General features: G+C 35.5%; 7 protein-coding genes across 10 annotated transcripts in view; 4 read left to right on the forward strand and 3 right to left on the reverse strand.

The window, feature by feature from the left end:
• The window catches only part of LOC145579916 (zinc protease PQQL-like), a 10,166-nt gene extending 9,487 nt beyond the window's left edge, over positions 1-679 (forward strand). For 2 of the 3 annotated variants that reach the window (XM_081637217.1, XM_081637219.1), the window contains 3 exons: positions 1-89; positions 182-235; positions 359-679. The exon at positions 1-89 is cut by the window's left edge and continues 112 nt beyond it. In XM_081637217.1, coding sequence (XP_081493343.1) covers positions 1-89; positions 182-232 — 140 coding nt within the window. In that variant the 3' untranslated portion in view covers positions 233-235; positions 359-679. Of the gene's footprint in view, positions 90-181; positions 236-355 lie in introns of all 3 variants that reach the window. The other variant, XM_081637218.1, reaches the window with a different exon arrangement.
• A 1,388-nt stretch (positions 680-2,067) lies between these two features.
• On the forward strand, positions 2,068-8,122 carry LOC145579918 (pentatricopeptide repeat-containing protein At1g80550, mitochondrial-like). The gene is made up of 3 exons (XM_081637220.1): positions 2,068-3,868; positions 3,953-4,052; positions 7,685-8,122. Exon 1 carries the CDS (start codon positions 2,071-2,073, stop codon positions 3,466-3,468), a length of 1,398 nt encoding a protein of 465 aa, XP_081493346.1. The 5' UTR covers positions 2,068-2,070; the 3' UTR covers positions 3,469-3,868; positions 3,953-4,052; positions 7,685-8,122.
• A 7,069-nt stretch (positions 8,123-15,191) lies between these two features.
• On the forward strand, positions 15,192-19,917 carry LOC145578669 (uncharacterized). The gene is made up of 3 exons (XM_081635963.1): positions 15,192-15,777; positions 18,836-18,982; positions 19,652-19,917. The coding sequence occupies exons 1-2, from the start codon at positions 15,366-15,368 to the stop codon at positions 18,931-18,933; spliced, it is 510 nt and encodes a 169-aa protein (XP_081492089.1). The 5' UTR covers positions 15,192-15,365; the 3' UTR covers positions 18,934-18,982; positions 19,652-19,917.
• A 2,545-nt stretch (positions 19,918-22,462) lies between these two features.
• LOC145578670 (putative clathrin assembly protein At5g57200) lies at positions 22,463-26,280 on the reverse strand. The gene is made up of 15 exons (XM_081635964.1): positions 26,191-26,280; positions 26,000-26,069; positions 25,543-25,640; positions 25,253-25,391; positions 25,033-25,160; positions 24,800-24,892; positions 24,436-24,486; positions 24,227-24,292; positions 24,046-24,111; positions 23,873-23,953; positions 23,694-23,771; positions 23,386-23,550; positions 23,226-23,301; positions 23,000-23,124; positions 22,463-22,888 (listed from the first exon to the last, which is right to left on the reverse strand). Exons 1-15 carry the CDS (start codon positions 26,278-26,280, stop codon positions 22,463-22,465), a joined length of 1,752 nt encoding a protein of 583 aa, XP_081492090.1.
• A 2,796-nt stretch (positions 26,281-29,076) lies between these two features.
• LOC145578671 (uncharacterized) lies at positions 29,077-34,709 on the forward strand. Its single transcript, XM_081635965.1, has 5 exons — positions 29,077-29,305; positions 30,119-30,336; positions 31,345-31,590; positions 31,963-32,111; positions 33,988-34,709. The coding sequence occupies exons 1-5, from the start codon at positions 29,216-29,218 to the stop codon at positions 34,182-34,184; spliced, it is 900 nt and encodes a 299-aa protein (XP_081492091.1). The 5' UTR covers positions 29,077-29,215; the 3' UTR covers positions 34,185-34,709.
• Positions 34,710-39,534: 4,825 nt separating this feature from the next.
• On the reverse strand, positions 39,535-42,777 carry LOC145579919 (large ribosomal subunit protein uL18-like). The gene is made up of 9 exons (XM_081637221.1): positions 42,697-42,777; positions 41,629-41,698; positions 41,430-41,521; positions 41,034-41,160; positions 40,860-40,939; positions 40,667-40,783; positions 40,197-40,331; positions 39,942-40,111; positions 39,535-39,828 (listed from the first exon to the last, which is right to left on the reverse strand). Exons 1-9 carry the CDS (start codon positions 42,697-42,699, stop codon positions 39,714-39,716), a joined length of 909 nt encoding a protein of 302 aa, XP_081493347.1. The 5' UTR covers positions 42,700-42,777; the 3' UTR covers positions 39,535-39,713.
• Positions 42,778-45,523: 2,746 nt separating this feature from the next.
• LOC145579920 (uncharacterized) lies at positions 45,524-51,354 on the reverse strand. 2 transcript variants are annotated; one of them, XM_081637224.1, is made up of 6 exons: positions 50,786-51,354; positions 49,621-49,724; positions 49,103-49,279; positions 48,575-48,847; positions 46,980-48,493; positions 45,524-45,844 (listed from the first exon to the last, which is right to left on the reverse strand). In XM_081637224.1, exons 1-6 carry the CDS (start codon positions 50,959-50,961, stop codon positions 45,695-45,697), a joined length of 2,394 nt encoding a protein of 797 aa, XP_081493350.1. In that variant the 5' UTR covers positions 50,962-51,354; the 3' UTR covers positions 45,524-45,694. The 2 variants fall into 2 exon arrangements, with proteins under 2 accessions (XP_081493350.1, XP_081493348.1); XM_081637222.1 differs by having other exon boundaries at positions 46,980-48,847; positions 50,786-51,353.
• Positions 51,355-60,948: the final 9,594 nt, after the last annotated feature.

Here is a 60,948-nt window from a genome sequence, read left to right on the forward strand (position 1 = left end):
CCTTAATACCAGAAACAAATCGTTTTCGTTTACTGAAACACCAACTTAAAACCCAACTTAAGCAAAAATATTATGGTAGATATATGAAGGTATGGTATTTACACTTTCCTTGAGTCTTTTGGCTGCATCTCTTTCTGGTTTTAATTTTTCTTCTGACTATGGTTCGTTTGATTTTGTGCAGACTGTGGACAAAGTGTGGAAAGTTTTTGCCAGGAAACACATTTCACACTAAAAGGTATAAGTCGAGTCATTTGCCTTCCCCAGTCCTTGCCTCGCACTTAAATGTCTTTCGCTTCTAGGAAATGAAGTTCACTAGTTCATTCACAACATTCTTACCTATAATTTCTGTTCGTAGCAGGTGTATGCAGCAGCCAGCATTACGTTAATATGCCAGTTACTTGAGTATTGGTTCATCCCATTTGTACAGCGGATTCAACAGCTTTACCTAAGTATAATTAGATCCTAGATTCTTTTGGGTGCTATGGCATCCACTATTTGACTGAACATGAACTACCATCTTTGTTGGGTTGTGACTAAGATTCACAACATATATTATTTTCCTTTCGATGATTCTTTAACTGTAATTCTTAGGTGATTTCCGGTATGAATACACAACTGTTACATACAACATATATGTAATACATTATATTATGCAGCCTAAGTTATGAAGACTCTTCAATTTACCTGATGTACATGAATCTCTATTAAATTCTTGACACTTTGACAAGAGTATGGTCACTAATTGACAATGACACTTGAACGAACTGAGTCTGACACTTGAATGAATATACGTATCCAACACGGTTGGGGCAAGGTAAAAAACTAAAAAGCTTACAGATGAGATGGATCTATTGTACTGTACAGAGAATGGAGATGCAAAAACTGGTTCTCTGACCTAGGGTAAGGCTGGGCTAAGGTGAAAAAGGTCTTCAGATTAACTTTGGTATTTACAGAATAATGTTTCGTACTTGGATAGTGATCTAGCTCCTTGCTCTAATGTTAGGTAGCTCAAGAAAGAATCTTAAAGTCCTGTTTCATCTTCAACAGTTATTGAGAATTTGGGATGAGCAAAAGGCCTTGCTCTAATGTTAGGTAGCTCAAGACATGAGCATAAGAGAGTTCTTTGAAAATTGCTGCAACTCCTTTAGAAACATGCATAACTCATCTACAAAATTTGGGATGATGGTGCTTGAAAAGGAGATTTGATACACACAACCAAATTGCATATTAATATTTATGATTTTATGAATTTATGAATTTCTCTTCTGCTACTACTAGTAGCTCATCACCTCATCTGAATAGCAGAACTAAACCAGAAAGCACCAAACAAAAAGTTAATTGCCCCAATAATACAGCCCTTCAAGTACATTTGTGTTCTTAGAGGTCATATGCAACAAACTCAATATTGTTTCCTCTTCTGAATGATTATGAAATTGAGAGGGAGAGGGGCATATCTTAGCTCTTAGAAACATCCTTAATTCGTCGTCCCTTGTGATGGAGTACTTATCAACATGCGCATTGGTCAATGTGTCCACTTCAAGGATTCTACAAGTCCTTTCATTTTTTCTCACATAATTCAACCAAAAAGTCTCCAACAACACGAAATGGAAATCTATATACGAGAACTTCCCTTCGATCCCATAAGTTCGGTTCACTTTTCAATTTAGGGTGTAAAAAAAGTCCAAACTCACTAGTCGTTATTGCTTTATTCTATTTTTAGCAAACCCTTTTTACTACCTTACCCTATTATCCTACACTATTTAAAATACACACTCAATCTATGTTACTTGGACTCTTCATTTTACCTCAAGAACCTGTGCCAGACTCTTAATACTTGGACACTTAATTTTAGTTCAAAATCATAGAAATTAATCACAAAATAGCCGAGTCTAACACTTGCACACATACCCGTGTCGGATCCGAGTCCAAGTAACATAGCACTCAATGACTCAATCATAAACGTTATAAACTCGACACTATCACTATTCCCCTTGCTCCTACAAATAGTGAAATACAGCAACCTGCAAGCTCTGATACTGAAGCAAACTTGTTGATAATCACTAATCAGGAATGAAGAGACCCAAAACCCTGTTATCAAATCTCTTTCTTGTTTCCAACACTTTGCAAGAGCTTCTAATTCGTTCCATCCCCAATGCCTACTATGTCAAATCCCACTCTTTTCATCAAATTACTGCTAATCCCCCAAAACCCATCTCCAAAAACCCTAATTTTAACACCCCATCTTCCCCAAAACCTCTGGATTTCATCACTGTTTGTGAAACCCTATCATCTTACAACAATGATTTTAATCGGGCACTTGAATTTTTCAACTGGGTCGAAACCAATTGTGGGTTCCAGCATAATACAGAAACTTACAATTCTATGATTGATATTCTGGGTAAGTTTTTTGAGTTTGATAAATGTTGGGAATTTATTGAAATCATGCGAAAACATCCATTTTCTATGCCTAATTATACTACTTTTCGTATAATGTTTAAGCGCTATATATCTGCTCATTATGTTAATGAAGCAGTTGATATGTTTGATAGATTAGGGGAGTTTAATTTGAAGGATGAGACATCGTTTTGTAATTTGATTGATGCACTTTGTGAGTATAAACATGTGATTGAAGCGGAAGATTTGTGGGTTAAGAGGCATTTGTTTGTTAAATCTGTGAGTGAGACTAAAGTTTGTAATATGATGCTTCGAGGGTATGCAAAGATGGGGTGGTGGGGTAAGTGTAGGGAGTTTTGGGAGGAGATGGATAAGAAAGGGGTTCGGAAAGATTTGGTGACGTATTCGATTTATATGGATGTGCAATGTAAGTGTGGGAAGCCGTGGAAAGCTCTGAAAATGTATAAGGATATGAGGAGGAAGAGGATGCAATTGGATGTCGTGGCATATAATACGGTTATTCATGCTATTGGTCTTAAAGAGGGAGTTGATTTCTCTATTCGTATGCTTAGAGAAATGAAGGAGTTAGGATGTCAGCCAAATGTGGTCACATATAATACTGTTCTTAAGCTTTTGTGTGAGAATGGGAGGGTGAAAGAGGCATATGGTATGCTTTATCAGATGCGCAAAATGGGTTGTGAACCCGATGTAATTACCTACCACTGTTTTTTCCGCTGTCTTGTTAGGCCAAAGGAGATGCTAAGGTTATTTGAGAAGATGTTAGAAAGTGGGGTTACTCCGAGGATGGATACTTATGTGATGCTAATGAGAAAATTTGGGAGGTGGGGATTTCTTCGCCCTGTTTATATTGTTTGGGATAAGATGAAAGAACTTGGTTGTAGTCCCAATGAGGCTGCTTACAATGCATTGATTGATGCTTTGCTGCAAAAGGGTATGGTGGATAATGCAAGGCAGTATGATGAAGAGATGCTGGCCAAAGGGCTTTCTGCTAAGCCTAGGGTCGAGTTAGGAACTAATGCAGCAAATGATAAGTCCGGTGATGTTGAGCTATGATGCTTTGACTTATTAGAAGATTCTGTTTGAAGAATATGAGTCTTCCACACTGTGACTTGTTGATGTGTTTATCAGTCTGGATGATAATGGCTTGTTTATGTAATAATGACATGAGTGCCTGATGGCTGACAAAGGAATTCTTAATGTGTGTTTGTTGAGAGGCTTGCACCCGTGGTTCTTCCTAGTTTGATTTTATTTATATTTCTTGGAGAAGGTATTCAAGCAAGTCTGCAAAGTAACATATTAATGGGAACCTGAACAATGAAGCAATTGAAACAAAATTTTCTGAAGAAGACTTTTAGTGGCTGATCGCAAAAGTGGAAGGGATTGTGAAAGGACTAAAGGGAAATAATATTATTGCTTCTGAATGTGATGTGACTGATTTCACTATTCCCTGCAGGTGCGTATCTTTCTACTTCTGTTTACTGTCATGGAATTTTAATGTTGTCAACTTGACTAACACGTATGATATTTGACTTGTTAGTGCGACCATTGCATCTATAGCAGCTTCGGGGAAATTCCTGGAATATGAAGTGAGTGGTCTAATATTTTGTGCTTTAACAGCATAAAGTTACGAAGTGGAGGTATGTTGTAGCGTGTTTTGTACCCCCTATTAACTTTGCTTTTTACATATAGCAGCCAATATGTATATTCAAGTATTTATTTTGAAAATCTAATAAAAGCTATATTCATGATATTATTCGAAGTTGTTGATACTTTAACTGTCAAAAAACACTGATTTTATGTAACTATGAATATTACACTAATTAGTCATTAGAATTATGCTAAGGGGTTATTTGGTTCAATCGAGGAAAATGAATAAAAATACCTCCTTCGATTAGCATCAAGAAGAATTCTGCCACCTTATATGGGGCACCATCATTGGAACCCCAACAGACCCCATCCCCCCACAGCATGCCATGGTTTGAAAATGCTTCCGTACTGTGGTGATGTGGCCATTCTGTACAGGGTTCTAAATCACTGAAACGATATTTGCCATACTAAAACAATGTTTTTCTAAGAAGTCATGATTTACTCAGATTTGACCTTTTCACATTGAAATTTGCCCTTCTCAAATGATAATGACTGAGATTTGTTGCTCTCAAGTCTCAAGTGAAGAAGGTTTACCGTTTATACATGAAAAAATCTTGTGTCATTTTTGTGACCATTTGTATGGTATGAATCAATAAATTTTTTGGGTTAGTGCCGTAGTGGATGTGAGACTACTGTTAAGCAGTATCACTAGGGGTGAGCAAAAATCCAGGGTTAGGAATTGAATCAAAAATTTTTAGGAACCTATTCAATTCTGGGTTTGATTCTCAATTTTTTGGAACCTAAATTGGCAGGATATCCAATCAACACCAATTTCAGTACCAGGTGATATCATCATTTTGAAATCTTGACACCACTCTTTTGCTTTGGAAAGAAAAATTCATGTAATAGTATTTTGTAATGGGAAATAGGAACTTGTTTTTATTCTCTTTTTGCTTCTAAATTTATTATGTGTTTTAAAGAATAATTTTACTATAGCTATAACAAAATTGTACCATTGTAATCATTTAATTATAGTGTGTAAGTATTTTGTCTAAATCATTAGCATTCATACATTTGAGTAAATGAATTAATAATCGACCATATAAAAATTTACATAATATAGGAAACTAATTTTGGAGATTTACAACAAGTCAGTAATAAGTCTAATAAAATGGCTTGGGTTGAGAATGGAGTAGATTTATGAAGAATTGGAATCTAGTGGGTTAGTCAAATCACTCAAATGTATAAATAGACAAATAGTTATGCCTTAGATAAACAGAAAAAATGTAACAACCCTGGTAACAGTATACAATGGATACAAATTTGTTGAAGTGATGTAGTCATTGTAAAGTTATCTTAAATTAGTTAGAAGTTGGAATATAAAATGAGCTCTCATCATAAAACACCAATAATAATTTTCTTCCAAAGCAAAGAAGTTGGGTCAAGAAGTCAAAATATATAGAGTGAGTCACATCTAGCTAACATTTGTTCCACTTCCACCACCCAAAATAATTATTACTCTCTGGAAATGTAAGGAGAAAATGGGTTACCAATTAGCTCCTTTTTTGCAATAGGCTCTAATGTTAAGTTAGCAAAGCATATACTTATGGCGACATCGTGGTTGGGTTTAATATAAGGAGGATGTGGTGGTTGTGCAGAGCAGGAAAGGGTGGCTGGTAGGGTGTGTGGGTAGAAGCGGAATTTACTGAACATGGAAGAGTAAATAGGAGGTGGTGAGCTGGTAGCTGGCTGGGAGGATGAAGGAGAAAGTGATGTAAAAAAAAAAAGTGTAAAACAAATAAAATAACTGTAGAACTGGTTACAAATCGTAACTTCATACTAGACCATTCCGAAAAGACATCCCTAATAATTGGTATTATTTTTGAGATAATCTATAGAATGGATTATCGTGAGCAGACCACCAATATTTGACATCAGTGTCATTTCTTCCTTAAAAGAATAACAAATTAGAATTAAACTGAAAATATGCTAAAGAAGGGTAAAATAAAGAGAAAAAACTACATAAGTATATTACAAACAATACCTAAGATGGGTTAAAATTCACTATCACGGTATCACCTACTCAGGCAGTCATGTTCTTGCTTCTGCCATATCTGAACAATTATAATTCTTAAAATTAGACTTGTAATTCCAGTGTAACCATGCTAGAGAACACGTCTCTGGTTATAACCAGGAGAGTTTGTTTAATGCTGAATCTATACCACAGACTCATCCTGAGCACATATCTTGGTTTCAAAATCACAGGATTATGACTCAGCACAGGAAGCACTTCTTAGGGACCAGTGGACCACCAGATGCCAGATAATCTTTTCCCAAATTTTTAAGAACATAATCATCTTACATATCACTTGTCCATCACCGTTTACATCTTTATATTCTAAACCTTAGAAAAGTTTTGTGATGGCCTTATTTCAACTGCTAAGTTGATCAGGTTTAGTCTACCTACATAATTTGGAAAGTTTGCTTGCTCCCAAAATAACAGTCATGTTCGTGTAACAGTTAATAGGACTGCTTGTTGTACGGAGGTGGTAATTTCCAATTTGAAGGATATGTGCATCACTAATGGATTTGGTCATTGTTAAGGGCCTTGTGAACGTGAATATGTGATATATGAGGAGATATGAGTTTTATATTTTTGGTCTATGTCTTTGGTCATTGTTGTTATTATTGGTTCTCGTTCATTGCTTGTATAAAACAGATGTCATTTTTTTCATTTTATCTTCTACAGTCAAGAATGCTCTTTTGCCTCGGTGTTGATGCTAGAGCATTGCTAGGGATGCCTTGAAAAAGAGTGCCGTTGATCTTAGCTGTCTGAAACTGGTTTTGGTTAATTTGGGAGTTGTGTACACATGGCTGATGTGTGCATAGTTAGATTTGCACACGATTTTCCCTAGCTGCAACAGAATTTACACTATACCAGGGAAAACCTGGAGTGGTGTATTGAATCATGTGTAAAACGTGCCTTTGTCACATTTTTGGCTTGATTTTGGTAACTGCATCTTAGATATGTTTCCTTATTTTGTGAATCAGTTGTTCTTTTCCTTGTTTTACGGTTTTACTTTCCTTTTTGAGGATGAATTAAACATGTGGAAGGATAAGTCCTATAATCATTTCTTTATTATGGTTTTCTAAGTTGCTGTAGGATTAGTGTGAACAGCAACATTGCTTGTTTACGTAAAATGCTTTTGTGATGTTTTACTTGGAAATTTTGATGATATAATTGCAAATTCATGTGTTACACATTGAGAATTGGTGTATCACTTCAATCTTTTGTCCCTTAGGTGTAGTTAGAGTGTGGATGATCTAACCTGTCGGAGACTGTCTTAACACAACAATTAATCTGATCCTTTAATCTTGGGACACCTGGAGACTGTCTTAACAAATTCGTGGCTTTGAGTTTAAGTTCTGCCCCTTTATATTTGTTACTTCATATATAATTGCAATATATCTGTTGTTTAGAGAGCTTCACTGTTGTTATTACCTGGAAGTAATCAGATTTAGTTTATGTCCGCCAGACGTACCCAATGCATTATCCAAGTTTTGTGAATGGTTAACAGGATCTCACTTAGTGCTTTTGGGCTAACTTCGTTTCTTTTGTCACTCTTCTAAATTGAAACTTGTGCACTTAACCTGATTATCGCTTATGACTGCTATGATACAGCCCTGCTGATCAATGGATTATTATTGAGAACCCAAAAATCAGCTGCCATGCAAAAACTTCAGGAAATTACTGCAGACAAGTATGAAGTTGCTTGCAAAGAATCAACTATGTTCACCTGTATTTGCAAACTGATCAACATTCCTTCTCCTCTGGCAACAAAATTAGCAACATTCGTCGAAGGCAGCCTGGTGATCGTCATATCTCCTCATTGAAACTTAAAATTGATTGAAAACAGTAATTTCTCGCTAGAAATAAATGGAACTTTCCATTAAAATAGACAATCAGGGACTTGCATTTAAGCTCCATTGTCATTTTTCTTGAATCTTTTTTTTTTTTTTTTTTTGAGGACAAAATTTTCTTGAATCTTGATTTATTAGCATTAGTAAAAATCAACTTTGTGCTGTGCTAATATTGTAACTTGTGGGAAACATGCCTTAATTCTGATGCATTTTTCAGGAGCTTAATGAATTTATCTGAACTTTTTTTGCATGCTTCAACTTTCCAAGGTAATGGGGGAAAGTTTAGTACTCCGTACTAAATTCGGGGTATGTAGGGAAACTTGCGTTCAAAAATATAAACTTTGGGCTAGTACGACTGTTGATCAACTTGAGAACTTATTTACTCGTGAATGGTAATCAGCCAATAGAGGTGGGCATGGGCCGTGCGTCCGTGCTGGCACACGGGCGGCATGGGCCCGGCACGAAACTGGCATGGCCCGGCCCAATGGCCCAGGTGTGGGCCATGCCGTGAACAAAGTTTTAAAAACGGGTACGGGCACGGCACGATCACTCGACCTGTGGCACGGCACGTGGCCCACCAGGCACGGCCCGTGCAAAGTAGCCGTTTTCCAACAGCCATAAACGGCTACTTTTTCCAACAGCCATAAAACTCGAAACACTTGAAATGTGTTTTTGTTTCAAGGATTGGTTGGATGCCGAAACTCGCTGTCAAGAGCGTATTTATGCAGAAAACGACGATGATGAAGGAACGTCTGGTTCTACTAGTTCTCAATCAATTCAATTGGCCAATGAACTTGAACAAGAAGAAAACGAAGACGAAGAGGAATAATTAGATTGCATACTATTATACAATTTTTGTATTATCGAACCCTATATTCCGTATAATAAAATAAGCTATAAAATTAAGTTATTCACCAATTATTGTACGATTTTTAATTATCATTATAAAATATTGTATTATCAATTTATTGTACCGACATATAATAAAATAAGTTATTCATCAATTTTTGTGTTATCGTACTCGTAAATTTTTTAATTATATGCATTTTTGCTTTTTGCTAAATAATACGGAGTAATATAATAATACAAAAACATAAACATGAATTAATAAAATTATTTTAATATACTCATTTTTAAAGTTGTTCAAATATATATATATACTACCTCCGTTAACATTTACTTGCAACTTTGGAATATTTTATGTCTCTCAAATAATACCCCAAAGTTGCAAGTAAATGTTAACGGAGGTAGTATATATATATATATATATATATATATATATATATATATATATATATATATATATATATCGATTTTTTGAAAAGTGAAAAAAATTTAAAAAATATATAAAAAAAAAATTGAAAAACCCGGGCGGCCTACTGCCCGGCTCGACACGGTACGCCAGGCACGTGGATTGTGCCATGCTGTGGGCTGGGGTGTGCCAAAAGGTGGTACGGCACGGCACGGCCCGCCATAAAGTAGGCATAGCATGGCCCGGCACGAGCCACCCCTAGGCACAGCCAGGCACGACCCGCGATGGCCCGGCACGACACGATGCCCACATTTATCAGCCAACATTAATACTATAGCAACTTTGTTGCCACCAACACAAACTTTGTAACTTTGAGTATGGCGTTTTGATTATACATGTTCGTAGATAACTATATAGCGCATGATTCAATACCTTTTTATCTACTTCATTTAATTCACCTCATCCCACCACCAATTCTTGCCTTTTAAACGCCCCCATTACTGCTTCCATTTCACAGAACAAAAATTTCCCAGAAAACAAAACCTTGCCTCTTAACAACAATGGAGAAAAACAAAGCGAAACTACCACTGACACGACCACCACGTCGGTCAGCGAGGATAAACACGAGGACCAGCACCCCACCTCCATGGATGAGACCTTCGTCCAGTCAATCCGTGCCTCTCTCTCGCCCACTACAGGGCTCTCCGATCATCCAAGCTCAACCTCTGTCGATGAGACAGCCATTCACTCCGTTCCCCAATCCGCCACCACCACCACCTCATTTCCCGTTCAACCATCCACTAACTCCGACTATGACCCCCTCTCAAATCAGAAATTTAGTGCAATCGCCACCACAACCCACAATTCCGAATTCACCCAACCCGAACCCTCTTTTATGGTGCTCGATAGAAACCCCTCCGACTCCGGAGAAGATTTCCTTGATGTACAATACCCTCCTCCAAATTACCAAATTCATGACCAATCAGTTTCAACAGACAACAACTCCACCAACCTTGAACACACCTCCACCACCAACATCCACCCTCCGTCCTTGGTACCAGCAGCAGGTGAATTGGCCAAATTACCCTACACACAACCTTGCTCTACCACCTCAAAACCCACCAATAATCCCTCTTTCGTCGGAAAACAGCGAACAAGATCTCGAAAGCCCAAATCACCATATGAAAATTTTCACAATCAAAAAAGGAGTGGTGGGACTTCAAGTCGATGTGGACTTTTGGGAGACATTGAACACAATCAGGGAGGTCAACTCGATGGTCATCCCTCTGAGGATGCACGATGTCGTGATGATGGATCGATGCATGAGTTGGAAGGAGTGGGATCAGTTTGATCCTCTTTTTTGCAATGGTAATCCTCCACCCCCTTATCCTGATTTAGATATGAAAATAGTTTTATGGAATGTTAGAGGAGCAACTAGGAATGAGTTTATTCCACATGCATGGGATGTTATTGCCTCTCATAAACCTAGTATCTTCATTATTCTTGAGTCAAAGAGTGATGGAAATCGTGCATCTGAAGTTTCAAAATTACTTGGCTTTGATGGATTTCAATTTGTAAACCCGAATGGTTTGCGTGGTGGTATTTGGTTGATGTACAAGAATTTTGTGGAATTAATTGATTATGTTGAAGGTCACACAAAAAACTATTTTCATGCTCTTTTTAAATTCTCTCCCGATAGCAAAGAAGTCTTGCTTACTGCTGTGCATGCACCCTCTTCACCATCGGAGAGGCACAAACTTTGGAGAGAATTACAATCTTCTCTTCCTCCAGATGACACTCCATGGTTATTCCTGGGTGATCTGAATGAAGTAACCAAACCTTCTGAGAAATCTGGAGGTTTAAAGTTCAGGCAATCTCAATGTGCTGACCTGAACCGTTTGGCTGATACGGCTTGTCTTGTCGATTTGGGGTTTTCTGGTAACCCTTTTACTTGGCACAATGCTCGGGAAGGTCTAAACTTGATTCAAGAGAGGCTGGACAGAGCTTTGGGGAACCCTAGTTGGCTGAACACCTACCCTAATACTCAGGTATTACATCTTGCTCGTACTCACTCAGATCATAATCCTATACTTATTTCTTTATTTGAAAAACGTAAAGGTGGGCCTTACCCCTTTAGATGCAAAGCGGCTTGGCTTGAACATCCTGATTTTAATGATTTTTTTGTCTCTAATTGGTTAATGCATGATCTTGATTTCATAAAAGGAAGGACTGAATTTTTATCTAATATTAAAAATTGGAATCAGGATGTTTTTGGTAATATTACTAATCAAAAAAGAAGACTTGTTTCTAGAATTAATGGAATTCAGATTGCCCTAGCTAGACATTATTCTGCTATTCTTGTTTCTTTGGAAAAGGAATTACTCTCTGAGCTCAATAATATTTACAAAATTGAAAGAATTTTATGGGCTCAGAAAGCAGGCTTGGATTGGAGAAAGCATGCAGATTGCAACTCCAAATATTTTCACCTTTTAGCTAATGTTAAAAAAAGTAGAAGTAAAGTGCTAACTTTACAAGATAATAATGGTTTGTGGGTTAATGATTTACTTTTACTAAAGCAGATGGCTAGAGATTATTTTGTGAATGTTTTTAAAAGCAACCCTGTTAATACCTCTCTTTTACAAAATTATTCTTTTCATAAGGAGGTAGATTTTTCTTTGGACAGTAATTTTGCTTCTCCACCCTCTGACAGTGAGATTAAGATGCTTCTTTTTCAAATGGACCCTATTAAATCCCCGGGCCCAGATGGTATCCAACCAATCTTTTTCCAAAGAAATTGGAAGTTTATAAATTCTTCTATTACTGACTTTGTAGGTGAGTGTTTTAATAAGGGAGCTATTCCTAGTAACATAAATGATTCTTACATCTCTCTTATCCCTAAATGTGATAATCCAACCACTATGAAGGATTTTCGTCCAATTGGTCTTTGCAATACTATTTATAAGATTATTACCAAATGTATCTCTAATAGATTAAAGCCCTACATGAATGATCTTATAAGCCCCTTCCAGTCTAGTTTTATTCCTTCTAGATCGATTGATGAAAACATTATTATTATCAAAGAGGTTACTCATCACTTTAATAAAGCTTCTAAGATGGCTAACTTAATGGCCCTAAAAATTGATCTTTCTAAAGCTTTTGATAGTCTAGAATGGTCTTTTATTAAAGATACTTTAATTCATTTTAATTTACCTCCTAATATGATTAATTTAATTATGAGCTGTATTTGCACTCCTAATATATCCCTTTTGTGGAATGGTGAAATTACTAACCATTTTCTTCCTGAGAAAGGCATTCGAAAAAGTGATCCTCTTTCCCCTTATATCTTTGTCCTTTGTTTAGACCGTCTTTCTTGCATGATCCAGGCCAAAGTTAATGATGGTATGTGGAAACCTATGAAAATTGCTAAAGATATCAATATTTCACATTTATTCTATGCTGATGATGTGTTTTTGTTTGGCAAAGCTACTTCCTCTAATATTCATGTTATGATGGAAGTTCTTGATCATTTTAAACAAATCTCTGTCTTTCTATTAATATTCAAAAATCTTCGGCCATCTTCCCTAGGAAAATGGATTACAATGTCAGAAGATCTATTTGTGATATTTGTAACATATCCAATACCACTAATTTTGGAAAATACCTAGGTATTATTATTAGTCACAAACGTTTAAATCACCAAGACTATTTCCCTTTGCTTGACAAAACTTGTGCTAATTAAAATCAAAGGGTGGCAAGCTAAGCTTTTAAACATGGCAGGAAGGTGTACTCTCATTAAATCAGTTCTTAATTCTTACCCCGTCTATGCCATGCAAACTAATTTATTGCCTTCTAGTGTCATTCTTGAGCTTCAAAAGAAATGTTTCTTTGGAACAGGGTTAATAGATCTAGGTACATACCTAGAACTAATTGGAAGGTCGTTTGTGACCATATGTCTAAAGGGGGTCTAGGTATTAGAGATTTAAAAAGGTGGAATCTCTCTTTTATGGCCAAGCTTGGCTGGAAAATTTTAACTCAACCTAATAAATTATGGGTAAAAATTCTAACCAATAAGTACCTAAAATATAGTAATTTCATTGATTATAACCCTAAAATTACAGATTCTATAATTTGGAAAGATATCCTTGCTGGGAGAGAAATTCTAAAATCTGGAATTATTATAAATATTGGTGATGGGGAAGACACTTCCCTTTGGTTCCATCATTGGATTGGTGAATGTCCTTTGTATCTTATTCCCAATATTAAAATTCCTAATTCTAGAGGTCATTGGAGGGTTTCCAACATTATTAGAAACAACTGTTGATACTTAGATAATATTAAGAATATCATCCCTGATAATATTTGTTCACTCATACTAGCTCATCCTCTCCCTACCCTTGTCCAAGTTAAAGATAGACTAAGATGGACCCTTGATAAAAGTGGCTCTTTCACCATAAAATCAGCTTACAACTCTACTTTGCCTCCTTGTTCTCTTAATTCTACTTTTCTTTGTAGTGTTTCCTGGAAAAACTTATGGAAAATAAAGGTTCCCTATAAATACAAAATGTTGCTGTGGAATTTAGTAAGGGATATCTTACCTACAGGATCTACTCTCAAGAAAAAAATTGATTCTTTTGACCCTATTTGTGTTAGATGTGAAGCTCCAATAGAAGATTCCATCCATATTTTTAGGGACTGTCCAAATTCTACCTCATTTTGGTCTCTCATTTTCAAAAATTATTACTCTCCTAATTTTGATTTAAACAGTTTTTATAACTCTAACCTTGCTGAGTGGTTAGCTTTTAATTTAAAAAGTGATTCTTCTTGGAAAATTATCTTTGTGGTTTCAATTTGGCATTTATGGAAAACTAGAAACATGGCCATCTTTGATCAAAAAATGCTTTTCATCCAATCCACTTTCAATAAGTTTCAAGTTGATTATCTTGGATGTTTAAAATTAAAGCAGGGCAATTTGGACTCGGGTGCTTCTTCTTCAAGCTCTTCTACCAACCGAATTTGGGCTCCACCTCACAGGGGCTTCTTTAAGCTCAACACCGATGGCTCTTGGATGAATCTTGAGAGTGCTGGAGGGGGAGGAGTTATCAGGTGCCAGAAAGGTTTATGGCAGGAGGGTTTTGCAGTGAATTTCAATGCTGTTAGTGCAGCTTCTGCTGAATTACTTGCTATTAGAGAAGGTCTGCTCATTGCTTGGAAGAGAAAGATTGAACTCCTTGAACTTGAAACTGATGCAGATGCTTTGTCAAAGATGCTTAAAAATCCAGAAGCTCACTTGGATAATGACCTTGGGAACATCATCAGAGATGTTGCTTCTCTTCTTAGCAGGAATTGGACAGTTACCATTTTCCACGCTAGAAGAACTTGTAACTTTGTTGCTGACAGGTTAGCTACTATTGGAAGAACAAGAGTTAAGAAGGGTGAGAAAGAGAACTACTTCTTCCCTCCTCCTGAAGTTTTTGATCTGTATGCATCTGAAATTCCAGAATATCAAGCAACAGATCAAGGAATTGCCTAGTCTGCCTCTTGCTGCTGTTCATGTTCTATCAACTGTGTTACTGCTGCTGCTAAATAGGCCTTTTGCTGAGTACTTATCAAGTACTACAAACTATCTTTTATGCTTTCTGCTTCTTTTCTTTATTTTAGTGTTAAAACTTTGTCCTACTATTCTGGTTGCTAAACATGCTCCAGACTTTTCTACTTTTGATCAAGTGGATGTTACCACTATGATGTAATATATTGATGTTCCACTTTTGCGTAAAAAAAATTCACCTCATTCCATGACTCAAAGGCAACCTCATATCATGTAATACGAGAGAAATAGAGAGAATTTATTACTAATAATAAATAAATAAACAAATATTTTTATATATACTCGATTATTTGTAGAAAGTAATGCATTTTTAAAAAAAAAAAAAAAAAAAAAAAAAAAAAAAAAAAAAAAAAAAAACAGATATATATAAAATATCCTAACCCCTTATGTTAGCTTCTTGCAAGTAACGCTACATAAAATATCATCAAAACCCACTGTAAGTCGGTGATGCCCGTGCGAAAATATAAACCCCGTGCGATAAACTAAACTCCATCTTCTTGCTTTCTTCATTCTTCATTCTTCATTCTTCATTCTTCCTCATTTCATTTCATCATCTTCTTCTCATTTTCTCTCTCCTCTTCATCAATGGCGCATCGATTCTCTAAATCCCTAACAACCCTTTTCTCCACCACCTCCTCAGGTGCTCTGAAACTCATCCCAAATTCTCTCTCCTCCCCAATTTTCACCAACCCCAGAAACCACCTTTCCACTAAAGCCCGCCTCATCGAAGTCGACCTCGATTCTGCCTCAGATGGCGGAGAAATCGAAGTTATTGGGTTGAAGAAGCTTGAAGATGCTATCCATGGTATCTTCGTGCGACGGCTTGCGCCTGATTGGCTCCCTCTTCGTCCTGGTTCTTCTTACTGGGTCCCACCTAAACGAACCTCTGATAACATTGTTGAGATTGTGGAAAGGCTTACTAATCCTTTGACTGAGGAGGAGTCTCTTTCTCTCTCCTCTGCTTGTGGTTGGCCTTCTTCTTCTTTCTTCTTTGAAGGTTAGCAATTTTGCTCTATTCTACTTTTCAATTGAATTTCATTTTTCATTACTGTGATATAATAGATTGATAAAAACTTTGAATTAGTTTAGGGATAAAGTTTAAAACTTTAAATGGGTTTATGTGATCATTTCTATTTCTTGTTGAATCTGTTGGGTTTGGTTTAGTTGCTTAGGGTTGTGAAGGGTTTGATTTGGAATGGTGGATGGATTCGTTACGACTCGATATCGTGATTGATGCTCAGCTTTGGGGATCATTAGATTTAAGCTTAGTTGGGAAATTGGGGGAAATGGTGAATATTACATTATTACCATTAATTTATTGACAAAATTGGACATCCTTAAAGGTATAGGATCACTAATGTAAGGCTAGAGTTGCTTACTTGTTGCATTTGATGCATTGTGTTTTGTTTATGGTATCGCGATCAGGAAAAGATGGCACCTTGATTGAGTGATGGCAATAGTGTGGAAATGGCTGAAGTATTGGCAATAATCATTTGTAAATTCGTGCTGTAATGATGTCTTCTTCTAGTGGTAAAGACATTGATCTCTTAAAAAAACTTGTAAAGTTTTATTTGCTAGAGCTAATTAGTGGAGAATGTGATGGGAGGATGATTCTCCTAGTGAACTCATTGTACCCCAAATTGTACTAATAAATGGTGCTAATTGTAATGGCACTCCTATAGGTAAAAAAGAAGCTTATAAAATGGAGGGCCAATTTGATGATTAGATTGGTATGAAGAGATTATATGTTTGGTTTGGTTGAAAGGGAATTCATTGGGTTTTTGAGCAAAAATGTAGCTTCTTTGTAGTGTTTATTGGAAAGTTATGTGTCAGAAGACTCAGGACAAGTGTTTGGCAAGGTTGTCTACATTGAGAAATGGTGATCATTGGTGACAATTTTCTTTGACAACCTGTGATTGAGTTGAGTATAACCAGAATTTTAATGATGGCAAGTTGGCAACCTATAGTGGGGTTTCAGTTGACTTCAGAACAGTTTAGCTATGCCCTGAGTTTAAGGACATAGGTTTTAGAGCAACCTGAATTGGTTATCTACTACCTCACTGTAAGAAGAAGAGAAATATTGGTATTAGTCATTTGTAAATGGCTGAAGTATGTTATTATTTTTACGAGTTTAATATTCTGAGCCTTTTCTCTGTCTCAGTGGTAACATTTCATTTGGGTCTTCTACTCTTGAAATACTAATGCTAAAGGATATAGGAAGAGTTTCCTTGACTAGAACCTGGCTTTTACTTCACAACCCCCCTCCCCTTCTTCAATTTGAGAGTAAATCCGAAATGTGTATATGCCCTTTTTCAGTTAGCTTTCCTTATTAATATATCTCATTGCCATGCCAGTAAACTTAATGTACTTTAACAGCTTGTTTGGATAAGAAGAAATGGAGGGAAAGGAAGAGAAGGGAAAGGGAGGGGGAGGGGGATTGAATCCATTGTTTGGATAACAAATAAAGGGAGTGAGGGAAATGGAGGGGAAGGAAAGGAAGGGAAAAGTTTTGTTTGATTGTTAATGAATAAAATCCTTCCAAATTTGAAAAGATTTGGAAGGAAAACATATGATTAACATTCAACTGGAATATTGCATTCAACCTATTATATAATCTTTCTCTTCTATTATGTTCTCTCTCCTCCTCCATACTAGTATACTGTTCTCACGATTATTTTCCCCCAAATTCTAGGGTTTTGGCATTTTTAATTTATCTCTTTCAATCTCTTGAATTTTTCAAGGTAAGGCCAATTAATTCACCAAGTTATTCTACTATGCTTCTCACGAATTTTATCCTCCAATTTCTAGGGATTTGCTGCCCTTCTTCATTGCTAATGTTTAATTGATTTTCAATTCGTTTTTTTTTTCTTTTTTTTATGTAGTTCTTTGATTTTTTTGTTTGAAAATCAGTTTTGGAAAATTTGTTTGAAAATCAATCTGATGTTTTAGATTAATTTACATAAGATTTTTTTTTTTTTCTTTTTGGAAGAACATAGGATATTAAATTATCTGTTTGAGTTTTGCTTGATTTTCATGACGTTTATCAATATATATTTTTTTTAATCAGGTTTATATTATAATACAAATAACTACAATATTTTTCTGAAAAATTAGTATAATGTTGAATGCAAGCAACCACAGATTAAGAAAAATAAAAAAATGGTGAATGTCCCTCCTCTTCCTCCCTTTTCTCCTTAATCCATACAAGGAAGGTTCAATTTCTTCTTCCCTCCCCTCCCCTTCTCTTCCCTCCCATACCTACCCCTTCCCTTCCTGCTAGTGTATCCAAACAAGCAGTAAGAGTCTTCTTGATAGTAATTTTTAAACCTCTTGTTTATTGTTTTCAAATGTATGAAGTGCCTTGATATGTTGTCGGTGAGAAACCCTACTTCTAACAGCTCTGGAAGTCAAGAGTTGATTGAGAGGTCAAAATGTGTGATAGTAAATTTTCTATTCCATTTCTTTCTGATATTACAACAAAACGTGGTTCATGAAGCAATTACAACATTAATCCAATGTCAGATAAAATTTCTGCAGATAAAATTTCTTATAGTGCTTTCTGTTTAAGTCTTTGTGAAACTGATCTAAATAAATGTTGGGTTCATGGGATATGAGCTAAAGAGATGTTGAGCTGGAGCCTTGCTGCAAAAGTTTTTGTTCAATTTATTCAGTAGTCATTGACCTTCAGAAACCTGTCTTCTGACTAAATATCTATCTTCAAATGCTATAATTGGCCTTTATTAGCCTACATTGCCTTTTCCATTTTCCTGGCATATTATGTACCTAGCAGCATTTTGTGAAATGATTCGACTGATTGATTGCAAATGATAATCAGCTCAAGCTGTTTCACATAAACCTTTTTTCACCATTAGACAGCAACGATAGTCTGCATCAGTAAAGGAGGCATATCTTACTGGGGGGAAAAATGAATGATTTTAGAATTTTTTTATGTGAAGTTCCAAAAAAGTCGAATATATGCAAGTTTATAGTCCTAGCCCTTTTTTCCAGTCAGATTATTTCATTATTAACAATGTCTACTTGCTTTTTGGTGACAGGGTCAGTCCCAGATCATAATACTCCTGTGAAGGTAGAGGTACAGGTATTTGACCCAAGCAACTTAGGAAAGCCGTCATTATCTGAGGATGAGGAGTAATGATCTACATTTATGACCAGTTTACTTTGCCTCTTGCAGTTGTTTAATGGTAAGCAGTAAGTAGTATCTATATTTTCAACGTAGATCTGAAAACGATTTGGTATCCCCACAATCATGATAGCAGGTTTTTCAAACTTTAAATAATTTAATTTTAGCATTGGTGCTGATATCAGCTTTGAACTCGAAATTTTGATTATAATGTGTTGGGTTGATAATTTCTGTTGTCTGATCTATTTGTATCTCTATGCAACTAATTACGTTGTTTGTGAAGAAAATGTCTTTAAATTTATGTACTGGGGCTCTATATGAATATTACTTGGCTTGATGCTTTATTTTCCCTAAAGTATTCAAACGTCTGCCCTTAATCATAACATCCCCATGTCTTCAACGTAGTATTACACATTGTAAATCGACATCATGACATGTTTGTTGTGATTGTTTTCACTCTTTATTTGGATATATCAGCAGGAACTTGTGAGGGATAATCAACTGCGCTTTAATAAATAACTAAATAGAATCAAGAATAAAAAATTACTATGACACTAACAGTTACAGTTTCAATTCTAACACTGGAAGTTGGTCTAAGAAACTTTAATTTTGCACTAGGTTGATTATAATTAGAGGGTAGATTCTGGTTTCTTAAAAGGCATGTTTCCCTTAGTTGATTGCATGCATGTTTAATTGTATTCTCTTGCTAATAAATTGTTCGAAACTACAGGCTTTTGCTCGTGCAAGGTTTGATCATGGAAACTTGAAAATCAAAGAGTATTTATTCTAGAAGTCAACCAAGTATACTGGCATTTGTACATAATGTAACCTGTAGTTTCCGCAGCAAAACAGTTTGTTTTCACCTTTTCTGATGTCCATATGTTAAAGCTAGGTTAGTTGTGGAAACTCATCTTGTATTTGTTTCTTGCACATCAACTCAAGGACCTAATAATACAAGTTTGATCTAATTATGCGGAGTATTTCTATTCTGACTGATCCTGCATTTCGTCCATGTTTATTATGAAGTAGCAGATGTTTTAAGATTCATGTTTTTTCTGTGTTCATCTTATCTGGTAGCCAATGCAGATCTTTAAGATCATGTTTTATCTGTGTTCATCTTATCTGGTAGCCAATGCAGATGTTTTAGATATTTTTTTGTTCGAGTCTTTGAATTGCTTTCTGTTGCCACGGAGTGGTCACACGGAAAATTTCTTCATCTTGCATTGGCGTCAACCTTAAAACATTTAGGCATTATTGTGGGAATTTCAACCAAATTACTGTATTGGGGATTTGGCCCGAATTATTTTGCATGGTATATAACCTCTGCTTCCCTTTAGAGCAAAGCAGAAATATCTTTTAAGCTAAAGCAAAACCGATGTGTATCCATGGTATTCCATATCCAACTGAGCCTGCCTTGAGTCTGAAACAATCCAAATTGGGGGCGTTGCGCAATTGGAACGCTCGTTTGTACGTACAGTGAAACTATATACGGAGTACTTAGTATAACAGTGAAACTATATACTCCGTATTTCTGCATTCTTGGACTACAAGTAAAACAATCAGTCTTTGTTCTCTTCGCCTATAAGAAAGTGTTTTGGCTTGAGTTTTCTAAAGTCTAGTCTGAATTATTATTTTTTTTCTGGTCTAATTTGATTGTTTGATTTGGCTACACTTTACCTTAGGTGTAATGTGTACATCAATGTATATAAAAAAGGTTATTTTAGATTTTAACACCTCACAAAAACCCGAAAATTGTTTTTAACACCTCCTAAAAAAAAAAAATTTATTTTAACACCACACAAATTTCCAAAAAAACGGGTATTAGCACCACTTAATGGTTTCCGTCAAAAAATTCCGTTAAGTGTGGTCTACAGTGACACGTGTCACTATTTTATTTGTTTATATAAAAAAAATTAAAATAAAAAACCTAAAACTACCCCAGTGCCACCACCGCCGTCCCCCAACCCACCCCTGCCGGCGTCCGGCATCCCAGAGAATTGCCCGGCGCCGGTGACCCCACCCCCTCCCCCCTTTCCCCACCTACGCACCCCACCCTTTCCCTTTCCCCATTTTCGTTTCTCGACCACCACCCCGAAACCACCCTAAACGGGTTTTAGGGTTCCGTTGGTAGGGAATCGATTAAGGGAGGGGGAAAGGAGAGGAAGGGCGTTTCCGGGGGAGGAGGAAAGGGAGTAGAGGCGTTTTCCGGGGGAGGGGGCGTTTAGGGGCTTGATTTCGGGGTGGTGGTCGAGAAACGAAAATGGGGAAAGGGAAGGGGGTAGGGTGCGTAGGTGGGGGAAAGGGGTGGGGTCGCCGGCGCCGGGCGATTCTCTGGGATGCCGGACGCCGGCAGGGGGTGGGTTGGGGAACGGCGGTGGCGGCGTTGTGGTGGGGCTGAGGTGGCTGGGGTAGTTTTATGTTTTTTATTTTAATTTTTCCTTTTTTTAAAAAAAATTTTCTTTTTTTTTAATTTTTTTTTTGGCCAATAATAAAGCGACACGTGTCTGTATGGCCCCACTTAACGGATTTTTAAACAAAATCAATTAAGTGGTGGTAATACCCAATTTTTTGAAATTTGTGTGGTGTTAAAATAAATTTTCTTTTTTTATGAGGGTGTTAAAAACAATTTTCGGGTTTTGGGGAAAGGGAAGCGGGTAGGGTGCGTAGGTGGGGGAAAGGGGGTGGGGGTGGGGTCGCCGGCGCCGGCGCCGGGCGATTCTCTGGGACACCGGACGCCGGCAGGGGGTGGGTTGGGGGACGGCGGTGGTGGCGCTGTGGTGGGGCTGAGGTGGCTGGGGTAGTTTTATGTTTTTTATTTTAATTTTTTCTTTTTTTTTTTAAATTTTTCTTTTTTTTAATTTTTTTGGCCAATAATAAAGCGACACGTGTCTGTATGGCCCAACTTAACGGATTTTTAAATGAAATCAATTAAGTGGTGGTAATACCCAATTTTTTGAAATTTGTGTGGTGTTAAAATAATTTTTTTTTTTTTTATGAGGGTGTTAAAAACAATTTTCGGGTTTTTGTGAGGTGTTAAAATCTAAAATTTCCTTAAAAAAAAACATTATCTAACGGGGTCTTGTTAGATTCATTTTAAAGTATTTTTTTCAAATAATATCCTATGTTCATAATTTTTACAAATAAAAATTTATAAGTACATGGCAATAAGCAAACAAAAATAAGATTTAATCTCTGAAATTTTCTAGTCTGATCTAATATTGTTTGATTTTGACCAAAATATGTAATAAGCAATAAAAATGAGGTGAAGATAACAAGTTTCACAGCTTAAATTCCTACATAAAATTGTCTAAATTCGGTGCTTCAACTTGCATTGGAAAAGAGAATGACATTGTTGTGTTGGTTTTTGCTGCATTTGAAAAAGAATGGCAATGTTGTATATGATTTCGACGATGTTACGAAACAGAAAAATGTGATTATAAATTCTTACTCACAAAAAGAATGAAGGAATACATTATTGATTAGATAGTTAAAAAAAATTAAAGGAACCATAAAAATTGAAGAGAGAAAATCATGAACTCGTCTAAAGTAGACCGTGGTTCCCATGGATGGGTGTAGCATGTTGAGGGAAAGCGGAAAATGGATCCCCAAACGGGTTAGATGCACCCATAGCCATGGATTGCTGCTGAGGGTATTGAGTGGGAGAAGTGCTTTGGTAAGGCACCATCATCATACTCTGGGATGGCGGTAGTTGCTGGTGATGATGTTGCTGTTGCATCATTATTTGCTGCTGATGTTGCTGAGACATAGCCATCTGAACGTTGGTGGGTGGTGCAAAGTTACTTGACATGAAAAAGGGGTCCTGTTGTTGTTCGTATGGGTTGTGTACTTGGGTCGCACCTGCTCCCATCCCATATGGTCCGTATCCTGCATTCTGCATTTGTAGCTGTCTTCTTGCATTCTCGTCTTCATATAAGCTATTGAGTAATAAGCTGTCAAAGCCACCTGCCTGAACTCTCCCAAAAGTAAAACCAATAAATAACGAACACACGTCGCAGCAGAATGATATATCTAGGGTAATTTTACTATAATTTTACAGGTAGATGTTTAGAAGACAAACCAATTTGGTATCTGTAGGCGGAGTACTGTTGATGTTGCTGGGTGTAGTAACTAGAGCTAGCTCCCATCCTGATGTACCACTGAATTCTGTTAAGGCATTGCTTGCTGAAGATCGATTTTCACCTCCTGTGTTGCAACCAAAATCAGAAGATACACACAATATGTGCGAGTGGCAAATAAGCGAAAAGGCTAAGGCAGTAATCTAAGAGAACTATATTTGAAATTACCTGGTGGAATAATGGCAAGAGCTAAGGCATTAATTTCTTCCAATTCTGCAGCTTTTGGATTTATTTCCTGCAGACCCTGCAGAAAAGAGCCAGACAACGAGAAGTCAGAATTTCAGAAGTGTGAACAGTTTGCGAAAGCAAGATCATAATATGGACTTACAAGAAGATCATCATCTGTGGAAATCAAGGGAGGAGGTTCAGGTTGAGGCTCTGGCTCAAGCTCTGGCTCTTCCTGGGGCTCTTCTGTTTCCTCTTCCTCTTGTTGACTTTGTTCGATTTCAGGTTCTTCAACTTTGTGTGGGGATTCATCCTTTTCTTGATACTCCTGTTGAAGCATAGTTTTAAATTCAAAAAACATAATCAGAAATTTCATAGCATGACTTGAACTGAATTATCAAGTTGGAGTTGTATGTTAGCAATAGACTATGAAATGAGGTTATAAATTTATAGGGTGAAAATATTTCTCACTAGTCTCTTTGCAACAGAATCGCTGTGTGGTGCTTCTTTGACATATTCCTCCATAGTAGCCAAAAATGAGGGGGGTGGCTATTGATCAAGACAAATTTCAGGCCATCAGTTTGTTGAAACTTGAGAGCATGAAACTGAAAGAAAAAGAACACAGTCGCTTTCCAGTTGCAGAAAATTACCTGTCGTAATGTTGGGAACTGAAAGTTCCTGGCTAGATCCAATCTTTTGGAGAATTCGTAAAAATCAGCTAAAAATTCAGCCTGTAAAAGAGGGATATGGTAAAAAGATATATTGCAGGAAGAAGCTACAAGTGGATGGACTGAGCTTCATTCTTTAAATTGAAACAACATACCTGCTGACCAGCTCTTTTATATATGTTAAGTGCTTTTACAGCATCATGTTTAGTCATGTCGAAAAACTACACATACATGAAGAAAGTATTTGAAGATTAGCTGGTGAAGGGAAACTCTTGAAAGGAATGTTGGAATTATCAAGAAAAAATAGGTTACAAGTTCTTCGATAGAAATTCATACCATGTCCACTAAATTAATTATACCATCATTAATCGCGCAGTAAATTTTGAAGCTCTCTTTCAGCACCTACATCACAAAAAATGTAGGAAAATGTGAAATCAAGCTTAAAAGGAAAGTTTTACATCCTTTGTGTTTCTGTCAATCCAAATGCAGTTGTAATTGTATGCTGAATGTATTGAAATGCTTCAGAAACAAAGTAATATGCTTACCAAAGCTAGAGCATACTGTATGAGATAATTTGTGCAAGCTGTTCCTTCAGGCTGCCAAAGAGTTAGGGAGTCGTAACGTTTGTTAGAGAATAAATTCGAACTATTACTCAGAGATACATGTTTTAAACAGTTTGATAACGATAAGTACAACAGAGTTAATTACAACTGCAGGCCCTAGGAACAAACTATCCCCACTCCTACCCCTTCAGTTGAAGTTTCGGCCTTACAACCTGGGTTGTGGCTGGCCAGCAGCACAAAAAAATTGAACTAACTACGACGTTCAGTAATGAGACTCTGGAATACGAAGTATTATAACTGTGACAAAGTAGCAAAAATCAGAGCCTAAAACAGAGTTAATTCTTACCTGACAACCCATCAACCGGAACAGAAGCTGCTGGAGAGCAGGTAGTTGTTCCAACAGCTCCTCAGCAGTCAATAGCCGTGTTCTACTATGTACCTGATGCAAAACCAAGCTACATTTAATACCGCCATTGCTTAAAATTACCTCTATTTTCAGTATTTTGTCCTCCAATGCCAACAAAACACACATATAAAGAAGGGTTAAAGATAACTGAAATACTCAACAAGTCTTCTGACCTTACTTGCACCCGGTGAAGATCTTGTTAACCGTTCTGCCTCAATGTCATACTTCAAGACCCTAAAACACTCGAGCCTTTCCTCGAGGAAGAGTGCATATGTACGAACCCAAGCAGAACAATCCCATGCTGCATTGAGATTCACATAATCCTCGATGTTATCCTCCAAGTAAAATAATCGAAAAAGAGGAAGTAAATAAGGTGTAGGACAAAGAGGGTACCTAGAGGGCTTGAATCATCCTTAAAATTCGATATTTGAAGGATATGTCCTCTGTGTGAGTAAGCCAGTAGCTCCTCCCTAAATGTAGGATCTCCCTCTCTTAATGTCCTATGAATGACTATCAATACCTTAATAGCAACCTGTTGATTACAATTGTTTGTGTCAACATATCATAATCAACTCCTAATTAGTCTGTCAACAATTCGAAAACAATTGCAGGAATATGTAAAAAAATGAAGGGAAACTTGAAGAATCATGAAATCTTGAAGTTGAAATGAAGGGAAACTTTACAATCCAATTTTTGGTCTTGTTCAATCTCCTTGCTAATGCATGAATACAATAAGCAACGTCTGCTCGTGGCCGAACAACTGATGTTGCAGCAAAAACTTCTGATCAACAACAACAGAAACAAATTAATCAAAATGAATACACAAAACTCTGTAACGCAAAAATTATGAATTTTGCATTGTTTGACCAATGCACATATAATCAACCACCAACAAGAACAAGTTAATTATGTGGGAATTACAAAAAGAAATTTAATCCCTTTAATTTCCTATGTTTGACCAACTTTCATCATCTAATAATATAACATGCATGTAAACTTGTCAACACATGTTCAAGATTACATTTTTAGAACAATGTGATCACCCTATGTTAATATAACAAAAAACATGATCTAAACATTTTTTGGCTCAGGCAATGCCTCGAATCATTGCATGTAATAAAACTCGGGTGGACAAATCACTTCTAACATGTCGTTCCTTTGGAGGAGCCTCAACATGATTCGTCGCCTTCACCACAGCTATATCCAAATCCTAAACAGGACATAATATAACAAAAATTTTAAAAATCAAACAATTTCCCATTTATGATATATTATGATCATTACATGAAATCATTTACAAAATGTGTAGGAAAAAAATGAGAAATAATAACCTTGAATTCGCTGTTGACTTTTGCAAGGCCAACGGTGGTAGAATCCTTAAGCGCTCCATAGGCTTTTCGAAAGCTCTGAAATGTTCCCATAAAAATGCAATTTTTTTATGCAATAATTGTTTTAAGTAATATAATGTGTATACATTAATTAAAATGTAATGATTTATGAAATGTAAGATTTGTAGAAAAACCCAGAAAAATTATTTGATGATGATGATTTTGTAATGAAGATGGGTTGTATAACAATGTCAAACAAAATACAAGAAATAAACATATCTTTCTCTCTCTTCAATTCATGTACAAGTATTATTTTCTCTCTCTACATGTCCAATTTGTGCGCATCAAAAAGGATGGATGAAGGATGACTTGAAGTGGGGGTATTTTAGTAATTATATAATTGATGTAAGATAATTTGGGATTTGATTTTGCTTGTTTTTTGCCTTCGAGATTTGGATGAAATGACAAATTAGCCTCTTTTTTTTTAATATATTATTCACTTATTTATTTTTTGGAAGGGAATTTAGTTTTATGCTTTAAGTTGTTCATCTTTGGAGTTGGCAAAGATCATGGCATATTGGTATTAGGAATCTTTTTTTTTTTTTTTGCCCATCTTTGAGGCCGGACAAATAAAAAGATGTAAATAAATTTTATATAAAGGTTTCTTTATATAAAACCATAATTTAATTAATATTTTGTGATGAATTGATGATGAATTATTGATTAAAGAAGTCTAGATTGCTTTGCTTTGAACTTATGAGCAATTAAAATACAATGTAATCATTGTCGAGGATAGTTGAGGTTGGCTTTTTATTTTTTATTTTTTTACACAATTGAAAAAATGCTAAGTTCAATACTTCTATCTAGCTTTGTTAGAACTATAAGTTATAATGTGGAATGAGAATCAATTTGGACAGTTAACTCTCTATTATCATGATATTAAAATAATACGGAGTACATACATTACTATTGACATTTTTCATGATATTGCAATGTCTCGAAAGGGTCCAAATTCTATCAATTAAATTCATTTACTTTTACAAGCTTTTTCTCCACCCACTTTTAAGAATGCATCTAAGAAAATATGCTCTCAACTAACCTTTTTTCTTTTTCTCTCTTCTCTCTCCTCTCTTCTAGGGTTTTAGTTTTCTTGATCGTTTAGGCCGAAAATAGTCTAATTTTTTCGGAAATTAGACTATTTTCGGCCTTTTTTCTTTAATTCAATTTAGGGTTCGTTTGGCATTGCTGTGGTTTTCTGTTTTTTGGTTTTTTGATTTTTAAAAGTATATGATATATGTCCCACAATGAATCAAAAATTATATAAACTTATTAAAATCATGATAGTTTTGAAAACTGACAACAGAAAAGTGAAAACACCTTTTTCTTGTTTCCTGTTTTTGGTTTTTGGTTTTCAAAAAAACAGAAAACTGAAAATCAAAAATGATGCCAAACAAGCCCTTAGTTTTTTGTTTTGTTTTACGTTTTGTTTTGTTCTCTCCATTTGTGAGAGTATGTCCCAATTTTTTGGGTTTTTTCCAATTTTTCGGGATTTTAATTCTCATCTATGGATGGGAATTTTATTTTTAGGGTTCTTATAATAATTGGGAAGGTGATTTGGATTCTTATGGGTCTGTGATTTGTCATCAACTAGTCAATCAAAACATCAGCACGGATTGCGGAGGTCTCAACTTGGAAAGATGCAAAGACGTCGAAAATCATTGCTCGCGTCAGGCTTGAAGCGGTGGAGTATGAGCTGTGCCAAATATGCAAATTAGTTATGATTTTGATTGTAAAAGTTCTGATATTTTCTCTAAATCTGTGGTTTACAGATCTTTATTATTGTAGATGTTGTATGGCTTTTATTTAATGATATTATTACTTCCCATATAAAAAAAAAAAAAAAAAAAAAAAAAAAAAAAAAAAAAAAGTTGAATGAATGCATTTAACAATTTTAACAAAGAAATTTACCAAGTTCTATTATCAAAAGTACAATATGAAAATACATTAGGATAAAATGTGTATTGATTCATAAACAAATAACCAATATATTGACTATATATAAATGAAATTAAATCATACTCCTAAATAATAATTGAATAACGACATTGATAACAAACTTTTAAATCATTTTGCTTTAAAATTGTTAGACATATATTGTCATTTTGATTAAAAGTAGAGAGAGAGAGAGAGAGAGAGAGAGAGAGAGAGAGAGAGAGAGAGAGAGAGAGAGAGAGAGAGAGAGAGAGAGAGAGAGAGAAAACAGAAAAAAAAAAAAAAAAAAAAAAAGCCAGTATTATAAATTAAATTGATACAAAATGAAACAAATTTTAAGGTGAAGAGGATTTGGAAGGAGTTTGGAATGTTAAAAAATTAGAACAATGCTATAAATGACACGCAAGATATCCTGATCGCTTGATTATAGTGATCTAACAACCCAAACTAAATCTTAATTCTCGTTAAAAACCATGCTTCTCAATTAGTGGGAAATCAGATCAAATTGCCAAAAAAAATATCCAATTAATTATTTAGGGAAATCACTCCTTTTTTGCTGTTAATTTTTAAAATTATATATATATATTTTTTTTTTGAAACCTTATAATATATGTCATATGATTTTAAAAAAAAAAATTAAAAAAATAGAAAATCACAGCGATATCAAACGATTAGTCTTTGTGTGAAATTTAGACATACTTTCGTAACATGGGCCAGATTTTAGACTTAAATCGACCCAACCCGACCTTGTTTAAACCCGACCCAAATTCTGACGACTTTATTGTGAAATTTGCTTACGTGGCAACATTCCATTGGCACCCATGATAAACTCCACGTTTAATATTACACTCTATTTTCCGTTTAATTTTACTCTCTATTTTCCTTTTCCTAATTTCTTTGTACTTCCAAATCATCCCAAACAAAAAGAAAGAGAAAAAAAAATCAAAAAATTGGTTGCGAAGCAAAAACATTGAAGCAAAGTCAGTGATCGCCGGTACCATTATTACCGAGGAGAGAGAAAATCGGATAAACAACAATGGCGGAAAACTCCGATAATCAGCCCACTATTTCCAACAATTCTACACCTCCTCCTAAACCTTCTCAAGATGATCTTAAACTTCCTCAGGTTTTATTCTACTGCTGATTAATCTTTTTTTTTTATTTATTTTATTTATGATTAAGATCTGTTTTTAGGGTTTTCAATTTTAATTCCATTGTTAATTTGATTGGTTTAGGTATTTAATTTTGTCAATTTGTGAACTTTTTTGGCTTTAGGTTTAATGCCTATGTTTTTTTTTTTTTTTTTTTTTTAATTTGTTGGATGTAAATTGTTTATGTTCGGTTTATTTATGTTAATTCTGTAAAATTAAGGATTTCTTGTTAGCTACTCTGTAGATTATTTTGATGTGATGAGAGTGTGCAGCGTAGTGTTGTATATGGTACGGGATTCGATCATGGGTACGAAGCTCAAGACTTTAACCAATTAAGCTAGTTTACTTCCGCTCATATAAGCAAAAGGACTTTAACCAATTATTATTTAGGATTAATTTAAGGCTTTGTTGTAGGGTTTTGATGTATCTTATTTTGCTTGATGAATGGGGAACTTAGTTTTACAAGAGATCATTGACTCATTGTGCAATGTTGAGAACAAATGTACAATATAGAATTACTCCCTAAAAAAGGTTTGTCTTGCCTCATTTTCGAAGGACTTAAATCGTTCAATTAAAGTATTTTGAAGTTTGACGATAATAGGAGCCTATAAATGTGGGAACATTTTGGCCAGACGCGCTTTGTGTGAACGTCTATATCATGGTTATGACTTATGGAATTGTTATGAATTTTCTTTGTGAGCTGATTATTGTTTGAATTATATTATCATGATTCGGTGTTTCACTCTGTTGTCACGCTATCTCACTTTGTAGCTGACATGTTGTCTCAGGTGCCAAATTTCCCCTATTTTCTACCTCTACAACATGGTGGTGTCAATATGTTACCGATCATGTACCCCACACTACTTCCAGGTATTGCTAATGCGCAGAACCCAGGGCAGAATAATCGTGGACCAGGCATTTATGCTGTTCCGATGCTTCCATTTATGGGAACTGTCACTGGGATTCCCACTGATACTCTCATTCCTCTTACATACAGCACACCAACGTAAGTATTGATTTCGGAATGTTTCAACCTTGTTAGTGTTTGATTTACCGGTTAATATTTTTGTAACTTCTGCTACAACACTTTTTGATTTTGTTATTCATATATCCTTATTTATGATTGATTAATTTATAAGTTGAGTGTAAGTGGAATAGTCCCCTTGACAAGAGATGATCAGGGGAATTGGTAATCTTTCTAATGTTTTTGGCAGAATTTTCTGTGGCAAGAGATAATGGTAGCAAAGCAAACGTATTGTTTTCACAACTACGTTTAAACCTCTTCATCTTTCAGGTTTTTTTTTTTTGGTTGGGGGTGGGGATTAGAGATGACTATGTTTAAATCTCTTCATCTTTCTTAATGAGTACTTTCCAGAAATGAGGAGCTAAGATATGAAAAGCTACAATAGTAGCTGAGTCCAATTTTTCTACTTTTTGGGTAAACACCAGGGATGTCAAATTTGCTCTTCAGAGAGTACACGAAGGGGTGATTAAGCTGAATATTGGATCTTTGTTTAACCAAATTCCTACTTGACATCTCAGTTTCCTTCCCCTTAATTTTATTTGGAGCAAATGGCGTACAGTCTTAACAACTGAAGTGTTTATAAATCCTATAATATGAATGTATTAATTTAAACTTTTGGCTTTACCAGTTTGGCTAGACTAGATGTAGAATTTTGTCTCCTTAACATTTTAGTTATTTGGTTCTCGTACCCGGTGCTTTGTTATTCTTCAAGTAAGTGATTTTTGTTCGTTATTTTTTGTGGTCTAGAGTCTTTGGCATTTGTAGCTTGATTAGGGTTTGCTAGATTAATATTACAATGTGTATTATTTGTTTACAAAACTGAGAGTCTGATGATTAAAATATTAGACAATAATCATGTATGCACCTTTATATGAAAAAATGGGTTGTGGGAACCAAACAGACTTATAAAATGGGTGGAATGGTTCTGTTCTACAAGAAATGAGGGATGATGCAGCATAACCTAATAATTTTATTCCTCAATGGTAACAGGAGAGTAGCCTCTTCTGAGGCTGGAACTGCTAGTGGGGAGCAAAGCCAGGTGGGCCAGCAGCAGCCACAGCAACAGCAACCTCAGCTTGGACCTCAAAGACAAATTGTTGTACGGAGATTTCAGATCGCATTTCAGCTTGACTTGCTGCTTATATTAAAGTTGGCAGCTGTGATCTTTATATTTAACCAAGATGGGTCGAGACAAAGGCTTGCTCTGCTTGTGTTCTTTGCATTTATCGTCTACCTGTAAGTATAAATTAGTGCAATTATGGGTCTTTATCTAATGCATCTTCACTTAAGTCTTAAATAAAACTTTTAACCTCAAAATTCTGTGCTTTTGCGTTTCTTTAAACTTTACTTTTAGTCTTTTAGATTTATGCACTGAATTAGCTTTTTGGATCATCATTCACAAAAGACTGGAAAGCTCTGTGGTATGGAATTTTTGTGTGGAGTCCATTCCACAGGTGGCCGATCATCAGGGCGAAGCACTCGAACTAAAAATGTCTTGAAGGCATTTGTGTGTGTTTGTCCAAACGCACGTTTCCTATTTAGGATACCTCTCGTTGCACTTTTCTCTTTAAAAGTCTACAATTACTCAGTCTTTGTATTGGGATGCAGATACCAGACTGGAGCTTTAACTCCACTTATGCGATGGATTTCACAAGCAATGCACAGGGCAGCCGCTCCACCCCGGCCACCAAGGCCTGCTGCCAGGGTTGACCCAGTAGTAAGACAAGGGGATGATAATGTTGCTGCAGCTGCTGCTGGTAATCTATATACTTTTGATTGAAATCTTGCACATTATATGCATTTTGGGTAATAATTGCTGAAGAAAAAAGTCACCCTGGATTATTATCTGTTTCATGAGTATGTGGAACATACATTACTTAATTACCATGACCATCTTAAGGTTGTTATCAAGTCTAGATGTGATGCTTTTTTGTCTGCTTGAGCATTGAATCACTGATAGCATAAAAATTGAGAGTTTTCCTGATGAGCTGATTTTGCAACATACATTACTTAATTATCATCTGTCATCCATAAAACATACAACATTTTCTTTTCTCCATGGTCTTTTATCTTCCCCTCCTCCTTTCCTAATTTGGAGGGGGTTTACATCTTTACATGAGTACATGGGATTCAATGGAGCATTTGCAGTTCTCAAGGTGTATTAAGTGATGGTATCAGGAGATATTGGATCAGATAGTATTCATACTGTAGCTTGGGATTAAAATGCATAAGAATATTGAGGTTATTGTGTTTGAATAATTTGCAAGATTACAAATTGCTTCATACTTAATACTTCCTCCCTTTTTTTTAGACACGTCATTTGCAAAAACATGGATTCCTAGGCATTTTTTGGAGATGAGAATAGAGAGAAAATAAAGGACCCATGTGATATGAAAGAGAGAGAAAGAATTTATTAACTAAAAAGGAAAGTGATGCATTCAATTTGTAACTTTCTTATATAGAAAGTGATGCATCTAATTAAGCGGAGGAAGTAGTAGAGGTTAAAGATGATGAGCAAATATGTAGAATATAAATGAAGGTGCTACAAACGCTGTTTTGTAGATTGCGATCACTAGTGTCAGATGAGTAAGATGATGATTAGTAGATCACTAGTGTCAGATGAGTAAGAAGATGATTAGTAGAGTAAGTAATTTGTTTCATGGGGACTGAGGACTGGGGAAAGATATCATATTATGTTATAGTTTTGGGATTGTGTTAAACATTTCAGTTCATGAAATTTGCTGGAGAAAAAATTGGACTGTTTCACATTAATTGGTTTAAGTTAGTGCTCTGTATCACATTACTTATAAGGAATTTTAGAATTTAATTCTATTAATTTGAAATTTTATTTCTTTAAGGTTTATATTAGTCGAGTAACCATAAATTAAGGTGTCATTGTATTCTTTAAGAGTAGGGATGATAATATGAGTTGAGCCTTTGTGCGCAAACCTAATTGTGAAATTCTTATTAAGACTCTGAAGTCTGAACAGGTTTTTAACTTGGGATTTAGTATCTTTGGCTCTTTGCCATTGAATTATTGCCCTTAGAAGTTGTTGCATTCAATTTGTCCATTGGGTCATCAAGTTCCATATCATATAGCCCAATAAGAACGAAGTATTCGGTAAGAAGCTTTCCTTTGACTCGTGATTGATTGCTGATGAAGGCCACTGATAGGCATGGATTATTGTGAGTGTGTGTAAATAGTATTTGAAGAAATTGATTAGTGGATGCACCAAAACCAGACATACTCTCCAATTACCCATGAGGCCTGCATATTTGCGGCAAAATCATTTATGGGAGGTTAATTTCATATGATAGAAGTATTATCTAGGAGGTGAATTTTCATTTTAGAACAAGGTCTATCTTATATTGAGAATAGTATTTGGTGAGTTAAACTCAAAGATAACTTTTCTATTTGAAGTCAGTCACGCTTAGATAAGGTAATTAATGAACATGAATCAACACTCGGTAAGAATTTTTAATGTGAATTAATCTGCCTTATGTTGGAGTTTTGTGTGAATATTTTTACTAACAATCATATTGTACTTCCTCAACTGGTTAATTGTTCTGATTTTCTATTATGACTTTTGATGTTCTACTGATGTTTGCATTGCATTAACTTCCCTGCAACAGATGCACAACCTGGTGCAGAAAATGACAATCCACCAGCAGATGGTGCAGAACGTATTGCTGAAAATGAAGCTGCTCCGGAGGCTGGAGTTGAAGGAGGCAACCATTGGTGGGGTATAGTTAAAGAGATTCAGATGATAGTTTTCGGCTTCATTACCTCTCTCCTCCCTGGATTTCACAACATGGAACATCATGCTTAAAAGGCTTATGGACTAACCAAATCACTCCACCCATGCCAAGTACATTAAAATTAATTTCAACATACGCATCGTACAATAGATGGATAGTATGAGAAGAATTACGATGTCTAGGTTCAAAGTGAAGATTAGTTTTATACCTGTTAAACAATTTGCATATCAATGTCTTTTTATCTTACTGTGAGGGTAGAAGGTGTTCATGTGTGTTACTGTGAGGGTAGAAGGTGTTCATGTTGTAGAGCAACGAGTATATCTTAGTAAATTATATTTCTTTTTCTTCACTTTCGAAGTGTTTAGTTTACCATGAGGAACATCAATGGTGAGGTGGTAACTGCATTTAAAGGTAATGGACAACATTGTAGATTCTTGGAGAAATTCCTGCTGTCATGTTTACTAAAAAGTACTGTAATTTGCTAGAGAGAGATGTAATGTACTCCCTTTGCTTTGCTTTAAAAGAGACATCAAACTGTAAGCAAATAGGGTAAACATTGTTTTAAAAAAATATAGGTGGCACATTGCATTTATATATATGCTGGCTTGTAAAAAACGGAATAACCCTTGACTGAATAACCCCTTATAGGCCGGCTTTATTCGGCTTATTGTATAATCCTTAAAGAAAACAAAGGTTTTCTTACAATATTACTCTCTCCGTTTCTTAATTAGATTTTTTTTTTCTCTTTATTATATGAAGAATAAATACTAAAAGTAGGAATTTAATTAAGAGACGGATGGAGTAACAAATAAACCATATATTATTAAGTTTACCCTATGATATAATAAGAGTAAACCCTATAGCATTATTCACAGATTAATCGGGTAACCTATGGTAGTTGGCCACACACATTGTGACCAGGGATAGAGGGCACACTAACAAATTTCACCACAATTTAACAATCAGGCAACAATTCAAGATATTGCTAATCAAATAATTAAACACACTAATCTGTTTACAAAATCCAAATATCCCGAGTCCCGATTGTTATAACATGATTATATTTAGATAACAGTAATGTGGTTTACCACTGAACTAAAGATGGGCACGGGCCGTGCCGGCACGCGGGCGGCACGGGCCCGGCACGACTCCGGCACGGCCCGGCACGGGCACGGTGGCCGGCACGGCACGGCACGGCGGCACGCCGGCGTGCCGTGGGCCGTGCCGTGAACAAATTTTTTGGGACCGGCACGGGCACGGCCCGTGGCACGGCGGGCGGCACGGTGGCCGGCACGTGGGCCGGCACGCCGGCACGACCCGCCGGCACGGCACGTGGCACGGCCCGGCACGGCCAGGCACGGCCCGGCACGGCCAGGCACGGCACGGCACGGCACGGCCCGTGCCGTTGGAATATGGCCGTTTATGGCCGTTTTCCAACAGCTATAAACGGCCATATTTTCCACCCCATTTCCCACCCAAATCCCCTATAAATACCTCATATTTTCCTCCAAAATTTTCACAATTCATCAACTCATCTCTTCTCTCTTATTCTCTAATTTTCTTACTCCCAAATTCTCAATTCTCAAATTCCTAAAAAACATACAATCTTCCTCTCTTTTGTGAAAAGAAAAAAAAAATTCCTACTCTCTTATAAATTTTACATTTTTACTATTATTACTTGTACTAGTCTACTACCAAAAAAAAAAAAAAAAAAAAAATTGTTATATTTACATTCGGGAAATTAAAAATTCGGGAAATTATAAATTTGGGAAAGCATTGAAGCGTCATTGTAAGATCTAACTCAACTTTATTTTAATTTGTTATTGTTATTGTTATTGTTATTGTTACTATTATTAATTTATTATCATTATTACTATTATTATTATTATTATTATTATTATTATTATTATTATTATTATTATTATTATTATTATTATTATTATTGGAACTACTTAATTATATAAAAACTACTTTCTATTTTAATTGTGGGTTATTTGGATTGTTGAAATCTGTCTAAGGCGGGATTTGGGCTCTGGACAACGTCGCTCCTAACCTCTCCTACCTGGGATCTCATTGATCCAAGTAATCTACTATTATTATAATTATTTTTGAAAATTTAATTTATATAAAAACTACTTACTAATTAATTCTCATTGATCTCATTGTTGTTAATTGTTACTTTGTTATTGTTAGTTGTGTTATTATTATTAATTAATCATGGCATCAAACCCGAACGTTTCCTCCTCCTCTAGAAAAGCCAAGTCAACACGTAGGGAATCACCAAACCCAAACACTTCAATGTCTATGCCCCCCCCTAACATGCCCTTTCCCTCTCCTAACATGCCCTTTCCAAACACTTCCACCCCTTTCTTTCATCCCCAAAACACGGGAGGGCAAGAACAAATGGATGATATGGCTCCTTGGACCCAATTTCAACAAACCCAATTTCAACAATATGAATTTCCTTTTCCTCCTCCTCCTCCTTCCCAAGGTAGCCAAACACAAGCTTGCGGGTCGAGTGAACCATCCACCCATAATCCTAACATATTAGAGTGGTGTACCGAAGAGGATTTTGCTCAAACCAAAAGAAAGAGTGGATGTTGGGTACATTATCAATTAAGTAAAGATGGAAAAAAATGCAAGTGTCGGACTTGTGGTAAAATTTTCTCGGCCGATACCAAGGGAGGGACGGGACACCTTACTAGGCATACAAAAAAATGTGGTGGACCATCTAGTGATCCAACCCAACCTAAAATTTCTCAATTCCATCCACAAGGTTTCATTTACAATTACGAGAGAGATAGGGATGAACTTGGGAGAATGCTTGTACATGCAGAACAACCTTTTCTTTTCGCCGAAAATGATGCCTTCAACAACTATATTAACCGAGCACTACAACCAAAACACAAAAAAATGTCCCGAAAAACCGTTCGATCTGCTGCCATGAAGACTTATCTAGAGTACAAATTGAAATTAGTAAATGAATTAGCTAATCTTCCTTGTAGAGTTTCTTTAACCGCCGATGCATGGGATGGTGGGTACGGACTTCACTATTTATGTGTTACTTGTCATTGGTTAGATAATGAGTGGATGTTACAAAAACGCATCATTCATTTCAAAATGCTTGAATACCCTCATACCGGTCTTAACATTTCACATCATTTAATGGAAGCTATTGATGCATATAGTCTTAGGGATAAAATCATGTCTATGACTTTCGATAACGCAACTTCTATGACATATAGTGCGAATTTGGTTAAACCCCAATTAACCGATTTAGTATTAGATGGAGAAGCACTTCATGTTAGATGCATTTGTCATGTTCTTAACTTGTGTGTGAAGGATGGAACACAAGCAATTGGTCCATTTTATCACAAAATACGGAGTGCTATTTGCACTATTAATAGCTCTAACATGAGATATCAAGAATGGAAAGGTTTTTGCAGGCAACAACGGATTAAAACCATAAAAATAGCACCGGATTGTCCAACTAGGTGGAACTCCACCTATGAAATGTTGAGTCGGGCAATCGAGTACAAGGTTCATTTAACACTTTTTTATAATATGAAATATCCACAAAATGCTTTACTTGAAGATGATTGGGCTAATTGTGAAAAATATATGCAGTTTTTACAATTACTATATGGTATGACACATTGTTTTTCTTCTGTATATAATCCTTGTGCTCATTCTTTTCTTAGCAATGCATGTTTACTTGCACAACTTTTTGCGGAACACCGATCAGAACATGTTTATCGTGGATATCTTCCATCCATGGAGGATAAATGGCGTAAATATTACACCGATATTCCTAAGATTTATATTTTTGCTTCCATTTTAGATCCTAGACAAAAATATGATGGCACCTTTTTATTAATTGATATTTATTATAGTAACATGAATTTTGAAGATGATGTTGAAACTTTTAAGAATAAGGTGACGGATGAGTTTTTTAATTTATATAATGTTTATGAAAGTAAATATGGAACCGTGTCTCGATTTGCCCCTTCTCAAACATCCAAAAATGTAAGTAAACGGGCCAAAGGTTTATTTGCACAAGCTGCTAACTTGATGTCTAAGTATTCAGGTACAGAATCATCATCATCTAGGAGAACTCAAAGCGATGTTTCGGAGTTGCAAATGTACTTAAGTTACGACTTCATGAAAGGCATGGACGATGAAGAGAAGTTTGGCCTCGACATCCTCGATTGGTGGAAATCACAAGCCGTGAAACATCCAATTTTGTCGGCAATGGCTCGTGATATTTTTGCTATCCAAGTCTCCTCCGTTGCTTCCGAAAGAGCTTTTAGTGCGTCGGGAAGAGTTCTAGACGATAGAAGAACAAGACTAAAACCCGAAACACTTGAAATGTGTGTTTGCTTCAAGGATTGGTTGGATGCCGAAACTCGTTCTCAAGATCGTACTTATGCACAAAACGACGACGATGAAGGAACGTCGACTTCTTTTAGTTCTCAATCCACTCAATTGGCGGATGAACTTGAACCTCTAGGAGACGAAGACGAAGATGAAGACGAAGGCGAAGACGAAGGCGAAGACGAAGACGACCAATAATAATTACATGATTACATATTTACATTATACACTATTGTATTCTTTTTGTATTATCGAACTTCGTATTCCGTATAATAAATGAAGTTATTCAATATTCATACACTGTTGTACGATTTTTAATTATCATTACTTATTTTGTAATTTTGTATTATTGAATTATCGTACATTCGTACGGTCGTACCGGCTACCGTCATATAATAAAATAAGTTATTCTTCAATTTTTTGTGTTTTCGGATTATCGCACTAGTATTTTTTTTTTTTATTATATGCATTTTTGTTTTTAATTCGTTTTTTTTTAACATTTATTTTTTTTTTTTAAAAAAAAAAAATAAAAAATAAATTAAGGTCGGCACGGTTTGGCCCGCGGCCCGGCACGGCACGGCCCGCTAGGCACGTGGGCCGTGCCGTGCCGTGGGCTGGGGTGTGCCAATTTCAGGCACGGCACGGCACGGCCCGCCGCGGAGCCGGCACGGCACGGCACGGCACGGCCGCCACCCCGGCACGGCCAGGCACGGCCCGCGGCGGCACGGGCACGGCCCGTGCCCATGTTTACACTGAACTTATGCATATACTTTGTCACATGCAAAATTAGCCAAACTTGTGAAATCATTCATGATAGAGACCAACTAAACAGCACGTAATCTTTTATCATTTATCGTTGTATCCTTTAAAGCATACAATGTCATTTTATTCTGTAATCTAAATTTCTCTGGCCGAGTTACAATTTATCAAAAACACAAATTAACAAAGAAGCAAACAATTCAACATAAACAAGTGAACACATTAAGAAGCAAAAACGCATCACATACACCAGAGCTATAATTTGATCAAACGTCAAGAAAATCTCAGTGAAAAGAAGGGCAAATAACTGAAGTTCCATTCTGTCATTTACTTAAACTTATCATAAGATCTAACAAGTACATGATCCTGCAAAAATGCCAATGAGTGAACCCAACAAAACTTAATGTTTCTAAGTTGAACTGCATGAAACAAAAACACATTGCCTAATAAGCCTGCTGATGGGATTTTCATTCTTCATCTGACTCTTCATCATCGTCAGCACCAGCAGCAGCATTTAGGGCATTCAATCTCTTGATTAAGCTAGCCTTCCTCTCGTCATATGTCAGCTTCTTCAAGTTGTACCTGAAGCAAAAAAATTATTCAAGTTAATAATAATACACATGTAGTGAAGTCCGCATGCCAAGGGAAAGAAATATAAAAATAACTAAATAAATGATCCCTCCAGCAACGCTCACCTCTTGTGCTCCTTTGGTGGCTGTTTGCCAGACTTCTTGGCACTAGGATCAGCGCGGATGGCAGCATGAACCTTCTTGTACAGAGCCTCTAAATTATCAGCCTCAATCCCTCTCTTGATGTATTCACTGAAATGAGACTGGTATTTCTCAGGCTCATCCTCCATGAGAATCTATAACATTAAACATCCGAGTTAGTGCCACGGAAGAGTCGGAAACCTGCACAATAATAATAGAACACTGAATCTCAATCCTTACCTTCATGTAAGTAGCAACGTGTCCACCATAGATGTACTTGCGGTGGACGTCAGCATCAAGTTGTTTGCCGTCTTTTGCAAAACCAGCAAACCTCTTGTCACTGTGTGGAATGTCCAAACCACCATCTAGTGCTCCCTGTAAAATAAAGGGCATTGGTCAAACAAGATTTATCGATGTTCTTCAAACACTATGCACTGATACTCGTCAAAATCAATTTATTTGAGAAATTCAATTGGTCTACCGTACAAGTAAATAGCATTAAACCTAAACAAATTTGAACAAAAGACATCAACGCACCATCACTAAAATTTCACTGAATAGCAAATAAAGTTACTCACATGATCAAATGGACAAAACACCCTAGGTTAAGACTAAACAGGATTAGAGGCATCAGAAAAGATTTACAATACAACAATGGGTATTCCAGACACCTTCCAACCACTCACATAAGAAGAGAATAAAAACTATACCTTAAGAGCACCAAAAACTCTATTTCCGGTAGTTGTCCTAATAAGACCAACATCAAGAAGAGCACGGAAAGGCCTCCTAGTTTCAGCAGGTTCAACAGAATAGTCCTCACCAGTTGCCTGACAAACAAACTCATCAGAGACTAGAAGGGTTATGCATATTCAGACTAATCAGAAGATCAGATCCTTTATCTACCTCAACATTGCCTTCATATTCCTGGTCCATCTCAAGCATCTTCAAGACTCTTCTTGCAAGAAGAAGTCCAGTACAGTATGCTGAAAAGCCAATTAAAAATGACATAAATATTTGCTAACAGCACAAGGCATTTAAACAAGTATGATGGATCACAAGGCGCAAAAGGATATTTACCAGCAGCGTAGTTAGTAAGACCAACTTCAAGCCCATAGCGGGGAAGCTCATGAGCATAGGCTGAAGCAAGAACAATATCACCAGCAATGCTTGCAGATATAATTTGTGCAGTTACATCTTTGTTAGTCTGCATTACATGTTAAGGCAGAACTACAAAAATGGATATCATGATATAGTTTATATATGTAATCATTTCAAATTAAGTTCTCGGGTAAATTTAGAAAAATGTATGATTGCTGAAACATACAGCAGATCATGTATATATAAAGACATAAAGTTGTAAAGAGCATTAGTTTTTCCAAGCAAGTGACAGATGAAATCAAATTAACTAACAAATGTGATAAACTGATAATTCAGTGTAGATTTAATCTAATATAGTAGCGTAGCGAAGGATACAAATCGCACAGCAAAACGGTACTTAGGAGTGTTGTACTTGTTCTTGTCTTGGTTAATCAATCGATTCCTGGCACGGTAATCGGTCTTTCCCTCTATTGATACATAAAAGGAGAAAAAATAAGGTTAAGAAAAACAATCAATAAGACTGCTGAATGGTTCCAACAAGTATATGCAAAACTAAAACCCATAGATGACTGACCTCTTCTTCTCTTGAACTTTACTTGGTAACGCTTGAAGTAAGCCCTTGTTTTTTGAGCCTTCACAAAGGCCTGCAACACATGGAAACTATATCATCAGCAAAGCTGTACCATAAATCATATAACTATCTACCAATCAACTTAATAACAAGAAAAACAGGGGGGCAACACGTGCAATTCAAGATAAAGCTTACTACAATCATTCCTCTCATATGCACACAAATCATTGTACTTTGTAACAACAGCATTGGTATTCTAAGTAACAAAGTAATATTCCAGATTTACGAAATGCATAAAGCAGTGCAATGGTGCTACACTTACATACGGATCAAGCAATCGAACCATCACCAAATGACAAATGATTTTTACAAAAATTTCAGTTGTGTTCTCTAATACATGCAACTATGAACACCCATATTGAATTTAACAATCTACAATTTCATACTACATTCTATACACCCACAAAATCTAAACTACCATAATAGTGATATTTCAGTAAATGTTCATTGTTCAGGCTTAATACATTGCTAAACCATAAAATGGCACCACTTTCATGATTTGCATTTCACTCAACACTCTCGATTATCAATAATACCCAGTTAAAGATTAACACATCTAGGATGAAAGCTCAGCACAATTACAATTACAATTAACCCTTTTCTCAATTACAAAACTTTCATATCAGCCAATACATCCCCGACATAAATAAAATAACTTACAAATTAAAAACTTAAGTCCAATCTCATACAATCTCAATAACAATAATTTGCAATTAAACACTAAATAACCTAAAACACAATACATTTCCGCAGTAAATCAAACTACTTCAAAAAAGATTCAATTTTTCTAAGGCAAACAACCAATCTGAGACCAATCAATCCATTTCAACTATTAATCAAAAACCAAAAAAAAAGGGGAAGAAATGAAAACGAAAGCAAATCAATCATTTCAATGAAAATCAAATCAAAGTTCATCAGATGCACAATAAAGTTGAAACCATAACAACCAGAACCACGAGAACAGATGAAGATCGACAGTAACAGAGAGGAGAGAGAGAGAGTGAAGCTCACCATTGTTGCGACAGCAGCTGAGGAAAGAGAAAGGAGGAGAGAGAAGCGCGAAAGAGCAGCAGAGTGTAGACTGCGAGTTTATGAAGAATGAGGACGATAAAAACCCTAGGGTTTCATGGACATCGTTAGATCAACGGCCTAGATTTGTTCTAGGGTTTTAAGGGCTTTTATTACTTCCTTCCACTTTTGGGTTCGGATTTTGTACCTAAATAAACTCTTGGTTATTATGCTTAGCTTCGGTACTAGCTTATTTTACATAATACAGAGTAGTAGCATGTTTAGTTCACTTTATTTGCACTTATTTCAGCAAAAATAGCACCCAATCGGACCCCAAAATCAAGTAATACTTTTGATCCTGAAGACTACAATATTTGCTAGCAACTTATTAACGTTAAGGCCTAATGGAGAATGATCTCACAAATACTTAAGATGGCAATGGGCTAGGCTAGCCAATAAAAATGGCACTGGGTACGCCCAATACGAAAAAAGCACGGCACAGCACCGCACGATACTATGTGTGTAGGCCGTGGGTAGAGCTTGAGACCGCCTTTATTTGAGAGAAGCACGATAATGCACGGCAAGCCTTTTGAAAGCACGACAAAGCACACTAAAATCAACGTAATTTTGCTTAGGCACGCAAGCCCAACACGATGCCACGTGGTCTTAGGCTTTGCACATGCCAACCTTTTAAAAATTCCGACCCGAAACGACACGGCACGAACTCGTGGGCCGAGCCATGAGTTGGGCCTAACTAATCCCAAAGCACATGGGCCTGGCACGAGGCATGACCCAACGCAGCCTAGAGCCATCTTTACTAGCCAACCACCAACCCGAACGGCCGAACTAGTCCGAAAAAGCCTATACAGGCCCATTGTTGGGCGACCAAATGTTATTCGTGTTGGGCCATGGGCCTAGAAATTGGGAACGTAGGCAGAGCACAACCCATGGCCCATAGAAGCACAAAAAGGCCCTTGGAAATCCACTAGGCCCAACTCGTAGGCCCATAGGACTGCCCACCATCATTATACAACAAAATATTCTAATACAAATATTAAAAACATTAAACTAACTGTATTAATTAAGCAAACGAAAAAATAACAAAGCAAAAAACAAATAGGTTTTTACAGGGTGGATAGCCCCAATTGTGTGTTTTTTCTCTTATTTTAGATTTATAATAACTCTTCCTCTTCTAGGAGGAACATTTCTCCCTCAAAAGACAGGGTTTTTCTTCTTCTTTAGGAGGAATTGGCTCATTCGAAAGATTGAGTTTTTCTTCTCTCTTTTGAGGGAGGATTTGCTTTTTTATTTCATGGATTGCTATAGAGTTGTTTCATGGGTAAAATTTTGTACGGGATTGAAAAAGAGGTTAATATTTCGATTACAATCTAATGAATCAGACGGAAATTTTCTCCACGGCTACAACAGAGCGATAGACCCCCTCGCCGAAAAAGGCTGTAAACCACAGCGATATGAAAGAGGGTATGAAGAATATACGATTTGCAACAATGATCTTAGCTTTGCTTACGGAATGTTTTTATTTGATTCAATTATGATGTATTTGTTAGATTTAAATCTCTTTGTAGATGTCGTATGACTTTTATTTATGAATCAATTTTATTTAAAAAAAAAATAAATAACAAAGCAAGTTCCATGATCAACCATCAGTGTAAGAAAAATTGGATTCAATAAAGAAAACCCGTGGGCCCTTGGGCTTTATCATGGGCAAGCACGTGGGCTATAATTGGGCTTTTTTTGCAATTTCAAGCCAACTTGGCCCAACGCGACCCATGGATATTGGGTTGGGCTCAAGAAGGTCTTAGGCCCGTGGTTAAGCCCATGTTCTACAGCCCAAAGCCATCTTTACTCACAACCCCAAGATTCAAGTACTACTTGATATTATCCTATATATTTTTTTTTTTTCTTAATTGTTGTAATTTAACACTAACTCTACAAAATTTTGGGCTATGGGAAAAATGTTGGTAAATAGGTAGAAGGCCACAAGATTTAATTTTAAGTGTTTCTCTATTGAGTACACAACGAAAGGTTTTGGTACTTTTGGACGATGGTGCCCCATTTCCTCTTATTGATTAACAAGTGTTTCTCAAATGGCACAATGGTAATAAAATCAATTATTTTTTATATTTTATACGAAATATTTTATTTGCTGTACAATATTTTATACGTCATCCTTCTTCGCGAACACCATTGTAGCTGCTTTCCTCCTCCATCTTCTCATACTTTCCTCCTCCATTGAAACTACTAACAAACCACTATTTCCACCACCGTATTTCTGGCGGCCGAATTAAACTAAAACCCTAAGAAAATTTAAAGAATTTGTGGCAAGGTTAACCCTAAATGGTAGGGTTATCGCCCTCCTCCATCGAAGCTATTCTGGAGCTTTGAGCACTCCATGGAAGCTTCTTCCTCCTCTATTGAAGCCGTGATATCTCTACTGAAGTTCTACCCTTCTTCCATACTCAGACAAAATTACACTATTAACCCTAACTTATTGGTTATTTACAAATTTACCCTCTTGAGATACAAACTTGTTAATCAATAAGAGAAACTTGTATTTAGCGCTTTTGGACGATATACCTTTGAATGCCCATGCCCTTATAACATTTCAGCACATTTATCATCAGCCTGAGAATAGCAAACCTGCAATCAACACACTCACCTGTAAAGAGTATTCCTGCAATATTTTAAGAAGCCCGAAGGCCGAAGTATTGAACATGCAAAGTAAATAACCATGTTTCACTTGTATGCAAAGAATGCCCAAGACTGGGATAAGTCTTTGCAATTAATGGACAAAATCGGATATCCAGAATGGGTCAAAGAAACAAATGGCATTTCTCATTTACAAATTGCTCTTCAGGCTCTCAGATAATTCAATCTACTAAAGCTGAGCTAATATAGAATTTTTTATTCTTTGTATACATGTAGAAGCATTTAGCTACAAAATCAATATTATATACAGGTGACAGAATTTGGACCAGCCTCACATCTCCCGCAGAAGGTTGCTGATATTCCGAAGCTCCTTAAGAGCAGTTATTGCAGTTACTTGCCCTTTCTCAACAAGGGCATGTTTAGAAAGGCTATCTAATGAGCCAGCTTGACCTTTTTCTTGCTGGAATGTGGACTCGATTACCTGCCACACAAGTCGCATGATCATTAATCAACAGTGCAAGACGCAAAATAAATAGAAGATCATCTGTCAGACAGAGCTCTTCAGCTTCCACAAGATATGCCCATCAATTACAATGCTAGTATGTAATCTCAAGACATCAACAATGGATTTTCTCTAATTAGTACTCGTAGAGCATAATGCTAAGCATTTCATATTTAGCCACCCCCCACTGTACAATTTCCCCATAGATGGCTTATCTACCGTAAAATTGCATAAACTACCTTAGTAACAGCTGCTTTCTACAATCTACATCATGGTCTTACAAAAAGGAGGATTTGGGCCACCTAAAAATTTTAACTCCCGAAGGAATCAAATTTCTACCAGTAGATGGGAAATACTAAGAGATAGCAAAAGGGGGGATTGATCATCACAACGCCACAAACCTTTTTAATAAATCATCGAGCTAGAAAGCAAAAAAAGTAGAGTGTACAAAAATTGAAGATGGTTTAAAATCTTAACTCACATCTCTGCCAATGATAGAAGCTCAGACAAATTCTCTATTACATACCAAAATAGTCCATAGTGGCTGAAGACCAACAATCACAGCCTCACAAGCACACGTACATTGAGATCAAAGTCATAGCTAAACTATAAATGCCATGGGCTTACATTGCATCACTTTGGTGTTGAAAGAGAAAAAAACGCCGGGGGGGGGGGGGGGGGGGCAAATTAGCTATTAGGCAATCTCCAAGATTTGACCTCATATATTTTTATCTTTACTGCAAAACTACCTCAAGGAAAAGAAGGGGTGGGGAGTAGAATGCTCTAGAGTCTATCATTGATGGGGTACATAGGTTATTTGGAAGCACCCCTTTATTTTTATTCTAGTTCGCTTACAAAGGTTGCTAGACCATGTAGTTGTCACTTGTCAGTAAGTCATGCTAATTTTAGAGGATTACAGATAAACAATCAATTTGCTCCACTCTGGTTTTACATTTACACATTAGAGCATGGTTCTCATGTAGTCATGTTTCATTTATAAAAATGCAAAAAACAATTATAGCTACTACGTATTTTATTTGAAAGCAAACACCTAAATCTAAATCATTGAAGAGAGCAAAATAATAAAGTCAATAGGTTCAACTTTGAGCAATACCTGAATATTTTCCAGCATAGATTGGCCAAGGTTCCTCAATGCACATAACATTTTCTGGTCACAGCCATCTGATTTTATATTCGCAAGGCTGTAGTTTGCCTCGTCAACAGAAGATCCTGATTTATTCACCTTAAGACTTCCTCCATCAGATGATTTTACATCCTCAACCTCAGGCCTTTTATCAGAAGTCCCCTCACCAAAAGATTGGCGCCCAAACTTCCAGAACCACTGAAACTTCCCAGATAAACCTTTTCGTTCCTTTGAAGCTGTTGTTGATATTTCTTTTGAGCTACTATCAGAACCAAACACTCCATCAGCATTTGCATCCAGAGCATCAGAAATTGGTAGCAGTGACTCTTCTGCAGTGGATTGAAACGAAGAAGAATCATGGGTTTCACCATCAATTGAATCATGGGATATATGTGAACCAATACTGCTCTTCTCAGAGTCATTTTCAGCAGGACTCAGTGGCTCTGAAAAGGCGGGAGAATGCTCTTCACTGGCAACACTCAGGCCAGAACATCTCTCGCCAGAGTAAGCATCATTTTCATGCTCAGCATTTTGAACGTATACATAAGACTCAATATAAGGGGGGTCCTCGAGACAAGAAAATTTATCATGATCTGTTTCTTCAGAATCTTCCCCAAAGTTCAGCTGCTGGGACAAATCTTCAAGCAGACTTCTTCTGACAGCTGGTCTTTTATCCTTCTGTGTACTTTCTTTTTTTGATGGAGATGGGTCAGATTCCGTTCTAGATAATTTTGATTTGATCTTCTCTGTCCAACCTTTCTTCTGAGATGATACCTGTTTGGCAGAAGTTTCCTTCTTAGTTTCTTCTACCTCCTGTGCAACTCTCCATTTCTCTTCCCAATATGTCTCAGGTACAAGACTCACAGGTGTTCCAGGACCACGTGAATCAAATGAAAGGCTATGTGCATGACCTTTCACTGCCATTTGCTTGCTCTGGGGGCCAAGGGGGCCAAGAGGGCCAAGCCCAATCACTGGAGTAGAATGTGAAGGAACATTAGCAGCTAGAGCAAGTGCCACCAAAGATTTTGCTTTTCCTATCAACTTCTCCAGGTCTACATTTTTTGGGAAATTGAGTAATCTTTGAAGGCACGAAGTGACATATTCAGTGGCAAGCAGAGAAGATCTCACATTGAGCATCATGGCAACAGCCATGGCAGAGATAAATGCTCCCCTGGGGGAGTTCAAGACCCCAGGATCATTTGCGGGAGCTGTACTAGATGCACTGTTATCATATGAAAACATCTCATCCCAGATAACCAGCAGGTTCTCAAGAGAAAACTCACGGCCAAATAGAACACGTAACCAACGAAGAGCAAAGTATTGAGGTTCAACACCTAGTTCAGCAAGGTGATTGTACAGTGAGGAATCAACAATGGAAAGCAAGTGGTAAAGTGCCAATGAAGCTTCAATGACTGGGGGTAAGCCAGTTTGGGTGGCATTTGCTGGTGGATGGGAGAAAAACTCAGCCATGGCTACAGCACCACCTGCTCCACTCATCAAAGCATCAAACATACAGTATGCATCATGTTCCATAAACTTTTCAGATAACAAAATGCCAAGCTCACCCTCTGCCCCGTAAGGATCACTTAGCTGAACAATGATTTGTACACTGGCATCAAGTTCAGAAAAACTCGTATGTTTCCTGGGTCTTTCTTGAGGGCTAGCATCATCTTCTAGACTATTCACAGATATCTTGAAATTGAAATCATGAGTTTCATGCAACAAAACCTCGTCAAATTTGTCTACAAAGTGCTCTTCATAAATTTGTCGAACTTCATTAAGATGCTGAATATCAGCATGAAGTACATATAATAAAGGAGCCAACAGTTCATGCATCCCTACAATCGGAGCACAGACAAAAAAAAGAATTAGAAGCAAGAGGAGAATTATTAATTCCTATGTGATCATAGTTAACATCCACTTAATCAAGAAATTCATGGGTTATGACTCCATGAGTTCTGATTCCTGGATGCAAAAAATTATATTATCAAGGAAATATAAAGACAACTCATTATCACAGTATGTTAACTTTTACAACAATCCAAGTCTCGCCATCAAAAACAACCATAGTACTAATCAAAGCAGCACTCTACCTTGTCTATAACCACATTCTGGATGTCGAAGGCACCACAACAATAAAATCCGCCTCAACAAGCCTTGACATCCTGGTGTCTGGAAATAACTACCATGCTCAGGGTACAAGCGAGATAAATCTTTGTCAACCATTTGTTCCAACTCTGCATTTCGAAAAAAGCGACCCCATGTGCTATCTGCACAAACAAACAGCACAGTTACAACTCATATTCCGCTTTCATTAATTTTTCCCTTTCTATGAGTACTTGGGCATGCACAACAAACTTATTCTATAATTTCTCTCCTTTCTTGTTATCACTTTTCTCTACAAATTATCCAGTTCATGATAAGTGAGGTGTCTAGATGAAAATGGAAATGTCAGGTAGGGATTTCAGACTCTTGAAATTTAGAGTGTCTGATATGGATACATGATAATATGAAGAACAAAATAAGATATAGAGGAGGATTTGAAGCAACAAGCCCAAGGTACAGTATATAATTATATAAATCTGTTCAAAATGCATAAAATATAGCTCACCAGGATTTTGGGACAGTGGGTTATCTACAACTAGATCTGAAGAATTGTCACTAAATTTGGTTACATGTGGATCAACAAGGAGGCACCTCCTTAAGGCAGCATACCTGTGGAAAAAAACATTACTTCACTTCAGAACAAGAAACAAATCTAGATTCTTTCAAGAAGGCAATCACAGCACCGGGTTTGTAAATAAAAAATTTGAAAAAATGATTTGTCAAGTTTTTACTAGATGATATTACAGTGCGTTACCAAAGCAAATCGAGCAGGGTATCAAGTTGAATATGAGTTTATGAATTTGGTATACTTAAAGTGGCACCTTATCTAAGTCAACTTATCTCTTTACTTTTAGCATGCATTTTTTACTTGGATGGTTGGAATGTCTCTACACCATACAAATTCATCTCTGAATATTTTAAGCCTTTCGAATAAACTCAAAGAGCTTATCTCAATTATATTCTATAGTTGCTCCATCGGGGATACTTCAGCAAAAATTCATACTTAAGTACATGAAATGTCAGGTTTTTACTACGGGCAGATGAAACAGCATTATATGCCGCGAAGACGATTCAACTTTAGCAATTAAGAGTAAATCCGCAAGATATCAACGAACAAATTACACATTATAACATGTATCCTTCAGTTACAAGTAATAAGAATGTACCGTATCTCAATATCAGCTAAATCATCGAAAACACAAGCGAAATCAATGTCCTTGCAAACAATTAAAATTCACTCGAGAGTAAAACTGCCCAAATACCACAAATTCACCCTCTTCCCCCCCCCCCCCCCCCCTCCTCTCTCCCACAACATGATTTTTCTTTCAAACTGTAAACTATGGAGTACATAAAGCTATGTTGTGAATCTTATGATTAATACAACAATACATATCTCCTTATAAATTACAAAAAAACGAATTCAGGTAAGCTCAATTATGTAGCTAACAATAAGGCCAAATTTTTAATTAATTCATGGAATTCCAACTAATTTCATTAATAAAATACAACCAAACAAATAAGCTAACAAAACTTAAAACCCAGAAACAAAATCATCTAAAAACCAAAACCCAATTCATAAAACCGATGACAACAACATGAACCCTAAATTAATCTTTCCCAGATTAAAATTAATTAACAAGTAAGCAAGCTATTTAGACAGAGGAAATTACCGACGGCGAGAATCAGCGGAGACGCGGCGAAGATCATCAATGGAGGAGGAAGAAGAAGAGGGAAGAACCCCAAGATTTATACGCCATCGAACACTTCTAAGATCAGGAAAACGCGACTCCATTGAAGAACACGGCAACGATTCCGCCATGTCCATCAAATTTACCGCCGGAGGCATGATTTTCCGGCGAAATCACTCCGACCCAATTGCACAATAGCTCATATCAATCGATCAAAACAATAAGGATTGAATTTTTCTAAGAGATAATGAAATGGGTAGGAAGAAATTAATAAATAAAATCAAAAAATGTTTAAAAGGGGGGAAATTTGAATTAGATTATGAAGAAATTAGGGAAAGACTTGGTTATAGAAAGAGAAAGAGTTGGTGTTAGAGTTGAGAGGATCAGAAAGATATAGACAGATCTTGTCAATGATTTATTCTCGGGTTTCTGCTACTATTTGGCGCAATTGAGGAGAGAGAATGAAAGAGAGAGACAAAATGATCAAGCTTTGAGACGTCACTAGAATTATTGTCGTTGTACACGCTCTCTCATTCTTCCCCTTTTTTTAATCAAGATAGATGTAAAATCTTGTATGAGACGGTCTAATAATACCTATTAATTAATTGATAGATTTCTAATTTAGGATAGATTATATGGTTGTTAGGCTTATATCTAGCTGAGTACAAAGCTAGTATGAGTTCATCTTGAATTGAAATGAGTTCGAACTTAAGCTCTGATTTGAGTTTTTGAGTTTCAGTCAAGTTTTTAATTTTTAAAAGATTGTTAGTTTTTGAGTTGAGCTTGAGGTCGAATTGCATTGAATTATTAACAGTTTAACACTTCTAGTCATACCATTTGATACAAAATCACTCAATGTCTTTCTATTTAACCTAATACTTGAATATGTTTAGGTATTTTACTTTTTCCATTATTATAAGATGTTCTATCAATATTTTTTGTAACTTTTAATAACACGTGATTGAAAATGTGCATTGAAAACTATGAAAATGTAAACATATATACGAACATAGAAAGTATTTCTTTGGTTTTAATACTGACACTTGTTCTTGTTTAAGTGAAGTGTAATAAACTTCATCATGCATACTGTATTAATTGATGTGAGTATAGTACTTTACTACTACCAAAATGGATGTACACTAACCACCAACCATTAATAATGATGCTTATAAGGGGTTAAGTCAATTAAACGCCTAATTAAGTATCAAAGACATCTTAAATAGTGGTGTAACTTGTTGAGATTAAGAGCACTATCATCCACATGGATTCCTATATTGCTAATTTTACTATTTAACATGTCTATAATTGATCTAATATTGCATCTCATGTACTACTAGTCTTGTACTCTTTCTACATTCGTCTTCTTGTCATTAATATAGGCACTTAATTGATACCTGCAAGGCTGCAATTTACCTGATTAAACTTCCAAACTCTGAAAATGGCAAATAATTCAACCTTGTATGAAGTTATTTACTATTTCACGGAAAGAGCGTTGTTTATATCATGACTCGTTTCCAACCCATGATGTATAAAGATAATAATAGTACTGTGTATATATATATACGTAGTATAATACTAAGGTGTGAATAAATAACACCAACAAAGACGTGATATTGTTTTAACAAGATAAATATAACCTACAAAGTAAAATAAAGTAGTACTTTAAAAAATATTCAAGCTCAAATTTGCGAAATTATAAGAAGCTTGTAACACACTCCCTTTTTTTGTAAAGCTTGTCATTATCTATCACCCATCGAATAAGAAATTCACAACATACATATCACTTTTCTATTTCTATTTGAACTCGAGCAAACAATTTATAGGTCATTGACAACAATAAAATTTAAAGTTGTTAAAACCCTTTCCGTCTCAAATTTTAGGACCATGAAAATAAACTAAACAATGAAATATAAATCTTATAATATAATGATCACAATTAACCTTAAAAATAAAGTGGAATAAATATAATAATAATTAAAATCATCACTATAATGACTAACTTCTAAAATGCACCGGCCATTGCTTGGTTAAGTTGGATAAATCTTGAAAATTATATTCCAAGATACCATTATTTGATACTAACCCATGTCCACTAGCTCAACTACAAATCCACAATTCCACAAATTATTTTATTTTGTCCTTTTTCATTTTAATTGTCTTACCCTATTAAAAAAATAACAGATCAGCCATACCACTAAAAAATTAAAGTTATTTTCTAAACAAAAATTCTGATTGGTTACCAAGCCATTTAGCCAGTTGTAAAATTTTGTTTTGTTTAATAGCTGTACTTTATCTTCCTAGAATAAAACTTTGTTTTCATGATATACTGATATTGACATTTTTATATTCTCACAAATTGTTCATGATTGGAGTTAAACCTTTTTTTTTTTTTTTTTTTTTAAAAAAAAAATGAAGGGTTTTACATGAGGAGAATTTTACAAAGTAGTCAAACTGCGTGGCTGACAAGTTAGCTAATGTATCATGGCTACAATTTGTTGAGGACATCATCTTTGGTCTTATCCTCCTATGGTGTGTTATTGTGTACTTCGTATTTGTGTAGTTGTGTGGAGGGTTCTTTTTTTTTTGTTGGTCTTTGAAATATGGAAATAGTGGATACTTATGTGGACAGATAACTAGATAAGGATTGTATGTGTCAATAGTTTTTGGGTTTGAGTGTAGGTTAAACAACGTACTGCAAAATCAACATCATTTTAGGTATATCGTATAACATTACGTCTTTAGACTTTTTACATACTAGTATAATAAGTTTAGTTCGTTCTTTTTCATGAATATATTGTGTCATACTGACAGTTGGATGCGTTGTGTAAGGAATGTATGAGACTCGAATTTCCAACCACTATATCAATGAGGTTAAAGCTTTAACTCTCTCTAACCGTGTAGCACTTAATTAGCAACCACACTCATTCATACCAAATTTTAATATGTAGTCACCAATCAACAAAGTAGTGGTGAGCAATAGTTTAAAAATATTTAGATTATTATTCTCCCCATTTCATAATAAGTGCATTAATTTAATTGACATTTCATACACGTCAATAATACACAAATTAACCATTTATAACAATACATGCATTTTTATTAGAAACTATGGATTATAAAAATTGATACAATATTATATGTGTTGTGACTACTCTATAGAGTAAAATAATTTTACACAATTACAATTACATTTATATATAAAATGATAATAAATGGTCAAGATTAATTAATTAATTTAAAGCAGTATTGCACGCAAAAACTAAAAATGTGATAAACTTAATAACCGAAGATAAAGGAAGTTATGTTTCTCAAAAACATCCAATATAATTTGTAGTTGACGGGTACAACGTAAAATTTCGCAAATTAGTTTATTCAAAAGTATAATCAGTAGTATTCAAATTCAATTTTGATGGCTCATAGGCATTGATCCTTTCACATACAACACTCACTTTCATTAAAAATTCTCCTTCTCAAATTGACAAAACCAAGGCCTTGAACGAGGGAGGTGATACACATATAATGGTTGTATGTGGACCACACATATATTACCAATAGAAAATTGATAACTCATTATTAGTTAAAAAAATGAGAGGGAAAAATAAATGGGAAAAAAATTTAGTTTTAGGCGCCATTTATCATAAATAGGAGGGAAGAATTTTATTGGCACCTAATAACAATCTCGTTATTAAAAAAATATTTTACGTTACTAAAAAATACAAATTTGTTACCAGAGATAATAGGGTCCTAGTCAACATCATTAATGAAGAGAGATGTTTATTATAAGAATCGAAAAATACTTCATTAGACGATATTTTACAAACTACAAATCAAAAAAATATTATTAAAAAGCCAATAAAATTATTTTATAAAGATCTTTCTATAGACATCCATATCATATATTTTCGAAAAAATTATGAAGTTGGACAATTTCAACCTTACTATAGTGTGTGATCTTATTAATAAATGTTAGTAATTAGCTAGTCGTTATGGTTACTACAAAAATTTCAAACATACAAAAAATGTACAAATTATAATTTATTACATATAAAATAATTGTATAAAAATAAATAGGTGTTAGATACAATTATAAAATTATCAAGTGTTGTACGGATTAATTTATACTTCGTACATTGGAGGATTTAATTCAGCTGTTGAAGGGTTTAAAACAAATAATCGATAATTAAAACGAAATCACGAAAGGTTACCCATTAAAATTATAAAGGTCAAAATTGTAATTTTGGTACTTATAATTAAACATGATAATCAAGGTTATATCCATACTTGGGTTTGAATAAAATAATTGAGAGTTAAATTCAAAAAATCAATTTATTGCTAAATAGTTGTTACTAGAAAAGCTGCTATTCTGAAATTATAAGTTAATTATAACATTTTAGGATATTATATTTGTTGCTTTCATTACTATATTATTTATGTCACAATAATAAAATTCATAGAAGGACGGTAACATATTTTTCTTGAAAAAAGGGACAAATTATGTGCTTGTAAGGGAGCAAAATCAAAACAATGTAACATCAATGTTGTTTTATGTTCAGCGTTAGTAACAAGGATTACGAGATAAATGAAAGAAAATATACTTCGTAATATTCTTAATTGTTATGTCGGTTTAAGATATTTTCTTACCAAAGTTGATTCTTTGTATTACTAAATAATTTACAAATTTAAGTGTTCGACGTTTTTAGGAGTTATTATGCATTTTCTACATCGTATCCTTAAGTCTAAAACTTTTTTTTTCCCAACCCTTTACAGATGTCCTTTGAATCTCTAATTCATTGTAAGGGTAAATACAAAAAATTTCGAATATAGGGTAAATAATGTGCTTGCAATGAATCATATTCGAAACAATTTAACATTAATGCAATTTTATGCTCAGCGTTAATAACCAAGATTGCGAGATAAACACTATGTCAACACATGTATCTTTAAGATATGTACTTACCAAACATATCAGCTTGTATTACTAAATAATTTGCGAATTAAAGTGTTCGAAATTATTGGGGGTTTTCTCATTTTTTGCCACGACTTTAAACCATTTTCAGCCATTAGTGAGGTCCTTCAAATCTTCTTACCCCCGTATCTTACCATGTAAAAAAAATGAAAAAAAATATGTCTTTGGATACTTTTGTCCCTTTAATAATTGTATTTCAACCCAAAATCCAAATTCAATAGAAAATGGCAGGAAGAACAAGAAGAGAAGATTCATTTCAATACTTTAATACGGAGTATTACGGTATATATATAGTGGAAGAAGACCCATATCAATACTTTTGATTGTTTTATCAACAAAATCCCAATATAATTTAACAAAAAAAAAAATCATCTTATTTGAGAATTTTATTTTATTTTTTGACAACAAAAAATGGGCAAATTTATCCAAGCAACATCAACTAACGAATTGTATATTTAAGCTATAGCAACATCAGCTATAACAACAAAACTTGGGCCTTCTTGCAGCTATACATTAAGAGTTCCAAGGCATAGACTAAGAGCAAACACAATGGTTGTGGGCAACCATTGTGGTTATTGCTTATTTTATTAATTTCTACATCTTCCACCTCACCTATAACCACTCTTATACCCATTTAATAACCAATGTCTCCCAATAGTTAACCACAACTTTTTGGTTATACATTTTCTCTCTCCTACTTTTACCCAATCCCACCACACAATATCTCTCTTAATAATTAATACACTTGGTAATAATCAATTAAAACTAATAATTATTATTAGCATACATTAGTTAAATAAAATGACTTATGTTTAAAATTAATGCATTATATTATTGAATTAGTAAGTAATTAGTCGTTAATTAAGAAATACACAATAATTAAGAAATACACAATAATTGTAACTTTACTAAATTCGATAATAATAAAAATAATACATATTCTATCAAATGACAACAATCTTTAAAAGATAAAAACAAACCGTGCTTGAGTACAAATACAATAATTTAATGTTACGATTATACAACTATTAACGCAAATTATTTTGCCTACTGTTAACACCGAATTTAAGCCACATATGTTCAACTAAGTCTTTCTTCAAGGCTTTATGCATAGATTCATCACGAACACGAGCTCTATTAGACATATAAATTTCCAAACTTGCAATTCGGTTGTTGCTATTTTCGAACTGAAAAGGCTCTTCAGTGTTTCTATTACTTGAAGACGCATTTGTAGCTTGATCGTATTCATTTGGATCGTAATAAGTTTTATACGTATCTCTTTCGTCCTCAATGATCATATTGTGCATAATGATACATGCTATCATTATTTTTCCTAACATTGATGCGTCACGAGCTAGCGTAGGATTCCGTATTATTGCAAAACGAGCTTGTAATACTCCAAAAGCACGCTCAACATCCTTTCGTCTAGCTTCTTGTAATTTGGCAAAAAGACCTTCTTTTTCATTTTGTGGTAGTGATATTGTAGGAATGAATGCTGCCCATTTAGGATATATACCATCAGTGAGATAATACCCCATATTGTATTGATGGTCATTCACAACATAGTTAATAGAAGGTGCACGACCTTCAAAAATATCGTTAAACAAAGGGGATCTATCAAGAACGTTAATATCATTACGACTACTTGGTGTCCCAAAAAAAGCATGCCAGATCCAAAGATCATATGATGCCACAGCTTCCAAGATTAATGTGGGCTGACCTGGTCTTCCAGAAAACATACCTTTTAATCGAAGTGGACAATTTTTCCACCGGCAATGCATGCAATCAATAGAACCTAGCATGCCTGGAAATCCTCGACGTTCACCAATTCTTAGTAGTCTTACCAGATCTTCTTCATTGGGCTTTCTAAGGTATTCATCACTAAAGTAAGAGACAATTCCTTCCACAAAATGTTGTAGTGAATCTCTTGCAAGAGATGCACTTATTCAAATGTAGTTATCCACAAAATCAACAGAGGTGCCATAAGCTATTAGCCTCATAGCAGCTGTGCATTTTGCAATCCGGAGACACCTAATCTTCCAGTAGCATCTTGTCTTTGTTGAAAGAAGGGATGACGTTCTTCTAAAGTTTGCTTTATTCGAAGAAATATATGTTTGTTCATGCGAAATCTCCGACGAAATAACTGTGGGGGAAACACGAGATGGTCAGCAAAGTAGTCATTCCATAAACGATTGTGTCCATTCTCACGATCCCTTGGAACAGGGATCCTTAGTGCCCTTGGAACTTGATTTAACATCTGATATACTTCAATTGGATTGGATATAAAAACTTCATCCATCATTCGGTTAACAAGACGATTGGCTTGCCTTCGTCTTTCATATCGTTTTGTTTGACTATTTTCTGAATTGGATGAAGAATTAGAAGATTTGGAGCTTTCGTCGGATGACATGTTATTAAAACCAAGTTGATATGAGAATGGAAGGTAGAAGTTTTTTAGGGGAAAAGATGGATGGTTAATCAAGTGAAATGTATCTCATCCATTTTATAGAACAAATGTGTTGGGTATGTAGTCATCTTTATTGTCTTATATGATGAATTTGAAGTCTTGCATGCATGCATTGATTTAAAAAAAAATTAATAATTTTTCAGTAATGTAGATGCATGCATTTGTATTGTCATTATCATCTTAGCATTGTTGTGTACGTAAAAGCAATGTAATGTTACTATTACCTTTTCCGTGTTAAGTACATCAGTGTACAGTGTTTATCACTATTACCTTTTCAGTGTTAAGTACATCAGTGTCTAGTATCTAACATTTGCTTTTTAGTGTTGGGTACATCAATTCTTTTTCAGTGTAATGTAAATCAATGTACATCTTTTGCTGTGAAATATCAAAGTGAATTGATGGGTTTAGTCAGATCAATAATAATTATATGTACATATAAAGCGTATAATACGATTTTAATACTAGATATGTAATAAACTTGTTTTTTTTTTATTAATAATAACATTATAATATAACATTCATTCATATCCTAAATCAACAGCACATTAAAAATTGCCAAAATAAAAATCGAACCTTAGTACATAAAACAGAAAACTAAAAAAACAAATTATTTGAAATTAAGCAACATTTAAACTATGATTAACCATACACCTAGTACATCAGTCTGAGGGGAACAACTTCTTCAATAAATTGTTCCTTAGTTCTTGATCTTCCGAAAATAGGTTTGGCTTTGAATCGAGGTGTTTAAATAACTCCATATTAATCTTTCTTTGCTTCCTTGCTTCTTTCTCCCTTTCTAGTTGCAACCTTGTAAGTTCCACTTGATTTTCTGATTGCCTTATAAGGTTCATGTTCTAGGCTGTGTCCAACCATTGTTGCCATGCTCCAAATGGCATATTTGCCATCTTGCTCTTTCCTTTATTTTTGCTAGATTCGTTGCTGGAAGGCAAGCCTAAATACCCAATATCACCATTGGTTGGTGTTTCTGGGTTTGATGAAGATGAGTAGTTGCTAGGTTCATTGAAACGTGATCTCTTTGAGTCACTTCCTTGAGTAGATGTTTTTTGCTTGTATTTTTGAACAATATCTTCACTTGGTTTCCACACATCATGTTGTATCAAAATGTCCCAAATATGCTTGTCTTGAAAGGTTTTAGACATCAATGATGTCTTTGTTTTGTCAGCAGCATATATACTATATGCTGCCTTCATAACATCTTCATCATTGTGACCACTTCTCCTTCTTGATTCAGAATGAGCATGTGAACCACAAAATTTAGAACATGAAGCACTGATCCTTCTCCAACGGTTTCTAAGTTGCTCCGAACTCCTCATTTTCAACAAATCTTCTCGTGTTACCCCGTCAGTACCTTCTTCGAAACACCTTTATTTGTATAATCTAACGTTATTATGCATTTCTTCAATTTTCCTCCAAAAAACATCCCCCTTTTGGTTAGTGTTATTTTTTTATTTTGACTAAACTTAAGCCAAGCCTTCACAAGAACCACTTCTTCAGCTTTTGACCAAAACTTTGTTTTTCCATCTTGATTACCTTCTTCATGACCTCTTTCATTGACTTCAACTTCTTCAACTTCTGGTTCATTGTCGTCATCTGATGCATTCGATGTGTATGAGCAATTGAAACTCAGAAATACACTATCATCACCTTGTGACATAGGAAATTGGGACATAGGAAATGTTGGATCACCTTGCGAGATTTGAATATTCTCAAAAGATAGGATAACATTTTGAGAATATGAATAATTAGGATTTTGTGGTGGTTGAAAAGGATAAGAAGTGAAAGTACTTGGATTTGAGAAATTAAGATTTTGTGAACCGTAATTCGAAAATTGTTGAGAATTTGTATCTAAATCTGAGTTGAGATCAATTGGAATGTTAGAATAGTAAGCTTGAACATTTGGATTATTTTGGGGTTGTGATGAGTTTTGAGATTTTGTGGGTTTTTTTTTTCTATTAGATTTTGGAATATTCAACTCTTACACAATTTGATAATAAAGAGAGTAATATTCACTAAAAAAAAAAAATTGTTTCAAAATACCTCAATATTGGGCTCATTTTATAGAGAAAAATAAAATAGAGTCGTTGGTGTTTTTTTTTTTTAGAATTGTATTTTAAAAATTATGGTCGTTACAAAATTACAACAGTAATAAAAATCAGAGCAAATCTCAACCATTGATTAAAGAAATAGGTGCCACAATCCTCTTGTGCCACGTCATCATGGGTTGTCATAAAAACCCATCCACTTGCAATATTTAATTGCATAACCAAGCCAAATAATCGGTTATGAGAATAACCAGGTTATTGTAAAATTCCCCCAACTTTTTCTCTCTCTTTATTTTTTTTTATTATTTTTTCAGTTTCTCTCTCCCAATAACCAACCCAATTGGTTAACCATTGGGCATGCTCTAAGCTTAGCTAGAGTAGATTTATTCCCATTACTCCTAATGAAAGCAAAAGAAATAACATTACTCTGATTCATCAATCTCCTTATATCATTTTAAATTATGTCGAAAGTCGAAATTTCTTTCTTTCTACTACGCAATGGAGGACCTCACGGTCCAATTCCACCACAAAGCAATGACAACCAGCCTCCATTGCTACCTTAATATGGACAAAAGTTTCGAATATGATGAAATGTATTACCTCCGTTTTTTTATTAGTTGACACGTTTTGACTTTAGCACTATTCACAC

Source organism: Chenopodium album, chromosome 14, assembly GCF_948465745.1.
Source record: "Chenopodium album chromosome 14, dcCheAlbu1.1, whole genome shotgun sequence".
Lineage (NCBI taxonomy): Eukaryota > Viridiplantae > Streptophyta > Magnoliopsida > Caryophyllales > Amaranthaceae > Chenopodium > Chenopodium album.

Bases quoted from the DNA above. Each gene is read 5' to 3' on its own strand.
- LOC145579918 (XM_081637220.1), top strand. From the start codon at position 2,071: ATGAAGAGACCCAAAACCCTGTTATCAAATCTCTTTCTTGTTTCCAAC.
- LOC145578669 (XM_081635963.1), top strand. From the start codon at position 15,366: ATGGCGCATCGATTCTCTAAATCCCTAACAACCCTTTTCTCCACCACC. The intron at 15,778-18,835 runs GTTAGCAATTTT...TTTTGGTGACAG, and splicing joins TTCTTCTTTCTTCTTTGAAG to GGTCAGTCCCAGATCATAAT.
- LOC145578670 (XM_081635964.1), bottom strand. From the start codon at position 26,280: ATGGGAACATTTCAGAGCTTTCGAAAAGCCTATGGAGCGCTTAAGGAT. The intron at 25,641-25,999 runs GTGATTTGTCCA...GTTGTTGATCAG, and splicing joins AAAGGAACGACATGTTAGAA to AAGTTTTTGCTGCAACATCA. The intron at 24,293-24,435 runs GTAAGCATATTA...TTTGTGATGTAG, and splicing joins TACAGTATGCTCTAGCTTTG to GTGCTGAAAGAGAGCTTCAA.
- LOC145578671 (XM_081635965.1), top strand. From the start codon at position 29,216: ATGGCGGAAAACTCCGATAATCAGCCCACTATTTCCAACAATTCTACA. The intron at 29,306-30,118 runs GTTTTATTCTAC...ATGTTGTCTCAG, and splicing joins ATGATCTTAAACTTCCTCAG to GTGCCAAATTTCCCCTATTT. The intron at 30,337-31,344 runs GTAAGTATTGAT...CAATGGTAACAG, and splicing joins CTTACATACAGCACACCAAC to GAGAGTAGCCTCTTCTGAGG.
- LOC145579919 (XM_081637221.1), bottom strand. The intron at 40,940-41,033 runs GTAAATATCCTT...TTGGCTTTTCAG, and splicing joins TCTTACTAACTACGCTGCTG to CATACTGTACTGGACTTCTT. The intron at 40,784-40,859 runs GTAGATAAAGGA...TTTGTTTGTCAG, and splicing joins AATATGAAGGCAATGTTGAG to GCAACTGGTGAGGACTATTC.
- LOC145579920 (XM_081637222.1), bottom strand. From the start codon at position 50,961: ATGCCTCCGGCGGTAAATTTGATGGACATGGCGGAATCGTTGCCGTGT. The intron at 49,280-49,620 runs GTGAGCTATATT...TTGTTTGTGCAG, and splicing joins CCCACTGTCCCAAAATCCTG to ATAGCACATGGGGTCGCTTT. The intron at 48,848-49,102 runs GTAGAGTGCTGC...CTCCGATTGTAG, and splicing joins AGAATGTGGTTATAGACAAG to GGATGCATGAACTGTTGGCT.